This window comes from Caretta caretta, chromosome 11, assembly GCF_965140235.1.
Source record: "Caretta caretta isolate rCarCar2 chromosome 11, rCarCar1.hap1, whole genome shotgun sequence".
Taxonomy (NCBI): Eukaryota; Metazoa; Chordata; order Testudines; family Cheloniidae; genus Caretta; species Caretta caretta.
This window is the reverse complement of record NC_134216.1, coordinates 3,996,202-4,068,290: the sequence shown is the minus strand read 5'-3', so window position 1 is coordinate 4,068,290 and position 72,089 is coordinate 3,996,202. Positions and strand designations below refer to the sequence as shown.

At 47.1% G+C, this 72,089-nt stretch overlaps 1 long non-coding RNA gene across 1 annotated transcript; it reads left to right on the top strand.

Moving 5' to 3' along the window:
* Positions 1-22,023: 22,023 nt before the first annotated feature.
* Positions 22,024-66,890, top strand: LOC142068434 (uncharacterized). Its single transcript, XR_012664265.1, has 3 exons — positions 22,024-22,277; positions 24,506-24,603; positions 66,632-66,890. It is a non-coding gene; the product is annotated as an uncharacterized LOC142068434 (long non-coding RNA).
* The last annotated feature ends 5,199 nt before the right edge of the window (positions 66,891-72,089 follow it).

Genomic DNA, 72,089 nt, shown 5'->3' with positions numbered 1-72,089 from the left:
CGTTCATGATTTCATAGACCTCTATCATATCCCCCCCTTCGTCGTCTCTTTTCCAAGCTGAACAGTCCCAAGCCTTTTTAATCTCTCTTGGTATGGAAGCTGTTCCAGCTCATTTTCATTGCCCTTCTTTGTGCCTCTTTCAATTTGACATATCTTTTTTGAGATGGAGTGACCAGAACTTCACGTAGAATTCAAGGTGCGGGTGTGCCATGGATTTATACAGTAGCATTATGACAGTTACTGTTTTATTGTCTATTCCTTTCCCAATGGCTCCTAACATTCTGTTCGCTTTTTTGACTGCCGCTGCACACTGAACAGACGTTTTCAGAGAACTATCCATGATGACACCCAGCTTTCCTGAGTGGTAATAACTCATTTAGACCCCATCGTTTTGCATGCAGAGTTGAGATGATTATTTCCAGTGTGCCTTACTTTGCACTTATCAGCACTGATAAGTCACTGGTGTAGCTGTACCAGCCCGAACGCCTAGCATAGACCAGAGAATCGGCTATCAGCGGCAATTTGCATAGGTGCAATTTACTCCTTACTTGAAACTGGGGTGAGCAGCCTAGGTGCAAAGGGAGTTTATAGCAGCTTTGCCTGCCTATTCTCGGGGGTTAGACCAGTGTAGCTCTGGGCTCACCTATGGAAAATCCCCAGTGTAGATAAAGGGTCAGGGGAGAAGTACGCTGGCTACTGGTATGCTGAACCCCCCCCCCCATGCTGGCCAAAAGCATCCGATTATATCCTTGCGCTTCCCTCTTTGTCTATAACCATCTGTTGTCTTATACTTAGATTGTAAGACCTCTGGGTTAGAAATTGCCTTTTTGTTCTGTGTTTGTACAGCACCTAGCACATGATGAGGGCTCCTTATATGACCATACAAGCAATAAACAAGTCCCACTTTCAAAAGGGACTTAGGTGTTCAGGAGCCTAAGTCCCACTGACTTCAGCACTGTGGAAATTTATTTCCTTCTTCTGTATTATCTTTAAAACGAGTCCAGAAAAATCTGGTACAAACATTAGAACTGGGACATTTGATTGGTGCATCATTGCGTGAGCTCAGAAATGCATTTGCTCAGCACTGCTGTTTAACTGGCTTCTCTGGTCTCTTTACTTTTTGTGGGATGAATGTTTTGCTTTTGAGCATGCGCTGTGAGAAGCTGGGGATGAGGTCACAAATGGGATCTCTGCCCTCTACTGCTGGGCGATGTGTTTCCAGCCAGGAGGAGGCTAACTTGTGTCTGGATGTCTTTCTTCACTGAGCTGTTTGATGGCTTCCTTTGGCTTCTTAAAGCCTCACAGCGATTCCTCATTGTACTCTGCCACACAGCTGCAGCTCAAGGACTAGCACTGGGTGAGCTACACATTGCAAAAGGCATGCACTCTGCAGTGGCATTGACCATACTGTATGCAGTTCCACAAGGGAATCCATGGGGCTTAATGGAGCAATGGTCATGATGGAGGATTTCACATCAGCCACCGCTGAGCTGCGGCTACCTCTGGGGTAGAACACAGCAGCTGCTTAATGGTCCATACAACAACATTACACAACAAGCTGAGCTGCATTTAGCACTGTTAATGTTGCCAGCCAGGCCTTTCATCTTAAAGAGACCACCCCAGTGGAGTGAGCACGGAAGTGAATTCTGTTGAACTCCCAGGAGGCGACCTGGCTTAAAATCAGGCTGAATCAGGCTCTGACACTGTAACAATCTTGCCTCCCACCAAGCTGGTCTGCTGCCTTTGAAGTGGAGCGATCATTTTGTACAATGATTATTATTTTCAATCTCGTGTTAGATTTTGCTGCTGCTGCTGCTTTCATCTTTCGTAACTGAGAAAAGCTCCGCTCCATGGGAGGGTTTGGTTTCCCCCGAGGTTCCTGCTTTGCATTAGTACCCGACTTTCCAGCTGGATTGGACTGTGGCATCAGGACTCCAAAGTCAAGAGACTGCCTCGTGATCACAGTTTGGGAGTCAGCGCCTTGTACAGGATTTAAAAGCTGGGGTCCTTTTTTGCTTCTTTTTCTAACCACAGAACCATGTGGGTCCCATTGACTATTGAATGTAACACCCCCTCGTAACCTTCTTTTGTGTACACCCAGTTATTATCCCCTGTGTATTGATTACACTGTTATTAACTTTTCAAAGAGGAAGGTGTTTAAGAGAAATAATCGGAGTGTATTCTTCCCCGGCTCACTAGTATTAGTGTTCCTCTCCCATTTCTAGCTGGGGCTGTTTTTTCTCTTTTATTTCCAGATCTTTTTGTTTTTCCTTTTCTGAGCCAAATCCCAGCTTTCGTTGCTGTCCCGCCTCCCAGATAACGATCTGGGACTGTGGAATGCTGCCACACTTGCTTTCTGAATCCGATGCCTGGTTTGGTGGCCTTTGAGAACGCAGCTCACCAGTTCCCAGTTCACAGACTCATTTCCCCATCTCTCAGTAATTGCTACTCTTGTTGCAATTCTCAGCAGGGAAATCAAGGACCCAAGTGGGTAGGGAGATGGCGCTTGCATAGATGAAGGCTGGGAATGGGGAATGGGGGAAGTACCCTACTATATTCCTGCCACTGGAAAGTCTAACAGGCTGGATGGGCTAACAGGCCTTTTCCATTTTTAGCTTCTATAACCTACATGTTGAAAGCACATAAATGACAGCTTATTAATCCCCTGAACAACCGGTGAGGTAGGCGTTATTCCCATTTTACAGCTGGGGAAACTGAGGCACAGAGAGGTGAAATAACTTGCTCAGGGGCAACAAATCAAGTTAGTGGCAGGACTGGGATTCAAATGGAGTCTTCCTGACTCCCAGCTGGGTGTGTCATGCTCAAAGGAAAACAGTGGGCACCTGCTGATCACACTCTGCAGCAACCAGAGAGAAGCTATGAAGAGAAGCTGATGGATCTTCCCCCATTGCCGTGATACATGGAATCAAGCAAGAGGTGTTTATTAAAGAAAACAAACAGCCTTCCTCACAACTTGAGTTCCAGCTTTGTCTTTTGGTTAGCAGGGCGGACCACACTCTGCCTGGAAGTCTGTACAGAGACATCTAGTGGCTGAATTTTATACTGCAAGTAAATATACCATCACACCCACTGACCCAAATTCTTGATGCAGGCCTTGATCCTGTATCACTTAAATCAGTGGGAGCTTTGCCACTGACTTTGAGCACGCCCTAAACTGTTTGGAATTCACCCTGAGTCTCTTCTCCTCCTTTAGCTTTTGCTGAAGATAACCTCTCCCCCCCTCCATCGTTTATAATTTGAATGATTATTTATATTTCTCTAGTGCTTAGAGGCTCCAGCCCTGCCATCTAAGGAAGTAGATGGTTCCTCTCTCTTCCCTATTCATGTGTCGCATGAGCTTCTTAATCACTTTGCATCAGTCGGCTCCAGATTCCAGGGCTTTCATGCTACTTTTAAACAAGAGTCAGTGGCTCGCTGTGGGGATGGGAATGAGCAATCCTTCTCCCAAACACCGCTGCTCTCAGAGCTCCACGCCTATGTCAGGGATCATGTAATCCAGATAAGGGCTGTTTTCATCCTCGACACATTTGTCACTTCCCGCAACTATTTTTCCCTAGGCTGCAAAACATTATTGACAGCTGGTGAACTGCTTTCCCGTAAGAGAAATCCTCTGGTCGGGCCTGTTGAGCTGATGTCCCACTGCATGGTGAATGGACTCTGGGCTGTGGAAAAATCATGAAAGGAGGTTTCTGTTAACCTCCTGAGGCATCGTTGCTTTCAGAGGCTGCTCACTGCCAGCTCATGTCAGGTCCTGTTGGACAATATGATGCTTCTGGAGAATGCGACTCCCTGATCTTTGATAACTCTGCTGAGGCCAGCATATAAAATCCATCCTGTAGAGGATCAGCTTTATGCTGTGTTTGTATAGCACCTAGGACAATGGGTTCTGGTCCGTGACTAGGTCTCCTTGGAGCTCCTAGTTGAGGTTGGTCCTGCTTTAAGCAGGGGTTTGGAGTAGATGACCTCCTGTGGTTTCTTCCAACCCTAATCGTCTATGATTCTACGGTAATACAAATACAATATACTCCCATTTATCCGAAACGCTATTATCCGAACCCACGCATTATCCACATCCCTTCCTTGTCCCTCAGCATGAGACACCTCATACATGCCCCCTTCAGCATGTCTCTCCTGCTGGGGGACAAGGAAGGGTTTCAGGTAATGCAGAGGTCTGGTGTAGCCTGTTCTATAGATTACGTAAGAATCCCCAGTTGTCACTTTGAGGGTTGACAGGTTCTTGTCCCAAGATCAGGTCCAGTATTATTCAAATTACTAAAAGAAAAGGAGTACTTGTGGCACCTTAGAGACTAACCAATTTATTTGAGCATGAGTTTTCGTGAGCTACAGCTCACTTCATCATCACTTCACTTCTGATGAAGTGAGCTGTAGCTCACGAAAGCTCATGCTCAAATAAATTGGTTAGTCTCTAAGGTGCCACAAGTACTCCTTTTCTTTTTGCGAATACAGACTAACACGGCTGTTCCTCTGAAACCTGTCATTATTCAAATTACTGTATATCTGGGAATCCCGATGTACACAGTTGCAACACTCACACTGTAGGAACCCTTCTATATTTAAAATAATTTATTAATACAATTAGCAAAGTCACAAACCTTCCAACTCAGTCAGGTAAATAGAGATAGTGCAGAATGTCCATCTGCACATCCGTATACTCACGCCATCCCTTGCAGAACAACCTGAAATGTCAGCCATCATATTCCTCATCACCATCACCTGCCTCCTCGTCACCAGTGGCCCTCATCCTGGCACTTCCCACATCCTGGCACTTCCCCTCTCTCTCCTCCAGCACGCAGGCTGGGATCCAGCTTTCATAATACCTTATGCTGACGCCTCTATGTCTAATGCACATTGCGTAGGGGTTTCTCCCCTTTTCCTTATTTGTATTTACTCACTTTACTAATGTTGGGGTGTCCTTCTCCTATAGGCCAGTATATTGATGATTTCAACTCACCATGTACGTCAACTCGTTGCCAGGGCACTCTTGGGGTCAGACATTTGTGGATGTTCTATGCAAAAACCGGCATTAACTCATGTTCCTGTGGTTGGCTGGGGTCATTATGGACAAAATTCCCCCTTACAAACTCTATTTCCAGTTCCCCAAAACTTAGGTGTGACCCTTAGGCCTTTATCTGTGCCAGAGTTCATAAGCCTCAAGTCTTATGCTAACTGCGGAAGCCAATGTCTTACATGATACAGGCCTGTAGGTTCCTTGCATTAGTGCTGAATATAAGAAAGGCAGAATATAAGAAAGGCAAGCTAGCCCTGTGGGCTACACTGGCTAACAGAGCAGAGACCATTGGCCAGGATTGCGAGGTGGAGGAGGAGGACAAGACCCCGGCGCCGCGGGAGGCCATTCCATTCCAGAATGGCTTCACAACTCCTGTCCGCTCCATTATCCGAACTCCCGATTGTCCAAATACAATCCATGTCCCCCTGCTATTCGGATAACGGGGAGTATATTGTAATGATAATGATGGTACTCTGTGAACGTGAAATGGGAATTACAACCTCGGTTAGCCGCACACTATCCCTGGAAAGGGTGTTTCAATGCTCTCTGCAAGTTTGAAATACCAAAGGTATTGTCCCGTGTATTTGCCCTGTCCTCTCTGAAACAGGGACCATGTGTGTGTACAGCGCCTAGTGCAAAGAGGCCCTGATTGCAGCTGGGGCTGCTAAGCTCTACCATCATATAAACCCTAGTAATAAGGGACAGTTTCAGAGCTCAGCTGTAGGAGCCTTATCTACACTAGGATTTTTATAGATCCATAGATTTTAAGGCCAGAAGGAACCATTATGATCACCTGGCCTAGTAGTTCCTGGTGCAAGCCCACAACTTCTGCCTGAGCTAAAGCAGATCTTTGAGGCAGACATCCCGTCTTGATTTAGAGGCTTCAAGTGATGGATTTTCCTACCACTTCTGCCACCAGTTCAGCTCCACTAGTGTTCGCTGCCTTAAATAGGATTTACTTCCCTACCTAAAATAGGATTTACGTATGGTGGGAATCCTTTGTCTTTCAGTGTGATCCCCTCTCCCCCCACACTCAGTGGGAAAATACTGGTATTCTATGAGGGAGTCCAGTACCAGGTGACACGATCACATGACCCTGCTGTGTCAAAGCAGCCATGAGTCAAAGATTGTTTGTAGCATCCCAGGAAGCTTCTCAGGAAGGTGGGAGATTAGCATCTTCCAAGTCCTATTGTTCTCCCTAATGGCCCAGCCCGACTGATTGCATTCTGTCTGATGGGTGTTCCCCAGGCGAAAACACTTTTGTAATTTATACATAGTCAATATTCCTAACTTCAGATACAGAAATGATACATGCATACAAATAGGATAATCACATTCAGTAAATCATAAGCTTTCCAATGATATCTCACATGACCCATCTTGCATAAAATACATCTTAGTTATGCTATATTCCTATCATAAGCATATCTCTATGAAGTATATGGGGCGTAGTGTCATAGAATCATAGAATCATAGAATATCAGGATTGGAAGGGACCACAGGAGATCATCTAGTCCAACCCCCTGCTCAAAGCAGGACCAATCCCCAACTAAATCATCCCAGCCAGGGCTTTGTCAAGCCTGACCTTAAAAATATCTAAGGAAGGAGATTCCACCACCTCCCTAGGTAACGCATTCCAGTGTTTCACCACCCTCCGACTGAAAATTTTTTTCCTAATATCCAACCTAAACCTCCCTCACTGCAATTTGAGATCATTATTCCTTGTTCTGTCACACCACCATCCTTGATTTGCCTGGATCACAGCTAGATAAATCCCAAACACGTCAACCTGTGGTGATCATAGAATCATAGAATATCAGGGTTGGAAGGGACCTCAGGAAGTCATCTAGTCCAACACCCTGCTCAATGTATTTTAATTTACCGTTCATTGAAGGGTCTCTCTCTAGTGGCCAGCCTTGGAGAGGATCACAGTCTGCTACTCTGCTAATAGAGTGACTTCTTTAGTGCCTATGGTATGTGCATGTGTGTTTGTTGCTGAGGGTGCCAGGTTTTATCCCCATGTGGAGTGTCTGCATTTGTGTGGCCACAGCTCATCACCCATGCAAATCAGAGCCTGTATCCTGGGCTGGAATTTGTCCTTGGACCATCTGTCTGTAACTGGAGGAACAAATAGCCCAGATCTGCACATTGGTGTGTCCAAATTCATAACCAAATGGTGCCTTGTCTCCAATAGTCACATTCCTATCAGTCAGTTGCCAAAGATGTGTTAACAACAACATGCAATGTTCCATTTTGTGTCCCACCTTGCCAAGGTTCTAACGTGTTATGTGTTGGATCCTTCTGAGGTGCGCTGCCTGAAGAGACATATGCACCCTACATAGTCTAATATTTGGATCATGCAGCATTTTCTCTTCCTGGATGTGCATTAACAGGAAGAACGGGGCAACAGATGTTTCTAGTGATGGCAACTGAGCTGAGGTCATCAAGCTGTGAAAAACACAAACTGATGTCCATGGGGCAGCAACAGATTTCACTGGTGCCCTTCTACCCCTCTTAAGCCTTTGGAGAGACTGGCCCCAAATCGTTTGCACATGCAAACTCCCAGATTTGCATGTGTGTGTATTTGCACATGCAAATTGGGTAATTAGACATTTAATCCCGCCCTAAACTAATTAATTTGCCTGGACAAATGCAGTACGCGCATTTGCAATTTTTGCATGCACAAATCTCAAGCATGAAAAAGACCTGTGCAAACCTTTGATTGCAGGAAATAGAGGGTGTAAGTTTAGCTGTCGCTTTAAATACTAGAAAGAAGGGAAATGTTTTTGCTAATCCATTTGCTGATTGTGCAAGAGGCCAGATCAATTCCAGAATCTCTCAGGATGGGACTCATTCTCACCAATTCTTGCAAGGCTAAAACAGAAACCGGAATCTTTACAGCCAACCTCTTGTTTTGCCAAGCATGCACTCCCCACTTAAACTTCCTCCAGAAACCTTCTCATTTTCTTTGTTATCGTTGGTTACATTTTATTTTTGCCAAATGATAGTGAAATTCCCCTAAAAGTTCCAGCAGAATCTTGCCAGAAGATGTTGAAATCCTCAAATTTGCCAAAACTGGTTAGAAATGTTTTCCTCCCATCTGGCTAGACTTCAAATTCTCTTCGCAAAGTTAAAAACTCAAACATTGCACCCCTGACTCTCGTGTTGGTGCACATTTTGATTGCACCTTCTTCCAGGGTGCTGGTTGCTGGATTTAAGAGTTCTGAAAGCACCATTGTCATATTTGAATCCTGCTGAGCTCTTCACCTTATTGGTATCTTCTGGCAATCAGTTCCAGAGGCTGATCCGATAATAGAGGGCTCTTCTGTTTGACAGATAAAGACGTAACAGATTGTCAGCACCTAGCCCAATGGAGGCCTGGTCTGTGACTGAGGTAATACAAATAATAATAACAACAACAACAGAATGGCTGGAAGTTGAAGCTAGACAAATTCAGACTAGAAATAAGGGGCACATTTTTAACAATCAGGGTAATTAACCACTTGAACAACTTCCTAGGTAGATTCTCCATCACTGGCAATTTTTAAGTCAAGATGGGATGTTTTTCTAAAAAAATATGCCCACGTTCAAACAGGAATTATTTTGAGGGTGGGTATGGGGCCTGCGTCATGCAAGAGGTCGGACTAGATGATCTCTGTGGTCCTTTCTGGCTTTGGCATCTATGTCTAATTGTGTGAAAAAGGTATTTCCTTTGGTCAGTATTTCAACTTGCCATCATTCAGTTTCACTGACGATCCCCACATTCCTGGGAGAGGGTGAACAGAAAGTCCCAATCTACCTTCTCTGTTTCACGGGTGGAAATTTTGCTTTGAAGGACACTGTGTTTTGCATCTTGCCCAGCTTCCTGTTGGGACCTGACCAATCCTGGTACATGCAGGTGTCCATCACAGGCTGTTTCAGCATATTCACAAGGCACATGTGTGTGTAGAGGCAGCCCTTTGATGGACAGCCAATGAGTGTTCCTTGCACAGAGTCTCGATATGGTTACCTCTGAGGTGGCTTTGCCTTTCAGTGGATGCTCCCCAACCAGCATCAAAGGACCCTGCAGGCTCAGCAAGCTCTGGTCTGTCCTCTCCCACAGCTGCTGTGTATTGTGTGAAAGTCCAGGGTGGATCTGGTGAGCAGGACATTCACAGCTTCGCTGCAGGGTAAACAAAAAGGAACTTCCGCTCATAAACAGTTCATTAGCCATTCGCTTTTATGAGTCACCGTATCCAGCTCCAGACAGGAATTCCGGCTTGGCTGGCTCTTTAGGCAAATCAGCTGTTCCCTTCTGACTAGCGGTGGCTGGTTTCTCCCGCCATCCCACCCTGCCGATCAGGACAAGAGACACTTTCCTCTTTTTAGTGCAGCTCAGTGCAACAGACCCAAGGGACTGGGGACCTCCACCTGCAACCGGCCTAAGAGAGCACAGCTCCAAGCAGAGTTAAGTGGAGAAAACATAGGAAAGCCGCTGTTTTGAGGGGAGACCATTAAAATAACTCAGAGCAGGCAGGAGCGGAAGTGGAGAGAAGGAGGAGACGCAGGATGTGGGCTGGAGCAAGTCCATGGGGTGGGGATCATTTGGTGTGTTTGGGGGCAGGGCGAATCTCGGGCTCCCTTGTAGATCTGGGAAGGTGGGCACCAGCCTTTGGCCCATGCTGGAGTCTCTAGAGAAGGGGCTTCCATTGGCCAAAGTGCGAGGAGATGAAGGTCTGCATGGAGATTTCAGCAGTGAGGGAGGCAGTGCTCTGCGGCAGCATGGTGCACATGAGGGAGGGGCTGATGGGGAGATTCGCGGACCCGGCTGTATGGCAGGGGCATGGACGGTGCCAAGGGGACAGCGGTGCCAAGCAGCAGATGCCCACTGGAGCCATATTAGAGATTGGAGTCAAGGGGGGAGAATTAAAGAGCGTTTAAAAGTACATCTGTTAAAGGCTTCCGGGGACATGTGACACAGCCAGGGTGCCGTGAGCACACCCTCTTGCTGCGTGGTACGCACCGTACTGCGCAGGGGGAAAGGGCTCATTCCCCAAAGGACGGTGCAGGCCGGACGTCCAGCAGAAACCAGCCTCTGCCAGAGCCGTCCTCGCCCCACCCCACCACTTCCTCAGCAGGAGGAGAACTAAAATGGCTGTGGGAAGCGGGAGAGAGGGCTGCTCGGAGGGAAGCTGAGCCACTGCCGGATTCCGGTGGTTTTAAAATAATGCGTTTATAGGAGCAGGAGTTATTAAATCCAGGGTATCCCCTCGTCCCCCAGCCCAGTCTCCTTTCCCCCCACTCCTAGCCCCCCACCCCAGCGTTATGTACAGTACAGACAGATGTGCCCCCTGATAATGCATGGAGACGTCTGAAAAGCGGGTCCTTCAGGTAGCTCCTCGTTCTTGGGGCTGGCTGCAGCGTGCACCGGGGAGCAGCTCCGACGCAGGTGTCAGGAAGAGGGGATGGCTGCTGGACTCTTTGCCGATATTAACCCATGTCTCTGTGGAAGTGCTCACAAGCCATCCCCTGTGAGCCAACCCCCCCCCGTTTTTTTTTTTTAGAATGGGATCCAGGCCCAAACCAATTTCTCAACAGTCTTCGAAAGTAGGGGAAAGAGAATCACTTCAGAAGCTCTGCTCCATGGGGCTGAGGGTCATGTCTCAAAAGCCAAACCTACCTGAGGTGTGGTAGGAATCATAGAATCATAGAAGATTAGGGTTGGAAGAGACCTCAGGAGGTCATCTAGTCCAACCCCCTGCTCAAAGAAGGACCAACCACCAACTAAATCATCCCAGCCAGGGCTTTGTCAAGCCCGGCCTTCAAAACCTCTAAGGATGGAGATTCCACCACCTCCCTTGGTAACCCATTCCAGTGCTTCACCACCCTCCTAGTGAAATAGTGTTTCCTGATATCCAACCTAGACCTCCCGCACTGGATATAGGAATAGGAATCGTCCTATTTGCTGACGGGAATGGACAAGGAATTAATTAAATCACTGGCTAAAGAGGCAGCCTTTTCTTAGCAGTGACCATTTTGGCTGGTAGCTTGCTGGATCATGATGGCACGCAACAGCAGAGGGTTTCTGGGTTGCAGTCTTGCTCAGTGAGTGCTTAAGACCTCCGACGCATTCGGCTTAAGTAGAGCGGCTGTCTGCCCAGTCGCATATGCTTTGTGAATGACTATTCCAGAAGGGGTTTCTGTGGATCTTAGCATTGTCTCCAGCGACGGCCAGGGGTCGCACACATCCCTGGACTGCTGCTCAATGTTCCAAGTACATTTGGCTAGTAAAGCCCAACTGCCGTGATCAGTCTTCCAGGTACAATGCTGCTCCTTCTGCCCTGTGCAACAATTCAGATACAGCCAAAGGAGAACTCCTGCTACCAGCTCAATCTCTTCCTGGGTTGCTGGCAAATGCACTAGGTTCACCCTTCAGTCCATTGATTTCACTGGATTGTTAATAGCCAATGGCAGCACGGCGGGGACAGGAAATGACTAACAGGGAAAGAGGGTAAGTGAATGATGAGCCACATGTGTGTGTGGGAAAAACCAGCTTGTCATGGGAAGGAGAAATAATCTCAGAATTGTAGGACTGCAAGGGACCTCAAGAGGTCATCTAGACCAGTCCCCTGCGCTCATGGCAGGACTAAGTGTTATCTAGACCATCCCTGACAGGTATTTGGCTAACGCTCTTAAAAATCTCCAATGATGGAGATTCCACAGCCTCCCTAGGCAATTTATTCCTGTGCTTAACCACCCTGACAGTTGGAAGTTTTTCCTAATGTCCAACCTAAACCTCCCTTGCTGCAATTTAAGCCCATTGCTTCTAGTCCTGTCCTCAGAAGTTAAGGAGAACAATTTTTCTCCCTCCTCTTTGTAACAACATTTTATGTACTTGAAAACTATGATCATGTCCCCGGTCAGTCTTCTCTTCTCCAGACTAAACAAATCCACTTTTTTCAGTCTCCCCCCATAGGTCATGTTCTCTAGACCTTTAATCATTTTTGTTGCTCTTCTCTGGACTTGCTCCAATTTGTCCACATCTTTCCTGAAATGCGATGCCCAGAACTGGCCACGATACTCCAGTTGAGGCCTAATCAGCGTGGAGTAGAGCAGAATCTTGGCAAAAGGATTAGACCAGGCAGCAGTTCCCACCCCCTGCACATTAGACATAATCAGATATTTGCAATGAAATTCTGTGGGTACCATGAACATTTGGATCATTGCAGGCTTGATGGAAAACATCACTCTGTCCCTCTCCAGTACATTCCACCCAAGGAATAACAGAGCCTCTCCCAGCCTGGCAAAGCTGGGAGGAGAGCTAGTCATTCTGACCTGTACACCTGTTCAAAACATCAGACACAGCAAACCCTGAGTGATGCCTGTCCCTGCACCACCTGGCCTGTGTCCCTCTTTCACAAAGTGCCCAGAGCCCCAAGGGGGGCAGAGCAATCCTGCCCCTCCGGGATGCTCACACCTTGCATCACACCCCCAGATCTTGTCCCTGTTCCTCCCCAACCCTGCACAGCAGCACCAGATGAAGTCCACTGCCAGGGAACTCTTGGCATCCAAAGAGGCTGGGGTGGCCTGTGCTCCTCATTGCAGAAGGAAAAATTTTATTATGGGCCAGATCCTCAGCTGGTGTGGATCAGTTGAGTTCCCCGGACTTCAATGTGCTTACACCAATTTACACTGCCTGAGGGTCTTCCCAGAGACTCATTGACCTGAAGGTCAGAAGGACACAAAACCTTGCCCACCCTCTCCTATAATAGACCCCTAAGCTCTGGCTGAGTTACTGAAGTCCTCAAATCATGGTCTAAAGCCTTCAAGTTACAGAGAATTCACCATTTACACTAGTTTAAACCTGCAAGTGGCCCAGGCCCCAGGCTGTAGAGTAACGTGAAAACCCCCAGGGTCTCTGCCAATCTGACCTGGGGGAAATTCTTTCCCAACCCCAAATCTGGTGATCAGTTAGACCTTGAGCATGTGGGCAAGACCCAGCAGCCAGACGCCTGGGAAAGAATTCTCTGTAGTGACTCAGAGCCCTCCCCATCCCATCACCAGCCCCTCCGTACACTTATCTTGCTCAGTCTTGAGGACAGTTAGGGTTTTTCCCCCCAGTGCTCTGCTTGGAAGGCTGATCCAGAACCTCACTCCTCTGATGGTTAGAAACTTTCCTCCAATTTCAAGCCTAAACTTGTTGATGGCCAGTTTCTATCCATGTGTTCTTGTGAGGGGAGATCACAGTTTCCATAAGCGGGGTGGCTATAACAAGCTGTGTGCATGCATGTGTTCAAGTCAAGGCACAGAGAGCTTGTAATGAGCAATTCAATCATTTAGACAGTATGGCCTTGGCTTTCTGCCCTGTTAGCTCGAGGTATAGCTCAGCTGTTGCCCCTTTCCTGACTCCTGACTACACACAAAAATCTCTGTCTGGAGCGAAGTGGTGCTTTCAGCTGGAGCTCGCTGGGCGGTGGCAGGGGCTTGGAGCTGCTGGTGTTCGAGCTAGTAATGGAATGAGGAGGCAGCTACAGGCTCCAGCAAGCATAACTCCTCAGCTGCTAATGCCATTGCTCGGCGGCACTCCAGTGTTATTTCGCAGTATGGCTGTCCTCGCTCAAGCCAGGCTGGCTCCAGCAGGGTAACTCGAGCTAACTCTGCCATGAAGACGAGCCGGGTGAAACGCAGCAGCAAGAGCCAGGCCTCAGCTTTGGTCTGCCCCCAGCAGCCCGGAGCCCCACTGCCCAACATGGAGGGCAGCCTCTGGGCCTGCAGCCAGGCCCGTATCCTCCCACAAGGGCAGCTGCTCCTGGCAGGAGGCAGGAGCAAGCAGAATAGCCTGACCTGGGCCTGTCAAGGGTCCCAGCCCCAGCTCTGATCAGTGCCTGAGGGTCACGTGGCTGCAGCCCAGAGACGGGGCTGTTATAGGATGGGCTGCTTCTCTCTCAGCAGGAGAAAGACCAGGGCTGAGGGAAGACCTGCGATGAAATCTTGGCCTCAGTGAAGTCAACGGGAGTTTTGCCACTGACTTCAGCAGGACAGGATTTCACCCGCAGAGGGGGTCTCACCCCCATAAGCCCCTGTTGGGCTCCTGCCCCAGACGCCTCTCCCGCTGTGAGAAAGGCAGCCCATCTTCCAGCAGATGCGACTTCAGGGCTGCTGTCAGATACCCGTCAGGCTCCCAGCTGTCTCTTTATCCAGGCCCCGCTCACGCCGTGGCAGAGGTGACAGACATTAAAAGCCTGGAGTTGATCTGATCATTGGTGCGGCAGAGCTAGTGGTACAAAGAGCTACACACAAGGGGCCATTTGCAGTGGCCAGCAGCAAGGTTTACTGGTCCTACAAAACCCAGGGACTACGCTAGATATTCTTGAGAGCCACCAACTGGCACCTATCCATTTGTTAACAATTTGCACCAGGTAAGATTGCGCTAAAGGCACCAAGGAAGCTGGCATTTGCTCCTGCACCCTTAGCAATTCCAGGATCGTCCTCTTCCTCTTCTGAACGCCTCTCGCACCATCGTTAAGAACCAGCCTAACCAAAAGGGACAACGTCTGCATTTGTAGCCCCCAAAGCATCCCCCCACTGTTGGGCAAGGGCATTGGCTTGTGGCCCGAGATCAGATGGGATCCATATGCAGCCAGCTAGCCCTTGCACTGGGCACTTGGACAGATTGCAGATAGCTGCACGTTTTAATAGAGACAGACAGAGAAGCTTTATCTGTGGCAGCAGGGGCTTGAAATCAACCTGGCAGGTTGTTCAAGCCCTGGTTTTAATGGGCAAGCTTCTCTTTCCCTTACAACATGTGCTCTTTTGTGATGCTGCCAGGAATTATCGCTCTGCTGTCTGAGATAACCAGATCTTTATTAGATGCAGCAGAGATCTCTGGCAAAGTGAGACAGGAGCCCAGGTGTGAGCAAAGGGATCACACCATGGACAGCTTTGACAATGCTGCCAGACCTGTAGGCTGCTAAAAGCAAGGTCTCCACCCCACCCACCAGGAACAGGCTGGCGGAAAGCCCCCTGGGTTCAAACCCCAGTCATTCTTGCTGCACTCGTGACTTGAGAAAGTTGAACAGATGGCGGGTTTCCCCACTCCTTTAGTTTACCAGCAAACCTCCATCCACTATTCCCCCAAGAGAGCCCTTCTGCACATGTTCCCTGTCTCTCCACTTTGTGGAGGTGACCCGCAGTCAGCCAAGTCAGATGTGGGGCTAGGCTGTGATATCTGGTAGTTCCCAACTGAATGGGTTTGCACGTGCCCTGTATTTGAACTGGCCCTCGTGCACCCCACTAATTTCTATCTAAGATATTTATCTGGTCCTTCATCAAGAGGATCAAAGCAGCTTACAATCTTTGTAGTGTCTTTGTCCTCACAGTGCCCCTGTGAGGCAGGGCTGGGCTATTGTGCCCATTGTACAGAAGGGGAACTGAGGCACATTGACTGAGTGACTTACCTAAGGTCACACAGGAAATATGTGGCTGAGTAGGGTATTGAACTGAAGTCTCCGAATAGCATTGCTAGGAGCTTCCGCTCTGTGACTACGGATTGGGCCCCAAGTGTGCAGGGTAACCAACTGTGCTTCCTAGTGAGAGCCGCCCCCCTCCCGTTAAAGGGACAGTACACTGTGGAACCAGTCTGTGATCTCAGGGATTTTTCCACAGCTCATTTCCCTTTAAGTCTGGAAAGTGGCGTATCTAGTGTCAGTCGTGCAGCTGCCATTGAGCAGATTCCCTGCCTGTCACTTTGGAAAATGTGGGTGTTCCTCTGAGGCACCGCCTCACCCAGGAGTTAGGGGGGGAGCGGAGGGCTGGCAGCCATCTTGATGTGACCCCAAGTGCGGGAGAGTAAGGACAGCTGGAATGGATGATTTTCGTGCTGACACAGAGAAAGCTGCCAGGGGCAGGAGGGTTCCAAGGGAGGGGATGCACGGTGGGGTAAAAAATGTGAGCGCACTGTGGTCTGCACCCCTAAGGAAGAGAGAAAAGGCAGATGGTCTTTATTTATTAATTATGATGATGATATATTTGTCTTACCATAGTGCCTAGGAGCCCCAGCCCTGAACCAGGATCCCGCTGTGCTAGGTGCGGTACAAAGGGAGCACAAGATGAGCTGACAAAGGGATGGAAACAGACAGCTCTTATGGCTGCAGGAATGGCTTTAACAGAAGTTTAATTTGGGCTCCCAAGCACTAGCTTCCATGAGAAGTGGCTGTGGGGGAGAAATCAACTCTGACCATTTAGCACCTGAGGCTGTTTATGAATTCGCTGTCAAGGATGGGCCAAAAGTCCCACCCCAGCACAAGCTGCACACGAGCTCCCCCAGACGGATGGCTACTGGGAGTACAGCTCATGATCCAGAGAGATTCTTGAATGACTGAACTGAAACTCAGTATGAAACAAAATTAAATCTCAGCTTTATTGCACATGTGCATTCTACGGCCCGTCTACACCGCCTGGCCTGAATCTACTGTCTCCCCAGGCCCGGGAGCTGATGTGAAAATGACGACAGAGCCTTTGGAAGACGCGTCTGTTGATGCTTTCTAAGGCTTGCTAAGGAACGTGGTTCTATCCTTTCCTCTGCCTTCTGGTCTCTTCCCACCTTTCCTCCCTACCCCAGACACTGTCTGTGTTGTTTGGACGTCCCAAAATGAATGTAAGTGTCACCCATTTACTGCTATCTACTTTCTGTCCTATCATTATTCTATACGAGTTTCTAAATTAAGGTCCTGCTGGAGAATCATCCTACATGCTGGACTGTGTCAAAGCCGGGGAGACCAGGCAGTCCTTTGGCAGCTTTCATCCTAGGGTAGGGAGAAGGGAGCAAACCCTCCAGTCCCAGCAATGTGAAGACCTCTGGCCGCTCTGTTTGTGCATGGCCATGCTATAGCTCAAGCTGGCTCCTCTAGTGTGTGCGTGCAGGACCCTACGGCAAACAAAAGCTCCGTATCTCGGTTACTGAGATAGCAACTTGGAGTTGTGGCTATGCTCTGCCTAGCTCAGACAGTCGCAGAAGTACTGACACCATTCTCAGAAGCGTGTCGCAGCGCAAGAAGAGCAGAATCTCGGACGGAAATAGGCAGGTTTTCCGCAAAGGAGACCGTAGCTTTGGCTGAAGAGCGGGATGTTTTGTGTGCCGGCGTAGACAACTAGAGGCTTTCGCATTTTTTTGGGTCTCTAAGGGGACCAGAATACTGTACCAATTCCGAACAGCACAGAGGGGACTAGGTTAAAAGGGCTGAGCCTCCGTCAGCAGGTGCACACACAGTTGCGATTTTGCACAAGTACACGGATCCAGCCTATGCATGCCCATGCCTCAGTGAACCTGCAAGCACTTGTGCAATTGCACTCGTGCAGAAGCACCCAGACCCCATCACTGACATTTTCAGGCTCACACTCCCAGCCAGCCACAGAGTGAAATTCCACCGCGTTCCAGTTTCATAATGCAGGGGCTCTCAACCATTCGGCTGACGAGGGTCACATTTGAACACACTCCCCTGGTGTCCGCGAGATAATCTCTGTGTTCAAATGGGTGTGTGGACTGCCTGCTCCCATTTGCAATTGATCACCTCCTTGTCGCAACTGTTTACACTGGAAAAGTAATAGGAGGAAACAGGAGGGGGCAGCGCCATGCGCCCAATCATCCATGGACCACCGCGAGGTCTGCTGATCAGCAGAGGTCCCCAGGATGCAGTCTGAGAGCCTCCTGCTTGATGAGAGCCGGATGAGGCTGAGTTTGGCAAAAGACACCTGGAATCTGAACACCGTGCCAGGCTCAGACCCACGACATCTCTGCTGTTTGAAGGTTCCAGGGATTGGGAGTGAGATATGGGAGCTTTTCCCCTCTCTGTCACCAGAGCACGTCCAGCCCTGGATGGAAGTGTCTGACAGCTGTCGCTTTCTGAACAGAGCTGGCTTTATTAGGTGCATTTTCCAGAGGACAGGTGCCCACATCACTAATCCCCCCCTCCCCCCCGCAACACACAGTTGACTAATTAATTGGCCCTGTTGTTGGTAGAGAGGCCAAAGAGAGGCTCTTGGAGAGTGATTTCCCCTCTACATTAAGTCTGAGGCAGGTTGGTAGGTCAGTGTATACTTATGCTCCTCCTGTGATGTGCAGGAGGTTAGGCTAGATGATCATGATGGTCTGTTCTGGCCTTAAAGGGTGTGTCTACACTGCAGTATAAGACCATGGTTTGAACTCAGGCTCAAGACTAACACCCAATGCCTGTCTATACACAAATTGCATTAACCCAGGGCTCAGATCCAGAGTCCCAGGACCCTATAGGGGTGGAGGGTCTGAGCCTGAGCGAAGCCAGGACCCAGGCTTCCAACCCTATTGTTTTGCAGTGTAGATGCAGCCCCACTGGATTCATGCTCTGGGAGTCTGGCAAAAGTATCCGACAATCCCACGGGCTGACTTTCTTTGTCCTGGGGTCAGTCAAGTTTTCCCACACTGCATCACGAACAAAGGACTAGAACAGCTACATTTTGGGAGGGTGCTTGGAAGTCTGGGATGTGGGTGGCTGGACTCAGGCCTGCTTAATGCAGAAGCTAGAGCCCCAGGCTGGGACCCAGGGTTCAGTAATTCCTAATTTGGGGTTACAAATGAGTGTAGACCCTCAAGCCCTCGATTGACAGACCAGGGTCTGCTCCCTTAAATTCTACTAACCCTGGGCTTTCATTGCCGGGTAGACCCAATCAATGTCTGAGAGTCTCTACTTGCAGTGAGGATTTCATCCTCCAGGGCTGTCAATCTGGCCCCTTATCTTTAACGAAGATAAAATAAATACTGGTATTATAAATTGATGGAAAACTCAAGCTCATGCAGTTCTCATGCACTCTAATCCCTGCCCTGCTGCACCAAGGCTGGTGCTATGTATGTAATGAAACTAGGAAACACCCTATTGTCTGTCAGCCTGGGACAGCTGAAAACTTGGTGTGGACAGGTAAAACTGAGCCCTTTTCTGTCCACAAGACAAAGTTTCTGGTCTGAAATGAAAAATTCCGAGAGGCTGCTGGAGCTGACCCGGGACTCATGTTTCTCATTTCCCCATGAAATGCAGGATGGGGAGAAAGGCTGGTTGGTTTGCTTGCCTGCCTCACTTCTCAGGTGACCGTGATCTACGCTGCTCCACCGGGAGAATGCACGTGGCTGCGTGTGTGCACATGCTCCCAGAGGTGCAGCCTTGCCCACAGCTACCCTTTGGCGGCATTTTCAAGGACACTGACATGTAGGGTGACCAGATAGCAAGTGTGAAAAATCGGGACAGGGGGTTGGGGGGGGGCGGAGTAATAGGAGCCTATATAAGAAAAAGCCCCAAATATCAGGATTGTCCCTATAAAATCGGGACATCTGGTCACCCTAGAGACAAGGGAGGTCATTTTTGTTGTGCAGCCTTGTGTTGGATGACGCATCTCAGTCTGTTTGGCCAGATGTTTTAACGGCAGGTCACACCTGCCCAGTGGCTGGTCTCTGAGAGGCTGACACAACACACTGTACTGTACACATTTATTTACTTGGAAACCTCCAGGGGACTTCAGGAATACCCTCGGGCCTACAGCCCTATTTTCTCATCAGGCAACAAAAGGGGAGACAGAGGGTTGTCTTTGCTCCAGGCCCCATAACATTTATAGTAGGAGTATGGATATCCGTAACCCACATGTACAGCACCGTCTTTGCAGTGTGCTGAGATATGGAGTCAAATTCTCTGCTGGTGTAAATGGGCCCTGTGCCATTGACTTCACTGGAGGTTTGCCCCCTTACACCAGCAATGAAATCTGTCCCATTGTCCCTATTTGTGTAACAATGCCATTTAAACACCCCAATGCTGCCAGAAATCACCTTTCACTGCTCTTAAATTAAAAATTCCTGAAGTGGGTGAAGAGTCATTAATTGCAATTTCTTATCTGCAATAATAATAATAAATAATTAGTGCCTTGGAACCCAAAGGACCCCCAAATGCTTCAGTAATTCAACATTGCAGGCCCAGTAACCATTGTAACAGATGATGTTATCCTGTAAAATCATTTGGAACTACAAGTTGACCTTTCTGCAGGGAATTTCTTTTCTAAGCAAACCAAAAGATTAAAGGAAGAAAGAAAATAAAAGTTATTATTTTCTGTGACTCCTGCCTGGCTCTTTCCATTGGCTTCGCTAAATCTCCAGCCCCGTTCCAACGAGAAGTGGAGGGGAAGTGGAATGGTAACATTTAAGGCTGTTATTAAGATAAGGCGAAAGGCATCCAGCTGCAATTCTGGATGGCTTTCCGCAGCTGCACCGGGTGGTGCGGATACTACCTTGATATGCTGTGAGGAGTTTCTAAATTAGCTCTCAGCAATGAGGTTAAGTCTGTAAATGGAACGCTGCTGAATATCTCTATGTTCTAACTCTTGCTTACCCTGGGAATTGAGGTAAACAATCCCGGTTTCTCAGACTGTGAAAAATACGATTTGCCATTGAAATGTGTCTGGCCTAATTATCTTGAAGCCGGTGTTTCCTGGCTCCGAGCCCATGTGATCCTCCAAAGGGTGTGATTTCAGACATATCCCGTTCCCCAGAAAGGGGGCGTGGCTAGAACTTCAGTACACTGGAGGATCTGAATTTCATGTCAATAACAGCACGGTGCCCGACTTGTGACATTTCTGGAAGGATTCTTTGGCCTCAGAGAACTTGAGTCCCCTGAGGAAAAGCTGGTTGTCTGGCTACAGCCCAACACCAATCAAGTTCATATTGCCTGGGAGGAATCATCTGTGCAGAACGGGGGGCTGGCCCACAGGAAGGAAATTATTGCCTTAAGAGGGTGCTGCATCAGCCAAGACGCAATGCCCAGCATGATGAATCAACATTACGAGGAGAGAGCTGATCTTCGTCTCATTGGAACTGCTTTACCCTGAGGACTAAGGTAGTTGATTTCAGTGGTGCATTTTGCCTATAAATTCCTTTTAGTCTGAGCTTTTTTTCGAAGCACATAGACTAAACATGATCCCTAGGTCTTGGAACGGCCTGAGGAGCTATTTCTCCGTGTTGGGAAAACAGGGCCCTTTGGATTGTTTATAGCCAGCTCCATGCTTCGGATGGTTGACTTTGCAGGGCTTTTCCTGCTGGGGTTGGCAATACAAGAGGAGAGGTATGGAGGTCACTTCACCCCTTGCTCTGTGCATTTAACTCCTATTAACTTTAATGAGAGCTACGCACATGCTCTTAGGTCTCCTAAAAGACAAATTCCCTGTTTGCTTAGAGCAGTGCAAATCTGGAGTAAGTCCACTGAAATCAACAGCACTATTCCTGATCTGCACCGGTGTAACAGAGCAGAATCAGACCCACAGGCAGAGAAACCTCAGAAGCTTCAGCATTTAGGGCTGATTTAGCCGAGGCTTATGAATGCACCTGGAGCCCCTAAGATTCCCTCCCTCTCCCCCCGTCTGGCACCCTCTCCAGCCCCAGCTCCTTCTGCAATAGACTTTTAGCTTCCCTGGCCCACTGACAGGATCTAGGTCAGCTCACACCAGCTGAGGATCTTTCCCTGGACCGTGACAATTCATGTCCTTTCACAAGGGGAGCAGAAACCTCCCTTGCTCTAGCGATAGGAGCTAGACAGACAGATCTCCTTTACAATATCTTAATCTCCTCCTCAAAAGGCCCCCGTATAGCACACCCTAAAAATAACTAAAAGCCCCCAAACCAATATTCAGTGATTTGCACTTGTAAGCTGAGTGTTCCACACGTCACTACACATTCCCGCGCAGACAAAAGGAAACATCTGAGCTTCTGTTGGACAGGGACCATATCCCTTCCGAGTTTCATTTTCCACACAAAGGCCCTTGCTCAGCCTACTGGGTTGGATGTTATCGGTACCAGAACTAGGTATGATTATTATTTATCATTTGTAATGACAATCTATCACAGCAGCAACAGGCTAAAGAACTAGAGTCATTCACGACAGAGATAATGTACTAGTCAGGTATGTCTTTGTCCCATCTAGTGGCTGGACTAGGTGAGGAAGTTTCGGAACCTGCTCCAACCTCCAAGCAAACAGATGAGGCTCTTCAGTTCAAGCAGGAGATGCCCATGCTTAGAAACCCTGGGTTCCTGCGCTACAGAGGGCAACGTCATCACACATGCATCTGTTCACAGCTTGTACAATTAAGCAATGAAGAAATCAGTCCCAAAGGCAGGGTGCTGGCTTTCACATCAGAGGAATTTGCTGGTGCACATGAAGAGAAACACAGGTCTTGCTTTTCTCAAGTAAGTGGCCAAGCTTAGTGCGGGTTCTGTCCTCTGTGCACCCTGGAGATGTTGCAGGTGAGTGGATTCAGGCAAATCGATGCTTCTGAGCCAGTATTTGGATCAGCTCAATGGAAAGTAAATATCAACCCAGCAAAGCACTCTGGGCCTTATCCAAAGTGTATTGAAGTCCAGGAAGCAGCTCCAATTGGCTTCAGTGGACTTTGAATCAGGCCCTTTATGAACAGGATGAGAGAAAATACAATTTTTTCCATGCAAGACAGTGACGGCAAGAGCACTGAATTCATAGTTGTCCATTCAGCAAAATATCCCGCCTTTCCAAACTGCTGACACTGGGTATTTTTATCAGGCTAGTTGTCAATGGAAACCCCTCCATTAACTTCCATGACATGAGGATTAGGCCCATAGCCATCAGTAGAAGCTGGATTGGGGTGTATTTGCAACATGGATTCACGAGCCACGATAGAAACAAAAATTTGTTTGAGCTAATGGACATTGTATTGGCTGTATGAAATGCACTCTCTTTACCACCGTTTGTTTAATGCCATGCTTAGGCTTGGCTGAAGACTGCGCTCTTAATAAATTCAATGCTTGGACAGTGTTAGCAGACCCTTGCACAGTTATTTTACCCTCTATAACAGAAGACACAATTTTGGCTTGTAATGGATATACCTTTCCCTAAGGTTTGTTCCAGTTCATGCAGTAATTAGTCACATATGTATGGTATGGCTGCGTTCTCCGTGAGCTGGGCTTGAACCATCTCATTGGATGTAGCCTCACTGTGGCGTGGAATAGGAAATTTCTGTAAAGTTGGAACAGCTGGCAGATTCACCCTGATTCTGTTTACATAGGCAACATCTGCATCTTCCTGCTACTGCATTCATGGTGGGGATAATAAAATTCTTCTAAGCTGAAGCAGCTCTTGACAGGAGGAGGAAATGTATTTAATTCCCCACCAAAACTCAGTGTGAAAGTGATGTTAACGTCCATATCTCAGGAGTCCACGATGATGGCGCCTCTGTACTGACTTCCCTTCCTTGCTTGAGAATCGAAAGCTTTGGGAAGAGCATGCATAAAGGAGCCCTGGGTTAGCGAGTGGTCACTGATGACACCTGCCAGAGAAGTTTCTGTAGAGAGGAGCGGGTGGAGGCCGCTGTGAAGACGATCCAGGATCCATGGTGGCTGAGCCAGTTGGACAAGAGAACTTTGAGGGGCATGGGAGGAAAGAGATGGGCTCAATACAGGAGTAACTGGGGGGACATTCTGTGGTGTGTGTTACGCAGAAGGTCAGGACTAGATGATCTAATGGGGCCTCTTCTGGCCTTAACGATCTATGAATGGTCCTTAGAGAGGCAGGTTTGCTCAACTGGCTGAAGAAGAGGGGCTTTGTCACATCCCATCAGTAGGGCCCTCCGACATTCACAGTCCATTTGGGTCAATGTCATGGATTTAAAAAATCATCAATGTCACGATTTCAGCTATTTAAATCGGACATTTCACATTGTTGTAATTGCAGGGATCCTGACCCAAAAAGGAGGTGTGTGGGGGTGCAAGGTTGTTGTGGGGGGGGGTGGTTGCAGTGATGCTACCCTTACTTCTGCACTGCTGCCGGTGGCTGCTGGCCGGGATCCCAGCTCTGAAGGCAGAGTCCCCGCCAGCAGCAGCCCAGAAGTAAGGATGGCCTGGTCTGCAGAGCTGGGCCCTCAGTCAGGAGCCGCACTCACTGGCCACCCAGCTCTGAAGGCAGGAGCGCAGAAGTAAGGGTGGCAGTACCACGACCCCCCTAAAATAACCTTTTGAGCCCCTGCAACTCCCTTTTCAGCCAGGACCCTCAATTTGAGAAACACTGGTCTCCCCTGTGAAATCTTTACAGTGTAGGCTAAAAGCACACACAAGAACAGATTTCACAGGGGGAGACCAGATTTCATGGTCCCTGACACGTTTTTCATGGCCGTGAATTTGGTAGGGCCATCAGTGACCATTTCACAGCCTAAAGCATTTCACTGTGAGGACAACTGGCTTGACCTATAGCTTAAACTTCTCCATGCTCATCTGCATCCCTTAATACCAGCTTGGGGCACCTTGAAGAATTCCTCTCCACCCATGGTATGCGTGCCCTTCAAATACCGGTAGATATTGATCATAGCCGCCTCAGGCAGGATCTGCATGCAGGATCTTTTCATCTCTCACTTCACTTCACTTCTCAACTCCTTTTCCTGTTTCCACAGGGTCGGAGATGCCCACAATTCTTTGCCACACCTTCTGGTTCACGGCATGGCTTTGTAGGTCTTGGAGTTCCAGTCCGTTTCTCTTCAAACTTCTCTTGGTATGTATATTTACAGCAGTGCTCAGAGGTCTCAATCAGGATCAGGGCCTCATTGTGCTAGGTCTGTAGAAACACGGAAGCAGCCCTGCTACCTGTCCCGAAAAGCTTACAATCAAAGGACTAGATTTTCATACTCTTAGTCACCTTAATATATGAAATCAATGGGAACACTTGCGGTGTAAGCGTCAATTCTTAATCTCTCCCCCCTTGCTCCGTTAGCTGGCTAAATTCTTAGAGGCATCAAGGCAGGAGTGGGTCCTGGAGGATGGATTTGGGGAAGGAGAATGTAGTCGGGGTGGGGCCCTAGTGTATACATCATTACGCACGTGTACATTGTAATATTAAATATTCTAAATTAAACCACGGATGGGCCCATGGCAATAGCCCTGACTCTGAGGGTCCCTCCCAGAGAAGGCCTTGCAGTCAGCCCCACCTCCACTTCTCCAACACTGAAAGTCCTATGGTTGAGGATTAAGATTCAAGAGGCTTTCCTTCAGTTCTCGGCTCTGCCACAGCTTCCTAGTGTGACCACAGGCAAGTCACTTAATTTACCCGAACCTCTCTTTCCCCATCTGTAAAATGGGAATAATGGCGCATACCAGCCTCTTGGTGAGGTTGCTTGGATCAATTAATGCCTATGAGATGCTCACTTGCTGTGTGACAGAGGCCATGGAAATAGCTCGATCTCAAACCATTGAAGGGCTTTGCAGGTTAAACCCGACTATTCAGCTCTCACCTGGAAACTGGTGAGATGAGATTAATATGAATTGGGAGGTGGCCTACACTCTGCATTTCCTTCCTTTTGTCCTTTATAGATGGTTCAGCTCTGACTCCCATACTTTCCAGAGCTCTTTCCAGAGACTCATGAAAAACCCATTAAGTGGAAAGTGATGTGACAAACCCAGCTGCACAACTCCCTTTTAAAAGCCCCTTTTAAACTCAGGAACATTTTAGATGCAATCGATGAGACAAAGTTGAAAAAACATTATTTTAAGCTCCCCCCCCCTTCCTGTGGATATTAACCCTTTCTAGCCTGGAAAAACGTCCCAACCCTATTGGAAAAGGAGGATATTGAAAAACCAATCCCCAATATGCAGGGGTACGTGGGTGGGGAGGAAGGGGCTGAACAAACCATGCACCTGCATGGCAACAGTGCAGGATTCCTCCCTAGCACTAAGAAAAGGAGGACTTGTGGCACCTTAGAGACTAACCAATTTATTTGAGCATGAGCTTTCGTGAGCTACAGCTCACTTCATCCCTAGCACTCTCTTCTATGCTAGGAGGATGATCTGTCTACAGAATACGCCTTTATTATTACTTGTGCCCTGACCGGAGACGTTATCCCAGCTCAGAGCCATGCGTAACGCACCAACTCAGCAGTCTCCTGATCCTGTTCAGTGGATAGTCTCCAGGCTCTATGAGACCACTAGTGATACAAGTGAATAGCATTATTCCTTTATTTCTGCCTTGGTGTAGAAGGCTTCAGGATTGATCCCTGCTGACCACCTTTGGCTAGGTTCCTACTGCTCCTGCGTTTAGTCTGGGGACATCGGCGCATGTCAGAGGGGACATGTGCCATTCTTTGGGACGTCAGTAAAAGGTGCCCCAGAGCATAAAACTCTGGTTCCACTGCCCAGTCCTCATCTATACCAGTGTGATGGCTCAGGGACCCGCTGATTAGCCAGCACCCTCTATTCCCCCACCCAAAGCAACTCTGAAGTAATCTGACCCGAGTGTGTCATGGGGTGAACAAGATTCAAAGATTCTATTACGCTATCCTAGTTAACATCACACCTCAGAGCCTTTCCAGTGACCGTGCCGTTTTCAGAGGTGATTTCTATTGTAGAAGAGTGCCGAGCTCCCCCTGGAGCAAGTCTGGCTCAAGCTGCTGTTGACAGGGGCCTAATGTCTCAGGATGAGAGTAAAGCTGTCTGGGCCTTCTCACCCAAAGCCCACTGAAGGCAGTGGAAAGACTACCATTAATTTTGGTGGAGTTTGGATCAGGCCCTCTGTCAGCAGAAGCCTGGTCTTCTGCTCCCGTTCTCGGGCAGGCAGGAGGATGCACAAATGTTTCAGCCAGTGACAGAAATTGAATCTACTTCTCTTCAATTCCAACTCAGGTAACTCCATTCTTTTCTACCTTCCAACACTCCCTCCTGCAGCTTCAGTTGACTGTGAGATCCTGATTTACTTTCAGCTCAAATCCTGGAGGGGTGTTGCTGTTAGCTGTTAAACAGCTGTCCTGTTTCGTTCCAGAGTTGGCTGCCTTTCAGTTGCGAGTCAAGCTTGTGTGTGTGAGTGCATATGTATATAGTGTATGCATGGGCCCATATACATCCATAGGATAAAAGACATTATATATCCCATATAAAAATATTGCAATATTCAGTATTCGATAGTAGCGGTCCCCAAACGTGATAGCATAATTCTGTGTTGTACTGTATTTTATTTAAAAGGGATAAACATCTGTTCTTGTTGGGCAAAAGTGCACAGTACTTGGTGGTAGTCAATATTTAGGTCAAATTTTCCTTGAAGTCAGTCAGAGATTAGATTGATTTAAGGCAGCAACATTTGACAGAATGTTTCATATCACACGCATGCCTCTCATTGGTAACAGCCACCAGCTTTGCCAGCACCAGGAATTGAACTGGGGACCTGTTGAGGGATATGCATGAGTTGCCAGAACTTGAGCTAAAGAACTAGCCTCCATAAGGGGGACTGGAAAAGACTCATGTCCTCTGTGAAGGGGAAACAGACGGGGACACATGGCACTCATCGACTAGTGGGTTACACCTAGAACACCGAAGATCAGAGCCCATGGTGCTGGGTGCTGTACAGTCAAAGAGTGAAAGGCAGTCCTTGCCCCAAAGAGTTTGCAATCTAAATAGAGAAGACACAGAATGAGAGGAGGAACAAGGGGGAAGTAACTTACCCAAGGTCATAAATCAGGTCGGTGGCAGAATCACTGGACCACACACTCCAAAATACATTTTCTAAGGCGATAAGAGTATGATCCAGAATGGGGAAAGCACTGTTAACTGGTTAAAGAAGAGGGAATCAAATGATCAAATGATTAGCTCATGAGAGACCCACAGAGTTACTTCACCTTCCCCCTTGCCTTAAATTTTCCAATTGGTATAGAAGGGGAGATGGCCAAGCTCCACACAGATTTAGGAGCCCAAGTCCTCTTGGTTTTAATGTGGACAACAACAGACCTACCAGGGTGTTATGAGGCTTAATCAGTTAGGGTTTTATTTACCCTACTACAGAGGACTAAAGCAGGCCACCGGGGTGGTTCTCAACTTTCATGCTTATAAAGTGCTTTGGGTTCCGCCGATGGCACATTCTGTTGAAGGAGTATTATTATTTCACCGACCTGTTTTTCCTTTTGGGTTTTATCCCACTGCTGCGAGTATAAAACCAGTCTGCTTGGTTGTTTTTTTCCATCAGCCTGGGAACATTCTCAATGTGCTTTAAAAAAAATAGAATTGAAAGGAAAGATGCTTTATTAGTGTCTGAATTTCAGATCTGACTCTTTGGCTAAGATGTTCAAAGGCTACAGTAAGGCTCCTAAATCCAGATCCAGGATCCTAAATACATTAGGGGTGCTCTTGAAAATAAGGCCAACTTATTTAGGTGCCTCCATATGGACTTAGGAATCTAATGTCAGTCACCCGGTTTTGAAGATCTTGCCATCTGTCTTAAAGAGCCCTACAAACTTTAGGGGATTAGGCTTGAGTAGGAGATATAATTTTAAAGGTGCTTTCACTTTCATCCCAGGTTTGTGAAGACTATTAAAAAGCATTAAGGGAATCAGGGCAGGGAGCTGATTTACGTTGGTTTTGGTTTTGTTACCCAGAAGATTCTGCATGATTTTTATTTCATAGGGGAATATATAGTTGATCCAGGCTCTGCTTTAAATGAATATTTATTTTTAATAAAGTCCATTCACTCCCTGGCCTCCTGGCTTGGCAGCCGTCACCCTGCACTGTCAACTGGAACATCTGAGTTTGGGAACAAACAAGTTCCCAGGACCTGGGCTGGCAGAGGCTAAGTACATTGTGGAGATGCTGCATTTGAGTCCCCGAAAGACGAGAAATGCCTGTGTAGCTCTTGGGTACTGGGAGATTCACAGAATCACAGAATATCACAGTTGGAAGGGACCTCAGGAGGTCATCTAGTCCAACCCCCTGCTCAAAGCAGGACCAATCCCCAATTTTTACCCCTCATCCCTAAATGGCCCGCTCAAGGATTGAACTCACAACCCTGGGTTTAGCAGGCCAATGCTCAAACCACTGAGCTATCCCTCCCCCCTAAATTCATGGGGGTCTCAGCACAGGCTGCCTGAGGACTCATTTGTCTGCCCCCCCTGGCTGGAGAGTGGCATGAGAGGATTGTGCCATGGCAGGGAATGAGGGCATGGAATTGGGTTTTATTCTGGCTAGTGGAGACCAGGTTGAGAATTTAGGCATTTCTGCCAGACTATGGAAGAGGAAGAAAGTACTTAAAAGAGGGAAAGCATTTAGGTGCACAAATAATTGAATTTTGCCTTTTGGTGTAACTCTTTCACTGCAGTTTGAATTGGAAACTCCCATTGGGCTGCAGATCCGGTTCTCCATCTGTGTGGTGGGGTGGGAGGGGTGTGTATTGGGGGGCAGAGGATATAACAGGCTATGTCCCGTGCCACCATGACAATTTAAAGACAATTTCCCGCACCCTGATCTCCTGGGGAATCAGCCAGTGATGCTGATTCTGTGAGTGATGCCATTAAGAACTGGGCTGAGAAGCACAAACTCATTACACTTAGGAGACCAAGTAGTCATCAGATGGAATGCCCTGGGGTCACCTCAAGCATGGGATGGATGCCAACCGATGGCGGGCTTCGCAATCCACTCTGGTTTGCAGTGTCTGACTTTTCAGTAGAATATGAAATTTCAGCTGGATTCATCTCATAATTGAACCGTGGGTCCAACCACGCAATGCTTAATGTCCTTCTTCTAGGACATCCAGCTAATTGAGTAATTATCAACCGTAGCCCTGCATGTGGAAAGGCTGCAAAAGCAGATGTCGTTTTACAACACCGGCTTGATGTTTTCCTATCCCCCTTTGGGAGAGCCATGGGAACAGAAACTTGTGGACACTGGTCTGGATCCCTGGGTGCCATTTTCCACGGTTGGGTTTCAGCGACAGTGGAAATCTCTGGCATGGATCTTCTCAAGTTAACATAAAACCCATCAATTGTACTCGGTGAAACCCACATGTCCTCCTTTCCGGTGCTAACTTGGTTTCCTCCCTGGCCGTCAGGAATCTCAAACCCAATGTGCTGCGGCATTCCTTCGGAACAGCCAGTTCTAAGAGAGGGTTTACAGGGCATTTATTTCCATCTCACAGTGCGGCAGCTCCAGGCTCACTCACGCTCTGTATTGTACAACGGACAAACAGAGCCTTTAAGAGGGGGAGAGGAAAGGAAACAAAATCCCAGCACCCATGCCCTTTGGTGCCAGCCCTTAAGAGCAAAGACCAGCTGAATCCAGATCCTTCCCTTCCCATCGCATATGCTCCAGTGGCTCTTGTGGCTTGAGAGCTGGTCTCTCGCCCTGTTTTTGTATTCAGAACCCACAATTACAGTCTCTGACCTCAGGCCACTCTTGAGAAGCCAAGCCAGAGGGGAAGTCTTGCCTGAAACTTGGTACCGTTGAGGTCAGTGGCTTGGTTCCTAATAGGAACGTCTCAAAACATTTTGGCTCGGCAGTGGCAAGTCCTGGGACACGGAGCTTGGCTTCCACGGGGCGTGCACGAAGCACAGACTTTGATAGATAGGGCTAGCTTTTGGCCCTCAGCTCAAGGCGGTGGACCCGATCCCTTGCTGGTGTAGCGTTACTGATTTCAGTCGAGGTACAGAAGGAAGGATTTAGCCCTGTGCTTTGAACGCTAACACTTTGCATAAAGCCATCTGCTTAGCCCCAGTAATTACAGGCCGGTCTTTCCTAGCAGAAGTCGTTTTTATTTATTGATCTGTTCAACAGCAGAGGAAGCAGCCCCGCGCTCCAGTTTAACAGATTGAAACGTTTTCTTTCCTTCAGAATAAAAGCAGCTGGCTTTTTTTTTTTTTACTTTGTTTAGTTCTTAAAGAAAAGATAAGGTCTCTGTAACCGTGTTCAGCGCTTGCATACAGGAGAAGCTGCTTCTTCTGCCTGCGTGCAGCGGTGCTTTCTCACAGCCCAATTCTCCTCCTGCTCACACCAGGGCGTAAATCAAAGGTCACAGGTTTGAAGGCTGTCAGCCAGACCCTCCGCTGGTAGCGCTATTGAGCTGAGTGGCATTATTTAGGCTCATTTATACTCGCTGCGGAGCTGGTCCAATGGAGTTACATCAGAGGAAAACCTGAATGCATCAGAGGAGAATCAGGCCCTGGGGATCAAATTGTCTAGTGGCATAAAGGGGAGCTACTCCATTGAAACAGGCAGAGTCCCGGGTGCCTAAAGCAGTGCTGAGTTCACCCTTTTCTACACAGGCTGCGTTTCTAATCAGACTGGGTGCCCCGGGTTATGCAATTCACTGGACTAGAGTCACCTACTGTCTGTAGTAGCAAAGGGCCAAGCCCTGAGGTCAGTCCTCCGTTCCAACTCCCATCGAAATCATTGTTCTGGGAAGACAATGGGTGTTTTGCTTGAGGAAGGATTCTCAGTTACTCTGGCGTCCATCCTAACAACTCTGTCCAAGACATTGGGCCAAAGGCTGGGGATTTTACTCCAGGCAAATTCCACCTGAAATGAATGAGAGTTTGGGCTTAGCTCTAGATTTGCAGTTACTCTGGGTTTAAAGTGCCAGAGCTCAGTGTTTGGCCTAACGTATAAATCACCATGCCCGTTTCAGAAGTTACTCTCATGCCCTTCCGCAGCCCAGACAGCCTCTGTGGGGAGGCGGTGTGCAGAGATCATACACAAGCCAGTTTATAGGCTGCTTTAAAATGAGCTCCGAGAGTCCAAAGAAGAATTTTTCTCAAAACACACTGAACCAGCTCGCCGTCTGATGTATATCAGCACTACTCCATTGAAGCTGTGCTGATTTACACCGGCTGAGGATCTGGCTCTCAATATTAATTCCCACCTGGCTTCAGGATGCTCCACATTGAGGGATGAATCTATCTGAGAGTTTGGTTGGGTCCACTCTAAAGGCAGAGTCCGTTTGGCAAATCTGGATCTGGATCTTGTTTGCTGGAGCTCTGGTTTGGACACTGGACTCCCCAGAGGAGGAGGGAAAATAATACTTAGCTCTCCGTATAGCGTCTTTCACCAGCAGATCTCAAACAGCTTCACAGCCTTCAATGCATTTATCCTCCCAACACCCCTGTGAGACAGGGCAGGACTTTTATCCCCATTGTACAGCTGGGGAACTGAGGCACATAAAGGCTAAGTGACTTGTTCATGGTCACGCAGGAAGTCATTGGCGGAGCAGGAAATTGGATTGCTGTCTCCCAAGTTGCTGGCTAGTGTTTTAACAATTGGAGCATCCTTCCTCTCCCAGATCACTGCTCTAGTCCCACACTGCACCCTGCTAAAGGGAGGGGGAGTAACAGGGCCTGTAGTTGCTGATTGCTAAAGCCGTAATAACCTTCAAGGAGAGTGGCGCGTTCGTACTTTGGGAGACTCGCCCATCAGGATGAGTGCGGTTTCCAAAGGGTTAAATCAGGAGGGGAAATGGGCATCCTTAAGGGTGGCATTTCTTGGCTTTTGAGCAATACAGCGTAATATTTTTTTAAGACTGCCAAATAACAATGGAATTAAGACTATTAAGGCTGTAAAGTCCACTGCTCAAAAGCAGAATGCTTTCCAAAGTTTTCCAGGAAGTCTTAGTAGTTTGGTAGAATCTGTTTGCCCTTTCCCAGTCAATAACGATTAGTCATTCAAGCTGAAACAAGGATGTTTTTCAGAACTTGTATCCATGAGTCGTATGCTAGTGTTACTTGCTGGTTTGTATGTAGGATTCATCCATTGTCTTCACCTGAGTTATGGCAGAGGGATTGGTGAAGGTGTTTCTGTGAATGCCCATTTGCATTTTTCAGCAGATTCGCTTTGCCTGTGTCCCCTTTTGGCTTCCCACTGATGCTCCAGCAAATGATTTCAGGCTTGATCCCCCCACACTCAATTTCACGAGAGTTTTGCCATCAAATTGCATAGGACTAAGAGGAGACCCCTTATTGCCAAGAAACGGGGCGTTCTAAGTGAATTGTAGAGAACACTTATGGAGAGCACATTTTGAATTCATAATCATGAGCATTCCCAGTGGACGGGTTCTCAGCGTTAGAGCTCATCCGACCAGGGAAACAGCAACTACCCATGTGACCTAGGTAGGGCCAGTATCTAATTTCAAACATTGAATTCTTACAGCAAACAGTCCATGAACAAGGTATGGAAAAACAACTAGTCCTTGAAGTTACTTTGCAAATGATTTGGAATGACCCGTACTTCTAAGAAATATTGAGAACAGAAAGAGAATCACAATTCATCCCAGAAATGATCTGTTCTGGATTATTTACCCAGAAAGGAACTGGCAGCATGGCAGCTTGGACAGCAATGTCTGTTGTTAAACCAATAAGTTATGGGTTCAAATCCCACTTGGACTCTGGCCAGTCCTCGCTTACAGACAGCCCCCCAACCTGAAGCAAATACTCACCAGCAACTACACGCCACACCACAGGAACACTAACCCAGGAACCAATCCCTGTAGCAAACCTCATTGCCTACTCTGTCCCCATATCTACTCTAGTGACATCATCAGAGGACCCAGCCACATCAGCCACACCATCAGAGGCTCATTAACCTGCATGTCTACTAATGTGATATATGCCATCATGTGCCAGCAATGCCCCTCTGCCATGTTCATTGGCCAAACCGGACAGTCCCTACGTAAAAGAATATATGGACACAAATCGGACATCAGGAACGGTAACACACACAAGCCAGTGGGAGAACACTTCAATCTCCCTGGACATTCTAGAACAGATTTGAAAGTAGCGATACTTGAACAAAAAAACTTCAGAAACAGACTTCAAAGAGAAACAGCAGAACTCAAATTCATTTGCAAATTTAACACCATTAATTTGGGCTTGAATAGGGACTGGGAGTGGCTGGCTTATTACAGAAGCAGCTTTGCCTCTTTTGGAATTGACACCTCCTCATCTATTGTTGGGAGTGCACTACATCCATCCTGATCGAATTGGTCCTGTCAACACTGGTTCTCCACTTGTGAAGTAACTCCCTTCTCTTCATGTGTCAGTATATTTATGTCTGCATCTGTAACTTTCACTCCATGCATCTGAAGAAGTGAGGTTTTTACCCACGAAAGCTTATGCTCAAATAAATCTGTTAGTCTTTAAGGCGCCACCAGACATAAAACATTAACTCCTTGATGGCCCCAATCTCTCAGGCAACTCTTTGGGTGGAATATAAAGATCCCATATCACTTTTCATAACAGGAAGAGACCACCCCAGAGTCCTGATTAGCACAACTTCTCAGTAACCACAGCAGCCAAGACTGGATTAGAGCGTGCAAAAGGGTACTGGCAAAACCCACTTCAAATCAGGCTTGTAGAAGGTTTAGGGTGGAAGTACTGTATATCCAAGTACAGTGTCTTGCCTCTGTTTCAAGTTGGCAACCCCTTATTCGAAGTGAAAACTTTTTACGACCTCCTTACCTTTGCTATAAAAGTAAGAGTAAAAAATGCATCACCGAAAGCAGTGATCAGCCCATATAATAGACTAATATGACCTTTACTACATTTAATCTCACTGACTCTGAAGGTTTTGGCCAATCCAATGTTATTCTGGAAATTTTATTTTCTTTGCTTTAGAACTGTAACAACATTTTCAGTGTCCCCTGATTGTTTTCCGTGACTTCCCTAGGAATTGTGAGTGTGAAACATGGTTCTAGTAGATGAACGTTTCTTCTAGCTTACTACAATGATGATGGGTGGGTTGGTTGGAGAGAACCATGACAACAAGAGACACTCGTACAGTATTCTTCCTCCACATTCCTTTTCAGCCTGCCTCTGGCAGGACAAAATTTTGCACTACACTAGAAATGGGCTCATGTGCAAAGTTCTGACCTGGATATCCAAGACTCTAAAGGATGAACCTGTTCATATCCAGCTTTCTCCTTTGGCTTATTTTAAAGAGAGGGGCAACTTGTGGCATCTGGATCCGGATTCAGATTTCAAACACCTGCAGGGTTTGGAGGTCTTGTTTCAGGCCCATCTCTAGAATCCAATGTTCATTGGCAACCTTAGCCCCTTGGCATGTTTACATGGTGTCAATGCAGTGCTCTTTCCCAGCTGCTGTTTGTAAGCTGCAGGGTTTGGGGTATAGTCTAGCAGCCATAATATTGAGTTAATGAAGTTTTTTACATTAGAGACATGGGAGACATTTGCCTCTCAATGGAATGTTTTTCATGCTTCTCCATGAGGCCTTGAAGCAAAAGCATTTCAAATGCTGAGTAAATCTTTATTCCTTTTCATGCCCAGTTTAGTTTATTCCATCAGCACTGGCTCTCCAGGCACATAAATCTTCCCGCTGTACAGTACAAACGGCCGGTGTAGACAGCCAGCGACAATTTGTAATTTCTAACGATCAAGCTGGCGCTGGAAGTGGCAGCCAGCCAGGAACTAGAAGCACTTCATCTTTTCCTCAAGTTTCATATAATAAAGTGAAATAATTGGGGTAATCATGTCAGAAAGAAAGCTGCACCTGTTTTGCTCACAGCAGGGTTCAGAAGGTGGAGCCTGCCAATTAGAGGCTGTGAAATCCTGCCTGCTTAGAAACACTGATTCAGACTGGCCATTGGAGAACTTTAGAAGTTCAGGGTGGTTATAAACACTTAGGAGTTCAGATGTTTCTCCAAATGCACCCACAACCACTTAACTCTGGAGACCTACAGGGGACCAAGGGCTGAGGTGAGATTTCTAGCATTACCAGGTCCTGGTTGGGAGAAAGATCTCATGAGACAAACCTCTTTTATGATCTTTTTGTTTCTGGCCATGAGAATTTAGGTGGTACAGGCAAAGAGAAAATATAAATTTAATAGAACTCTTTCTAATGCCGAACCCCCTCTTTCTAGCCCCCCAAATAGTCTGGTTTCTGGGTGGTTCTTATTTCATATCCACCCTTTTAGGCTTCCCTATGAGAAAATACACTGGTGGGAGCCATCCTGCAGTGGCAGCTGATGGGGAGGGTATGGACCTACTCCCTGGGGCTCAGATGATGGTCAGCAGTCAGAGGTCCACAGAACGCAACACTTTGAGCACCAAGATCAACAGGGACTGAGACTCTGGGAGGGGGCAGGGGCTCCAAGGAGGGGCCTGGTCTTACACAGTGACCTGTAGACCCGAAAACAGCTGGAGAAACCTTGGAGTAGATGACTTAGGTCTCTAACTTCTATAGGCAAATACCTGCCCTGTGTCATGTGGATTTGCTAGCGAGGGAAGAGGAGAAAACAGCCTTTGCCCTTCCTGCAGAGCACCCAGGGTAGAAGACCCATCTAATGATTAAGAAAGCACCAGGATAGGACCTGGCAACTGCCCATCAGAACTCTGCTAACTAGAGCAGATGGTCAGATCCTCAGTCAGCTACACTTAGACTGATACATAGAACACAGCTAGCAAGGGGCACCCATTGCTGCTTTCTCGATCCCTTTGTGTGTACATCCGTTAGGATAGACATAGACTTGGCCAACATTGCATGGCAAGTCTGTGACAGAGCAAGGAACCGAACCTGGCTCTCCCGGATCCCTGTCCAGTGCCCTAAACAAGAAAAACATCCTCTCTCTTCTTGCAACCCTCTTGCCTTATTCAACATCCAGTCCATGCACTGAATGAGGCAGGGACCTGTAGAACAAATAGCATATGATCCTGTAACTAAAGGCTATATCATAACACATACATATCTGGGGGATGAATTAAGATTGCAGGGGCATTTTAATATCGATATTTTGTAACTTTTTAGTACTTGACTTTGCAGCCTTTATCTTCCTTAATATAGTTTTTGGTATGTAATTTCCTAGGCTGTTTAAAAACAAACTGAGAAAAACAGAACTTAACTTTAGGTGTGACTCTAATCAAATGATGAAAACATGGGCTGAAATTACCAGACTCAGCTAATATTGCTAATTAGTCCCAAAAACTAATTTGACCAGCTCTTCTCAGCATCTCTTGGGATTTGGTCCTTTCAGATTAACCAGTGCGAAAAATACTATCTGCCAGAGAGATACTACCGTTTTGTGGGTTGCAATAGGCGAGCCCCATGTCATATCACAAACCACTTTCTACCCTGCTTTATGCAGCATCCATCTTAAAAATGCAACATCACGGTTTATGTTCAAGCAAATATATTTAGCCTGAAAAAGCTCTTTCAAAAAATTGTTAAACCAGTTTTTAAAGTAGTGACTGGAGAATCATGAGTGCTGAGATAGGCCCAAATGAAAGACCTGGATCGGAACACCTCCAAACTTTCGGATCCAGACCCTGTCCAGTGGCTCTATAATGGACTAAACCAAAACCTTGAAACTCCGGGGAAGTTCAGATCCGGATTCACACTCTCACTTTCTGGCTCAGACCCATCTGGACTTAAAATTTAGGCTCATGTATATGTTTAAAATATTTCATAGAGTCATAGAATCATAGAATATCAGGGCTGGAAGGGACCTCAGGAGGTCATCTAGTCCAACCCCCTGCTCAAAGCAGGACCAATCCCCAACTAAATCATCCCAGCCAGGGCTTTGTCAAGCCTGACCTTAAAAACCTCTAAGGAAGGAGATTCCACCACCTCCCTAGGTAACGCATTCCAGTGTTTCACCACCCTCCTAGTGAAAAAGTTTTTCCTAATATCCAACCTAAACCTTCCCCCACTGCAACTTGAGACCATTACTCCTTGTCCTGTCATCTTCTACCACTGAGAATAGTCTAGAACCATCCTCTTTGGAACCAACTCTCAGGTAGTTGAAAGCAGCTATCAAATCCCCCCTCATTCTTCTCTTCTGCAGGCTAAACAATCCCAGTTCCCTCAGCCTCTCCTCATAAGTCATGTGTTCCAGACCCCTAATCATTTTTGTTGCCCTTCGCTGGACTCTCTCCAATTTTTCCACATCCTTCTTGTAGTGTGGGGCCCAAAACTGGACACAGTACTCCAGATGAGGCCTCACCAATGTCGAATAGAGGGGAACGATCACGTCCCTCGATCTGCTGGCTATGCCCCTACTTATACATCCCAAAATACCATTGGCCTTCTTGGCAACAAGGGCACACTGTTGACTCATATCCAGCTTCTCGTCCACTGTCACCCCTAGGTCCTTTTCCGCAGAACTACTGCCTAGCCATTCGGTCCCTAGTCTGTAGCGGTGCATTGGATTCTTCCGTCCTAAGTGCAGGACCCTGCACTTATCCTTGTTGAACCTCATCAGATTTCTTTTGGCCCAATCCTCCAATTTGTCTTGGTCCCTCTGTATCCTATCCCTACCTGCCACTGTATCTACCACTACTCCTAGTTTAGTATCATCCGCAAATTTGCTGAGAGTGCAATCCACACCATCCTCCAGATCATTTATGAAGATATTGAACAAAACCAGCCCCAGGACCGACCCTTGGGGCACTCCACTTGACACCGGCTGCCATCTAGACATGGAGCCATTGATCACTACCCGTTGAGCCCGACAATCTAGCCAACTTTCTACCCACCTTATAGTGCATTCATCCAGCCCATACGTCTTTAACTTGCTGACAAGAATACTGTGGGAGACCGTGTCAAAAGCTTTGCTAAAGTCAAGAAACAATACATCCACTGCTTTCCCTTCATCCACAGAACCAGTAATCTCATCATAGAAGGCGATTAGATTAGTCAGGCATGACCTTCCATTGGTGAATCCATGCTGACTGTTCCTGATCACTTTCCTCTTGTGTAAGTGCTTCAGGATTGATTCCTTGAGGACCTGCTCCATGGTTTTTCCGGGAACTGAGGTGAGGCTGACTGGCCTGTAGTTCCCAGGATCCTCCTTCTTCCCTTTTTTAAAGATGGGCACTACATTAGCCTTTTTCCAGTCGTCCGGGACTTTCCCCGATCACCATGAGTTTTCAAAGATAATGGCCAATGGCTCTGCAATCACAACCGCCAACTCCTTTAGCACTCTCGGATGCAACGCATCCAGCCCCATGGACTTGTGCACATCCAGCTTTTCTAAATAGTCCCTAACCACTTCTTTCTCCACAGAGGGCTGGCCACCTACTCCCCAGCTTTGTTGCCCAGCGCAGCAGTCTGGGAGCTGACCTGGTTCGTGAAGACAGAGGCAAAAAAAGCATTGAGTACATTAGCTTTTTCCACATCCTCTGTCACTAGGTTGCCTCCCTCATTCAGTAAGAGGCCCACACTTTCCTTGGCTTTCTTCTTGTTGCCAACATACCTGAAGAAACCCTTCTTGTTACTCTTAACATCTCTTACTAGCTGCAGCTCTAGGTGCGATTTGGCCCTCCTGATTTCATTCCTACATGCCCGAGCAACATTTTTATACTCTTCCCTGGTCATTTGTCCAATCTTCCACTTCTTGTAAGCTTCTTTTTTATGTTTAAGATCCACAAGGATTTACATAACAGTGTATAGCAATTCTGGTCCCAGCTAGAATGCAGTTGTGAGAAAAGGCTAAAATAATGAGGACAGCGGGCAGGCCACCAATTTGTTTTGTAAAACTTCAGAAAATTTAGAGGCAAGAGAATGAGCGTCTTTTTTGTCACGTGATGTCAAGCAAAACATTTTTAATCTGATGTGACGTAGTCTGAGCTCCTGCATGACACAGGCCATCAGACTTCCCTGAATTAATTCCTCTTTGAATTAGCACATATCTTTTACAAGGGCATCCCGTCTTGATTTAAAAATTGCCCATGATGGAGACTCCACCATGACCCTGGGCAAATTGTTCCTGTGGTTAGTCACCCTCCCTGTTAAAAAGTTGTGCCTTATTTCTCAACTGAATTGGTCCCGTTTCAACTTCCAGCCACTGATATTATGTGACTCACTAAAATGCAACCAGAAGTTATGGACTTGAGGGGAGAATTACTGGGTGAACTTCTTTCAGAGTAGCAGCCGTGTTAGTCTGTATTCGCAAAAAGAAAAGGAGTACTTGTGGCACCTTAGAGATTAACCAATTTATTTGAGCATAAGCTTTCATGAGCTACAGCTCACTTCATCGAGTGTTCATGATAAACACCCATTGTTTCATGTTCTCTGTGTATATAAATCTCCTCACTGTATTTTCCACTGAATGCATCCGATGAAGTGAGCTGTAGCTCACGAAAGCTTATGCTCAAATAAATTGGTTAGTCTCTAAGGTGCCACAAGTCCTCCTCTTCTTTTTGGGTGAACTTCAACGGCTTGTGTTATGCAGAGCCTCAGGCTAGATGATCACAAGGTTCCTTCTGGCCTTTGGAACCTATAAACTGGACTTGGAACCTATAACTCAAAACAGATTTTTTTTTTAAATGTAAAAGACGTATTAAGTATATTTATTAGTAGATTTCAGGTTGCTGTGTGCTGTGCATATCACAGGTGTCACAATGCATGCTGCCAAGGGTTACACCCAGATGGGTGGATATTTTCATCATGTTCACACTCGCTCACTGAAAAAAGTGGATTCAGATTCCCTTTGACTTCAGGGTAATGTTTCTGATGATTTCCTTTTTGTTATCTCACTGGATCCCAGTCTGAAACTTAGTGGGTTGGAAAACGCATTCTAAACTAGAGTGAATGGCTTAGCGAGAGAGAATTTCAGGAGAGATGGGAAGGCAGGTACTGACTAGAGTTGCCATGCTCAGGGAATCCTCAGCTGTGCCTTCCAGGCATCTTTAAGGTTCCTTTGTGCCGCTCTGGTAAGGGCAAATTCACCTGAACATAGGGCAGGATCTGACCAATTGTCTGCTAAGGACACCGGGATTATGTTTCCAAGGCTTCCAGCCATATCTTCCAAATCTCCTGGTCATTTTATTTTTATAGTTGGATTAAATCAAACCCATCACACCCCTTTATTGGACTATTTTACCTTTTAAACTGAGGGGAAGGCCTGAGAGCCAGGAGACCTGGGTTCTGGACCCAGCTACCCAACTCACTGGCTTTATGATGTTAGCAGAATGGCTTAGGCCAAACTTTTCAGCTCCCATCAACTTCAGTTGGGCACAGGGAACCCAAATAACTGAGGATCCCCAAAAGAGTGGACAGTTAAAACAAATTTCAACCATGTCTCAGTTTCTCCATCTGCATAATCAGACTACTACTGCCAACCAGTCTTTAAAGAGCTTGTACATCTGTGGTGAAAAGCACTGTGGAAGTGCTGGGGATTATTATTAGGCACCATTGCCTTTTAAACTCTTTTGTTTGTGTGTGTGTGTGTGTGTGTGAGGGGGGTTACAGACTGATCTGACACAGGGCAGCCTGTCTCCTGAAAAGTTATTGCAAAGTAGAAAGAAAAGGAGGACTTGTGGCACCTTAGAGACTAACCAATTTATTTGAGCATGAGCTTTCGTGAGCTACAGCTCACTTCATCGGATGCGTACTGTGGAAACTGCAGCAGACTTTATATACACACAGAGAATATGAAATAATACCTCCTCCCACCCCACTGTCCTGCTGGTAATAGCTTATCTAAAGTGATCATCAGGTTGGGCCATTTCCAGCACAAATCCAGGTTTTCTCACCCTCCACCCCCCCACACAAATTCACTCTCCTGCTGGTGATAGCCCATCCAAAGTGACAACTCTTTACACAATGTGCATGATAATCAAGGTGGGCCATTTCCAGCACAAATCCAGGTTTTCTCACACACACCCCACCCCCATACACACACAAACTCACTCTCCTGCTGGTAATAGCTCATCCAAACTGACCACTCTCCAAGTTTATTAGCAGCAGGAGAGTGAGTTTGTGTGTGTATGGGGGTGGGGTGTGTGTGAGAAAACCTGGATTTGTGCTGGAAATGGCCCACCTTGATTATCATGCACATTGTAGGGAGAGTGGTCACTTTGGATGAGCTATTACCAGCAGGATAGTGAGTTTGTGTGTGTGGTTTTTGGGAGGGGGGTGAGGGGGTGAGAGAACCTGGATTTGTGCAGGAAATGGCCCAACTTGATTATCATGCACATTGTGTAAAGAGTTGTCACTTTGGATGGGCTATCACCAGCAGGAGAGTGAATTTGTGGGGGTGGAGGGGGGGGTGGAGGGTGAGAAAACCTGGATTTGTGCTGGAAATGGCCCAACCTGATGATCACTTTAGATAAGCTATTACCAGCAGGACAGTGGGGTGGGAGGAGGTATTATTTCATATTCTCTGTGTGTATATAAAGTCTGCTGCAGTTTCCACGGTATGCATCCGATGAAGTGAGCTGTAGCTCACGAAAGCTCATGCTCAAATAAATTGGTTAGTCTCTAAGGTGCCACAAGTACTCCTTTTCTTTTTGCGAATACAGACTAACACGGCTGTTACTCTGAAACATTGCAAAGTAGCTGACCTTGGGTCCTTAGTGCATCTCTACACTACCAACCTCTTGATAAAGACCACGAGAGTTTATCTTGGTGGTAGCAGATATTCATCATTGTCTCCCAGTGGTGAAATCCGTTAAGAAATGCTTAGGAAGGATGTTTACAGTGACTGAGGTGGGGATGTCCCGGGGGAAGCGTTTGCTTTGACAACCAGTGGTTTCCAAAACTCCTTTGCAACAGAGTTCCTGTGTTGACTAAGCGGAAAGTCTCGGCCGAACAAGGGTTGATGTGAAAGATTATTATTCTCAGACTCTTTTCTCTTTCTTCCTCTCCTCCTCCTCCCTTTCACTGCCTTTACTTCTATCAGCAGCCAGTGTATACACACACACACGTGCTAGTTACAGTCATGTGATCAAGTGGGACCAATGAACTTCATAGAGGCCGTGGGAATGGGATTTTGCTCCTAGGAGATAAATGGGATTGTTATTCTTTGGCCAGCAGTTGGCAAACTGGTACTGGATAATGCTGCTAACTAGATGGAAGTAGACCAGTGCTCTGGAAGGAGGCATGCCAGGTTTCCAAATTCAGCCAACAGACATCTCAAACCTCCGGCTGTTGGATTTTTTGCAGGCAGTAAAGACCCTGGGCTCCACTGGATGGGGAAGTCTTTATCTGTTCTGTGCTGCATAGATGCTAATGGGAACTTATTCAGGTCAGGCAGGCCTGTTTGCAAAGCCCGTCTCATTCTTTAGGCTCCATGTACAGTTAAGTTTTTTTGCATTTCTTTGCATTTCTTCTGAGATGAAACATGAGTGCCGGTAACTTACCACTCTGCAAACCTACAGTAACAAACCAGTGTGCACTGCCCATTTCTTAGCAACTGTGTTGTCACACATTCCTGTGTTAAGCTCGTTGCCCATGAGCAGCCCTACAGTAACACACCAGCATGTGTGGCTGAGAGCCCTTGTATGACCATAACAAATTTAAAAAAAACAAATAGTGGCTATTCTACTATTTTCGCTTCTGTTTGACAACTTCTTGCTAGCACGTGACATTGAGTGAAAGGCATTTCCGTCCCCATCTCCTCATTTCTGCAGGTTGCAAATAACCATATCCCCCAAATTTTTGCAGATAAGTTTGACAGGGACACAAAGCTGCCCCCAAATGAAAGGGTGCCGAGTTTGGTGTGGTATTTGGTGAAGCAACGTTTGCCACTTTTGCTCAGCTCTGACAATAACAGTGCATATCCCTGCTTGCGAGCAACCCTACGTAAACAAACGGTTGTGTTCATGCCCAATGGAGGGCAATTAGAGCTTGGTCTGGGAACAGCTTTCAGCTGCTGGCTTCCAGTGGGTTGCTTTGAAAAAGCACGAAGGAGAGAGAATCAAATTCTCTCACTCACTAGGTACACTTTGTTCCACTAAAGTGCTGTCCATGCGTCCCCTCAGTGAAGGAGGAGGAAGGTGCATGCTGGGGGTGAGGTGGGGGTGGGTTGGGGACATGGCAGTGTTATAAGCCGCCAAAAACAGGAACCTATAATGGAAAGCGTTAGGCAACCTTAATGCCACTGCCAGTTCCACCTCTAATTATCTGTGTGGCTTAGAAGCTGATTCAGAAGCAGATGGTAGTTTGGATTTAATGAAACAGGCTCAGTGGTTGCAGGGAAAACGTCTTCAAGACACTGCCGCTATGTTATTTTTGTCCGAACAAAGAGCACCAGCATCTGGACTTCAGAGAAGAAATGCAGTCATTAATGAGTGGAATTTGTAATATCAGGAACAATTAACCAAGGGGGCAACAGTTAATGGCTTGAAAGTTTCCACCGCTCAATCATACGGAGGTTTTTCTAACACAAACCAGTGACAAATTGCTGATGAGAGGCGAGTCAGCGGAATGGCTCCGTTTCAACATCAGGAGTTAATAGTCCAGCCATAAACATACACTTCAGTTGTATTTATTTAAGATATTTCACGAGAAAAATTCCTGAGTCAAAAGTGCAGGTTTCCAGCGTTAGTCAGGGACGCTGCTAAATAAACAGCGCGTTTTTGAGGGGAAATATGTCAAAAAGAAAGTGTCACGTTTCTAAAGTGAAAGGGTGGAGCCTGGTAACTTTTCTCTTTGCTGTATGCAGCCAGTCTACAAACTTTAAAGCAAAGCAGCTACCAAATGCTTGCTGTGAAATCAGAGAGTCTTGCAACGCACCCCAAGGAAAGGTCTGGACACATAGGAGTGAAATCAATCCTCGCACAGAGGGCCGCTAAACACCACAAGCCCAGCAAGACTTTGTGTTGGCTTTCGCACAGGGGTGATTTCTGGCACATTCACCCCTCCCCCCCCAACTCCATAAAAATAGTCTTCTCATTCACTTTAGCTAGGATAAATAAGGCGATAGAAAGCCTCCCCGCAATGCGGAATTTTGTACCATTGGAAAAGCAAGTGCATTATGTCTTGTTTACCCACAAAGCGTCAGCTGTCAGAGGCAGGATAATTGCCCTTTGGCTTTGGATCAGGGTCTGGATGCACCAATATAGCTTGTAGTGGGAATGGCAACTTGGAGTAGAAATGAATGCAAGCCATTTTTCTAACCAGTTCAGCCCTGTTTTCCATTTGCAAATTACCGGTGATCAGATTTTTAGGAATTTGTTTGTTAATCTTTTTTTTTTTTTTTGGCTAATGAGTTAGGAGAACAATAGGTCAGCCTCTGGGTTGCTCGGAAAGCGTTTGCCAAATTGATTGCTTCTAGTGTTTGTCATTTGCAAGTCGCTATTCCCCCCTAGCAAGTGGTATGCTCAGTACTGATTCTGGGGCCAAGGTGCTTGAAAGAGATTTTCGTGATCCTACCTCTCCATAACAGAACCTGGCTTCTGCCGCCCATCCTTCAGACTTCTCCACATTTCTTTATTCAAGTATTGAACTGATGATGACAAATTTGGGAGAGGTTTCTTTCTTTTTTTTTAGGCTTGTTCCTTGCGGTCAGAGAACCACATTTTTGCAGAGGAAAAAAAAGGGAGTGTGAGATTGGGAGGTGGGAATGTATTGTTTGGACACTTGGCTTTCCAGTGTACAACCTTACGATGCCATTAGCAATTCTTCTAAGGCCACCGGTGCTGAGCTGTTGGAACTGGATTGGCTTTCTGCTCTTCCTTTTGGCAGTCTGAGGGATGATTAACTAGCCTATTAGTTAGAGGTAGCACCAACTTTCACTGCTCTGCCAATTCATTTTTAACTCTTCAACATGGAAAAGAGAATAGGAACAATATTGGAAATATGGCCTGGATATTTACTGGCCATTATTTTGTTAAAAATGTAATTGTACAGAAACCACATGCTCTAGGTTCCCCCGCCTAAGTGCCTGCAATTGTATCCCCAGATTTAGGGTTGTCCCAGTATAATTTTAAAGGGGGAAGAGAGTGCATATAAAGAGATTAGGAATACTGACATGTAGCAGTATTATGGTAGCACCTTGCAGTGTTTCTCAAATGTGGCCACTGGTGGCTTTTCTTGCAGCCATGGTAGACTCCTGGGTGGTGACAGGGTGGAGGGGAGGCCAAGACTATAACAGGGTCCAAGAAAGAGCTAGATAAATTCATGGATGATACGTCCATCAATGCCTATTAGCCAGGATGGGCAGGGATGGTGTCCCTTGCCTCTGTTTGTCAAAAGCTGGGAATGGTGACAGGGGATGGATCACTTGATGATTACCGGTTCTGCTCATTCCCTCTGGGGCACCTGGCACTGGCCACTGTTGGAAGACAGGACACTGGGCTAGATGGACCTTTGGTCTGACCCAGTCTGGTTGTCTTATGTTATGTTCTACCTGTTGCTTCTGGATACGCCACTTTGGTGTTGGTGGCTGAGGCCAGCAGCAGTAGGCGCCCTGGAGGAGCCAGGTGAGTTCCTCCACCTTTCCGGGGCAGTGGGACTTGAGCTTTGGGCTTTAGCTCTGGGATGCTGGGTTCCAGTGGCAGGAAACATACAAATATCCGTTTTCGCAGCAGCAGACTTACTAGCTAGCAAGTCTTTAAAAAAAGCAACCAAAATCAAAAGAAACACCAACAAAAAAGACAAGAACGCGCAAAGCACGTTATTTGTCTTCCTATTATGTTTAGATCCAGTAAAGAATAGAGGCAAATGTACATTATTTTTATTATTGAGTCTGCAAAAACTGCAAACAACCCTACATAAACAAATTACAATGATTTGGGCATGTGTTTGTGCATATTTATTTGTTTCTCCGAAAGTTAATTAAGAATTTTAGGAAAAAGTGGTCAGAGCGGCCACCAGCAAGAGTTGGTGGCCGCACTCTGAGGCCACCAAAACATTGGTTGTGAGACCCCCATCCAGCTGAGATTATTCCCATCTGCTCTGAGTCACACACAAGCAGAGCAGGATGGAGGCCCTGCCTCAGAGAGTTTACAATCTAAATAGTCAAAAGGTGGGATTTTTACCCCCAATGTCACATAGATAGTCTTTATTAGAGCTGGGAATGGAGCCTATTAAAAAATTCCAGACTAAAGTCTTTGCCACAATACCATCTTACCCCTACAATTGTTTATAGAGGCTGGGAACAGGATTATTGGGACAGAGGCTTGAGATCTCTGCTAGAAGCAAGTCCAGGGTGTGCTCAACTCATTCCAGTGGAGGCCAAGAGCTTGGCACGAACAGGCCAGGATAACACAGTGGAAGGAATTCTGGAGAGGTTTGGAAACAAAGGCTCGCAGGAGGCTGATGAAGTAGATAGATGGAGTGGCGAATAACGCTATCTGGGAGACTGACAAGGATACCACTGGGGCTGGAATACAAGAGAGACTGCCCGATCACGTAACTAATGGGGTGAGAGGTGCATGGTGCAAGGACACTGCAGAGGCTGCCAAGGTCAGAGAGACCTAGAACATTAACATTGGAGGAAGATCCCTCTGAAAATTCTGAGAGGGAGCCGAGAGGCAGGGAAGGGGATGCATCACCGGGAACCTTGCTGGTGGTCTCTCTGTTAAGGAGTTCAAATGTTGCCCGGGGTTTAAAAAAACAAAGCAAAGTTGCTGTGGAGGAAGAGGAGTGTGCCAAGAAAAAAGAAAAAAGGGCCCTTTAAAAATCGTTATGTCAGATGGGCCCTTTGACAAATTTGCCTTTTTAAAGGCTCTCCGGGGAACATTTTATCTCTGTCAGAGCCTTATAAAATTTGTTTTTGCTGAGGGAGCTCTCTGTGAACCAGCAACATCTTGGCGATGATCTTCAGTTCCTTGGGACTCCGGCAGCACCACTCCCTCTCATGTGATCTGGGCACGGGCAGTAAGTGCAAGGGTGAGAAGAGAGTTCAGCAAGGAACAGAAGCTCCTTCCACAGCCCTGGCTGGGAGTTACAGACCTGACTGGTCCAGCCTGAAGCAGCTGGGAAGGGAACGTATCGGCCTCTGGATAAACATGACCAATTGGCCTGCCTGCTCAGAGACTCGCTGGCTTTATGCTGCCCCTGCTGAATTTGAGAGCCCAAAAGGTGGGGAGAAACTGGCTGCGTTTGGTCAGAACTGAGGGGCTCTTCACTGTCCAGGGCCCAAACATTGGAGTGGACATCTGGTCTGACAAACTCTCCCCACTTCTCGTCCCTCACGGTTACTATCTACGTTCTGACAGTCCCTTAACGCCCCTCTCAGAACTTGGTTCCTTTTAACCAAAACAACCCCCCTCCTCCAGGATACCTTACCCAGCCACCCAGCTCTTCCTGGGCCTTTTCACTGGCTTCTCCGAATCCTTGGAGCAGAGAGTCCCTGAGTTACTGTCCCTTTCCTAGTACTCGTCTTCCACTAGATAGACTCACGGCAGGTCTTGCTCTTTTCCTGCCTTTCACTGGTCTGAGGGAAGGGCTGCTTATATGCCCTGACACTCTTTCCCAGCATGCCTTCCTGTGCATCTCAGAGCTTTTTAATTTCACGTTGTAGAACCAAAATAGTCTAACCCCCTATCCCCCTCTTCCTCAGTTCTCGATGCCTCTGGGGGGTTATCAGTACTGAGAGATTGGATCTTTCACATCTATGTCGCTCCGTCTTCGCAGTGCTGCAGCCCATGCTATCCCGGTTCTGTGGGTAAATGGGCGGGCACTTTGGGGAAGGGGTGGAATGGGAACGGGGCCAGGGTGGTGCAGGGGTGGGAAGGAAGGAAAAAGCCCAGGTAGGGACCATTGAATTGTGGAGGTAAATGCGTGGTTGCGCAGGTGGGGTTGGAGAGAGGGCTTTGGATTCTTTGACCATGGGATGTTGTTCCAGGAAGAAGGATTGCTAGGAAGAGATGGGATCCACCTAATGAAGAGTGGGAAGAGCATCTTTGCAGGCAGGCTTGCTAACCTAGTGAGGCAGGCTTTAAACTAGGTTCGCCAGCGGATGGTGACCTAAATCCAGAGGTAAGTGGGGTTGTGGGATACTGGGAGGAAACACAAGGAGGAGGGTGCAGCAGGGGAGGCCTCCTGATTCACACTGAGAAAGAAGGGCAATCAGCTAGTTATCTTAGATACCTGTACATGAACACAAGCAGCCTGGGAAACAAGCAGGAAGTCCTGGCACAGTCAAGAAACTATGATGTGACTGGAATAACAGAGACTTGGTGGGGTAACTCACATGACTGGGGCACTGTCATGGATGGGTATAAACTGTTCAGGAAGGACAGGCGGGGGAGAGAAGGTGGAGGAGTTGCACTGTATGTAAGGGAGCAGTATGACTGCTCAGAGCTCCAATATGAAACTGGAGAAAAGCCTGTTGAGAGTCTTTGGGTTAAGTTTAGAGGTGAGAGCAAAAAGGGTGATGTTGTGGTGGGTGTCTGCTATTGACCACCAGACCAGGAGGAGGAGGTAGACGAGGCTTTCTTGGGACAACTAACAGAAGTTTCCAGATCACAGGCCATGGTTCTCATGGGGGACTTCAATCACCCTGACATCTGCTGGGAGAAAAATACAGCAGTGCACAGACAATCCAGGAAGTTTTTGGAGAGTGTTGGAGACAATTTCCTAGTGCAAGTGCTGGAGGAAGCAACCAGGGGCTGTGCTCCTCTTGACCTGCTGCTCACAAACTGGGAAGAATTAGTAGGGGAAGGAGAAGTGAATAGCAACCTGGGCAGCAGTGACCATGAGATGGTCGAGTTCAGGGTCCTGACAAAAGGCAGAAAGGAGAGCAGCAGAATATGGACCCTGGACTTCAGAAAAGCAGACTTTGACTCCCTCAGGGAACTGACAGGCAGGATCCCCTGGGAGGCTAATATGAGGGGAAAAGGAGTCCAGGAGAGCCAGCTGTATTTTAAAGAAGTCTTATGGTGGGTGCAGGAACAAACCATCCCGATGTGCAGAAAGAATAGCAAATATGGCAGGTGACCAGCTTGCCTTAACAGAGAAATCTTCGGTGAGCTTAAACACAAAAAGGAAGCTTACAAGAAGTGGAAACTTGGACAGATGACCAAGGAGGAGTATAAAAAATATTGCTCGAGCATGCAGGGGTGTGATCAGGAAGGCCAAAGCACAGCTGGAGTTGCAGATGGCAAGGGATGTGAAGGGTAACAAGAAGGGTTTCTACAGGTATGTTAGCAACAAGAAGAAGGTCAAGGAAAGTGTGGGCCCCTTACTGAATGAGGGAGGCAACCTAGTGACAGATAATGTGGAAAAAGCTGAAGTACTCAATGCTTTTTTTGTCTCGGTCGTCACAGACAAGGTCAGCTCCCAGACTGCTGCACTGGGCAACACAGCATGGGGAGGAGGTGAGCAGCCCTCAGTGGTGAAAGAACAGGTTAAGGACTATTTAGAAAAGGTGGACATGCACAAGTCCATGGGTCCGGATCTAATGCGTCCGAGGGTGCTGAGGGAGTTGGCTGATGTGATTGCAGAGCCATTGGATATTATCTTTGAAAACCTGTGGTGTTCAGGGGAGGTCACGGATGATTGGAAAAAGGCAAATATAGTGCCCATCTTTAAAAAAGGGAAGAAGGAGAATCCGGGGAACTACAGACCAGTCAGCCTCACCTCAGTCCCCAGAAAAATCATGGAGCAGGTCCTCAAGGAATGCATTTTGAAGCACTTGGAGGAGAGGAAGGTGATCAGGAACAGTCAACATGGATCCACCAAGGGCAAGTCATGCCTGACCAACCTGATTGCCTTCTATGATAAGATAACTGGCTCTGTGGACATGGGGAAAGCGGTGGACGTGATATAACTTGACTTTAGCAAAGCTTTTGATACGGTCTCCCACAGTATTCTTGCCAGCAAGTTAAAGAAGAAGGGATTGGATGAATGGACTATAAGGTGGAAAGAAAGCTGGCTAGATCGTCAGGCTCAGTGGGCAGTGATCAAAGGCTCGATGTCTAGCTGGCAGCTAGTATCAAGCGGAGTGTTCCAGGGATCGGTCCTGGGACCTGTTTTGTTCAACATCTTCATTAATGATCTGGATGATGGGATGGATTGCACCCTCAGTTCGCGGATGACACTAAGCTGAGGGGAGAGGTAGATATGTTGGAGAGTAGGGATAGGGTCCAGAGTGACCTAGACAAATTGGAAGATTGGGCCAAAAGAAATCTGATGAGGTTCAGCAAGGACAAATGCAGAGTCCTATACTTAGGACGGAAGAATCCCATGCACCGCTACAGACTAGGGACAGAATGGCTAAGCAGCAGTTCTGCAGAAAAGGACCTGGGGATTACAGTGGACGAGAAGCTGGATATGAGTCAGCAGTGTGCCCTTGTTGCCAAGAAGGTTAACGGCATATTGGGCTGCATAATTAGGAGTGTTGTCAGCAGATCGAGGGAAGTGATTATTCCCCTCTATTCAGCACTGGTGAGGCCACATCTGGAGCATTGTATCCAGTTTTGGGCCTCCCACTAGAGAAAGGATGTGGACAAATTGGAGAGAGTCCAGCGGAGGGAAACGAAAATGATTAGGGGGCTGGGGCATATGACTTATGAAGCGAGGCTGAGGGAACTGGGCTTATTTAGTCTGCAGAAGAGAAGAATGAGGGGGGATTTGATAGCAGCCTTTAACTACCTGAAGGGGGGTTTCAAAGAGGATGGAGCTCGGCTGTTCTCAGTGGTGGCAGATGAGAGAACAAGGAGCAATGGTCTCAAGTTGCAGTGGGGGAGGTCTAGGTTGGATATTAGGAAAAACTATTTCACTAGGAGGGTGGTGAAGCACTGGAATGGGTTACCTAGGGAGGTGGAGGAATCTCCATCCTGAGAGGTTTTTAAGGCCTGGCTTGACAAAGCCCTGGCTGGGATGATTTAATTGGGGTCGGTCCTGCTTTGAGAAGAGGGTTGGACTAGATGACCTCCTGAGGTCTCTTCCAACCCTAATCTTCTGTGATTCTATGATCCTTCTCCCAAAATAAATGATGCTGAGGGCTAAATAGCTCCTGATACACAATGAACAGGAGGTGTAGCCAAGGCATTCATTGTACAACAATGCCAAGTGAGTTATTTATAGCAACCTAAATGAGAGACCACCATTTTCCCGTCCCTGTGAGGTGAGACTTTCTCCAACTCCCTCTCTTTTAACATTGGCAGCTCTTCTTCTGTAACTTGGCAGAGGCCAGCCAATCCCAACACAGCTGTTTGAAACCTGGTGAGCAGGCCTGGCTTTGAGGAGGTTTTGCAAGGGAATAACTAAGGTTTTGAATAATGACTGTCCAGTTGGCCGGGAGCCCTGCTCATTTGGAACGACATCAGGCGAAGCGAGAGTTCGTCAAATTATTAATGAGAATGGAGAAGAGGAGGAAGCCAAGGCAAACACAAGCCTTGAATCGGTGCTCACTTCATAGCCTGTCCTCTAAACAATCTCTTATGCACACACACACTAGGAACAGAGGTTCCTCTGAGATGTCTATTTGAACAAGCAGAGGGCCTTGAAGAAAAATCCCAATCAATAATGCATGTCTCCAGCATTGAAAGCTCTCGGTCAGGTCGGAGAACATGACCCCTCTGAGCAGAGAGGAACTTTTACAAACAAATTTCATATTTCATGGAGTATCAATCCAGAAGGGACCATAAGATCATCTAGTCTGGCCTCCTGTATCTCATAGGCCTTTACATTTCACCCCTTGTGTTTTTGAGCCCAATAATTTGGATTTAGCTAAATCTTCCAGAGAGGCCTCTAGTCTTGATTTGAAGAGAGATGGAGAATCCACCACTTCCCTTGGTAATGTTTTGCAGTGGTTAATCACTCTCACTGCTAAAAATTTGAGCCACAATTCCAATTTGTCTGGCTTCAGCTGGCAGCCATTGGTTTTTGTTCTGCCTTTCTCTGCTTGATCAAAGAGCAGTTTAGTAGCCAGTATTTTCTTTCAGTGATGGTCCTTAAACACTGCATTCAAGTCACCTCTCAAGCTTTATACAGATGGAACTTTTCAAATCTCCCTCTGTAAGGCATTTGTTCCAGTCCTTGAATAGATTTTGTGACTCTTTTTCTGTACTCTCTCCAAATTTCAACATCCTTTTAAAAATGTGGCTACCAGAACTGGAGACGGTATTCCAAAATCTGTCCCACCAATGCCATATAGAGAGGTAAACTCACCTCCCTCCCTCTACTCCCTTCTTTAGACACCAAAGATTGCATTAGTCCTTTTGGCCAAAAGCACTGCACAGATCTGAATATCTTATTTGAATACCTTCATTTCCCCTTCTCCCACCTTCCATAGATACAAGCTATAAGGGCAGAGCATGGAGAAGAAGAAGAAAGGAAAATGGAAAAAAAATACTGGAAATGACGGGGAGAAAATATCCTTCCTTCACACCTCCAGCTCCTCATAAAAAGAAGAAAAAGTCCTGCTAAAGAAACCTTGCTACGCTTTCTGTGCTTTGATAAACTTCCCCACACTGAGTTGGAGAGTGTTCAAGACAAGGAACATTCTGCTGAAGAGACAAGAGAAAACGATTTCACAGTTAGTTAGGAATGGACAAATCTGCCCCTGGGCTTGTCTTCTGGGATTTTAGTGCTAAATAAAGACCTGGAGATGATTTATGAGGCATGGATGAGGAGTGTGTATCCACTCCCATGAGCTCAGATGCTTCTCCAAACCGTCCACGCTTCTTGGGTCTATAGTTTAGCAGGAAATTTCAAGAGAAGGTGGCATTTAGTTCTAGTTAGCTGAGCTGACTGCTCATGTTGAACTCAGCCTAGCAGAGCATGGAACTCAGTCCTAAGAGGCAAGATATTTCAATCTCTCTCATTCACAAACAATTCCCTAAAGGTCAAGGGTCAAGAAGATAAAGCCACAAGATCATGTTACATCACAGGGTCAATTGTCCCCTACTGTTTATAAACCAATGTTTGGTCCAGTCTTGCTTTAAATATAACAAATGCTAGGTTTCCACCCTTCCCCTTGGGAGACTTTTCCATAGTACTGTAGACCTCATGCATGAAACTTTTGGCAGACTACCTTTTCCTTTGTTTAGTTTCATCACATTACTCTTGCAGTCACCAGCATTATAAGCTTTTTCGGGAAATGGCTGTTTCTACTATGTGTTTGTACAGCTCCTGGCACAATGTGGCTCTGATCCCTGACTGTAGCCTCTAGATGCTACTGTAATACAAATAATAAGAACAATGGGCTTTGGTGGATTTACGGGGGGATGAATTTGGCCCAAAGCTTTTAAAAGCCCCTACCTGTGTCTGGTGAAATTTTAATCTAATTTAATGCTAGTCCTGGTTTAAAAAAGCCCTGGAGAGGAAAAGCTTCTGGTTATCCACTGAACAAATACAGGGGAAGCAGGTTTCCCACATACTCAGCTGGAATCCAGTCTCCATACCATGATCATCCGTTGATCCCTGTGCTCAGGGGCAGATTAAGGTTTGGTGGGGCCCCTGGGCCAGAGCAAGGGGGGTGCCACTGCCCCCCCCCCCCGGCACTCCAGCTGACAAGCCGGGTTGTGACCAGAGAAGTTGCTGGAGTTCTGGGTGGGTGGAACGGGGCAAAGCCCCCGTGCCATGACCCCACTCCCCAGCAGAAGTGCTGGGCGGGTGGAGTGGGGCAAGCCTCCGTGCTCCGACTTTGCTCCCTGGCTGGATCACCCATTTTTCCAGGGGCCCCCCCAGTGAGCCGGGGCCCCTGGGCACGGGCCCTGTTGGCCCAGTGGCTAATCTGCCACTCCCTGTGTTAAAACTGCCAAAAAGAGCCTAGATTCGTGCCAGTTGTGATGGTGGTTTTTGAGCTTTGGACACTTCTCTCCTAGGAAGGGATCTGAGACCAGCAACTCGTTTCACGGAGGACACAGGGCAACCATCAGATGGTAAAAACTTAGTCACTATGGGCTTAGGGTGGATTTGATCAGTCAGCCAATCAGAGAAAGGTCTCCAAAGCCAGTTATCATGCCCCTAAGTCACCCAGGATCCCCAAAAAATGCCATTTGAGATAAGACTCTTCTTGAGGATGCAAGGGTTGAGGGGAGGGTTGCCTTTTAGAAAGGGAACTACAGGACATCCTGCAACACCGTATCTTCAGGAAGTATCCTGCGTGGCTCAGTAAATCAGGCATAGGACTTGGAATTCTTGGGTTCTTTCCCTGGCTCTGGCTCTGATTCTCTGAGTGACCTGGGGCAAGTCCTTCATACTGATCCCCATCAGTGAGAATGAAGATAGAATGGTGCATAGTGAGTGCATAGGCAAGTCTTTTAGATGTAGACCTCAACGGGCTTTATACATCTGGGAATTGTTATTTTTAACCTCACTGCACTGGTGGCTGGCCCATATTGGATGCATTACACACATACATTGGGAGGGATCCTGCCGTGCCAACCCTTCTGGGCAGCGTTCTCTTTGAGAGGCTTCTAGAATTGTAGTCAGCGTAGTCCACAGACCTCTGCAACATGATCGCTGGCCATTCCTGGCTCTCCTTATTGCGAGGACATGGACACGACTCCTAGAACGGTGGATCTTCCCAGATGATAAAGAGCAGCATTTTGCAGAGTTTTCTCCCCAGTTCTTTCAGACACGAGCTGCAAAATCTAGATCAAGATCTAACATGTCAAAGCTCTGGGCTGTTTGGATCCAGGGTTTTGGTCTGCCCTATTATAAAGAGAGGAGCCAGATGTGAAATTAAACCTCTCTCTTCCACCCCAAGGCTCAGAGGCCATCTCTACTGTCCTGGATGTTGGAAGTCGCTTTCACGCAGTGTGGATGGGGACAAAAATCAAACTGTAGAAGGACCCTGCTCTAGGTATAACTACGCAGGGCCCTTCCGAGGACTGCTGGCAACTGGGGGGAAATTGCAAAGACCCACCCATCCATAGCTCAGAAGGTAGATATGCAGCTTGTCAGCACGGCCAAGAGGTTGCTTGCCAGGATGAACGCCAGTCCAAGTGCAATTCTATATTTATGTACACAAACAGCCACAGAGCACAGGATCAAAAAGCCATAAAAATGCAATCAAGAAACTCAATATCTGCCCCATATGTGATCTATTAGGGACGAGCAAGGCGGAGGGGATGGAACTTTTGAGCCGCCTTCTCTACTGAAATCTTTGTGATGCTGGAACGGTACGTACTTGCCGCCAAGTCACGGCCCTGGGCAAAGTGCATAAATCAAGCCCCTGTTCAGACCCACTGCAATGCTTAAAAACAGCTTTTCATGTCCTTTTGGCTAGTGGAATGGGCATCTTTCTGACGCACCTGCTGCCAGGGTGGCTCAGGACCCCGGGGCCAACACAGCATGGAAATGATGGTAGCTTTGGTCTCATCAAGGCTACATTTTCACCTGAGAAGGGCATGCAAAATCCACCTCCATCTGACATAGAAGCTTTTGTACCTGGCGCCTTGAACTCTGGTATAAACCCTCATCATTCCTCTGTCTCTCTCTGCATCTTGAGTTGCCAAATGCAGAGGCAGCCAGCAATAGGGAACTCAAGTTCCCTGCTGAGTGCTGACTCACTGATTCACTCCCCAGTTGATAAGCACACGTCTCTGGGTCCCTCTGTGAATGCAGACAGAGCAGATGAAGACAGAGATTTAGGCTGTGTCCGTCCTGGGCCTTTGAATTAGCAAAACAGTTTTAAACAAGGTTGGGCAATCCAGTGTGGACAGGCATAAACCATAGTTAGAGTTCATTTTAGAGCATTCTGGCCCTGACTGTTAAGTCCTTAATTCACCTCTGGATGTACTAATCACTCCAAATTTATACCCGATGGCTCAGTGGGTCAAATCCATCTCTGGTCTAACTCCGCTGGTTGCAAAGCGGTTACGCCCTCATAGAGAGAAAAGCACTAGAAAAGACAAATTCTAGACAATAATCTCTTCCATTTATTCAGTACTTTTCATCCCACGAGATCAAAAAGCACTTTACAAATGACTATATACACACAAAAGTATCCCCTGACTTCCCAAGGTGGCAGCTGCTTGACAAAAGTTTGGGACAGGAAGTGAAGAAGAATACCATAACCCATTGAAACTCCAGGGGCTTGGAAAATTGTAATGACTCAAGCTTGGCTTTTGCCACTGGAGTTGACATCCCACCACTCATGCAAGACAAGCTGTGCTGCCCATTGGATCAGGCATGGGCTGGCAATCAAGAGACCTTGGTTCTGCCATCGACTGGCTGTCTGATCCCGGGCAGGTCACATTACCTCTCTGCCCTCAGTCTTCCTCTCTGGGAGATGACAATGATCATATTAACCCACCTTTGTAAAGGGGCTTGAAATCTTATAAATGAAAAAGTGCTCCATAAGGAAAACATGTTACTGGTATGCTGGGATAGACATAGAACCGTAGGACTGGAAGGGATCTCGAGAGATCATCTAGTCCAGTCCCTTGCACTCATGGCAGGACTAAGTATTATATGCGAGGCATGTTTTGTGACCATCACCCCCGGGACATCAAAAGCACTCATCTTGCAGGACTCCCATCCAAGTCCTGACAGGCTCAGACCTACCTGGCGTCTGAGTGCTGAAGAAACCACAGTCCAGTGTGGTGCATTGGGGGCCCTTCTCCAGCTGTGCACTTGGACCCAGCGGTTGGGGCAATGAACAGTGGGAGCAATGGGGTAAATATGCAGCCACCTCATGCCACCTGCAGTAGGATACTGGCCAGGTTGTGGCTTCTTTAAGAACTTTCATCCAGAATAGTCAGTTGGAAGCTTCTGTGACGGCTGCATCTTTCTTGGTCAGCGCACCAGGGACTGAATCCCCGGAGCTAGAAGCGTGAGCTGCTGCTGCTTGAGCTAAACAGCTCCCGTTCTGTAGCTGAGGGCTGTCACAACTGATATGCTTTGTGGATTGTCTCAGATGGCGGCACTCACCAGTGGCTTATACATTGTTCACCTGGCTATGGACAAAGACCAAACACGCACTTTAAAAGCAATCTCAGCTGAAAGAAACCCACAAGAAAGAACGAATATAAAGTCTCCATGGGGGATACCATGGAGCGTGTTTCTCACTTTTTAAGATCTGCTCTCTTGAATCCCCTTTCAGTCTTTCACCTTCCCACCCGTGCCCCATCTCCAGGCAGACTGCTCATATTTAAAAGTGCAGTACGCAGAAACCAGAATCATCGCCACGCTTCAGTTGGCTGAAAGACAATATTCACATCAGTGGAGTACACAAGGCAATAAATAGCTTTTGCAGGGGTTAAATTATGAAGTGAAGACATTTAATATCCACAGGAGGCGTTTGTTATAAGTACAGGCAAATGCCGTGATGTGATTTGTATTATATGACAATTCAACAAACCACAACGTTAATAAAGACAGGGGAAAAAATGTTTTCCTGGCCTTGAAATTTCATTGCTGCCTTCTCAGTCTTTCCATTGATGCTATTTTCAGAGCTGGGTTATTGTGAATAATTTCTGGGGTTTGTGAGGAACTGGAATGATGTCAATAGGCAACTGTGGATGATGTTAGACTTTTTAGGGGGCTCTGATTGGCTGAATTTTTACCTTGGTAGATAACTTGTAACATACACCCATCAAAGCAAACTCAAATTGGAATATACTAGAAACAACTGTCTCTTTGTTTAGTTCAGTGAGAGTGAGAGTGAGAGTGAAGGGGCGGGGGGGGGGGGCGAAGCAAATATATTCTTGCATAAATAACCTATTGGTTATTTGACAGGTTTCAGAGTAGCAGCCGTGTTAGTCTGTATCCACAAAAAGAAAAGAAGGACTTGTGGCACCTTAGAGACTAAATTTGTTAGTCTCTAAGATGCCACAAGTCCTCCTTTTCTATTGGTTATTGAAATTGGTAGGGAAAGGAAAAGCTATGTCTGCAATGGTCAGTATCCTGGCAAATTTCAGTCTGGCTAACTATAGTCTATCTAACTACCTTCTCCCTGTAGCTACAACTGGATGTCTCATGTCTTGACTGATTGGGTGATGGTGTTATCTGACACTGACACATTGACTTCAATGTGACTACTTGAATACTTGAAGTTAAGCATGTGGTTAAATGCCTGGCTGAATCGGGGCCTTCCACAACTGCGATGTTCCACCTTCGAGGAGGCTGCATGTCAATGGGGGCTGAAATAACTCCTGAGTGCAGTGTATCAAGCCTGCAAAGTGCTTTGGGATCCTTGTGGGTGGTCAGTGTATAATTGCCAATGCTGAAGTCTGGCCAGGAAGCTGGAGTTAAGATCCCTTCATCTGAAAGTGCCAGGGGAGCCTTACTGACCAGAAATTGCCAGGGCCACCTATTGGGTTTAGACTCCAGCTGAAAGGTGCCACTCCCCCACCCCCCGCTCCAGCATCATCATTCTGGGGCACTGGTTCAGGAGTGACACCACCCAGTGAGTCAACAGAAGCACTTTCTGCAGCAGGGTGGGCTTTCCTTGGGAGCCTGCCTGCCATAATCTGACCCGGCCTGACTGTGCAGGATGTGTGAGATCACAATCCAGATGGTCCGTCTGCGAGGGAGAAACTAATATCAGACCTTCTGATAATGGTGGCTAATCCCTTAGGATCCAGCCTGGACAGTTCAATGCTGAAGGCCAGCAATACCTGTCCCTGGGAGTAGGGGCTGCTAGCCCCCTCCCCACACTGGAAAGACCAGCCATGAAGGGACTGAGACCAGCACAGCCGGGGGGGGGGGAAGAGGGGGCGTTATATCTACACCATCCCAGCTGACGTTATAGGGTGCGCATGGTAGGTAGCCTGGAGGCATTGCCTTCCTGGGGTTATAAGGCTCCAAACTGCCTCCTGGGTGGGGCTGTGTCTTGGGCAAGTCCGTCCCCAAGTCAAGACAGGCATCTTATCCTGGTGCGTTAAGGGCCATCTGAGCTGAGCACATCCTTGGCTGTGTGAATGTGGTTTTTCTGGAATGAGACAAAAGGCCCATTTAGACTCAAGCCAGAGTCAACATGACTCATTGGCTAGCACATCCCTCACTGCAGGGCTTGGGAGGTCACGGTGGGTTCAGGTCTCACACCGGGACTTGGACTGGTGCTCCGGGCTGCGGGGATGGGAGGAGAGCTGCGTGCTGAGAGGTGCTTTCTACTGGAGGAGAGAGGTGTTCCTCAGAGATCCCTGCGGCAGGTGTTGCAAGTGGAAGTTAATTATTCCAGGCCAGATTCATCCCTGGTGTAACTCCACTCGTTCCAGTGGAGCTACCTCAGGCCGGACTCTGAGGTGCTTTCTGGGTGACCCCGGTTACTCCGCCAATGTTCCCCCAGGCAGCCGAAAAGGCTCCAGCCACCAAGGTGTGCGTGAGCTCTTGCTGAGTTCAGAATGGTTGGGGACGTTGCCAGACAGGGCATGCCACAACCTATCCGCTTTGTGTAGTTCCGTTCTCCCTGCTCCACAAGGGTGGAGAGAGTGCGAGTGGTTTTTCTGTCCTCCTACGCAAGCCCTCCTAAAGCATGAGAAAGTCACCCGACCCTTATGCCTCTGCACAGCTATTGTCCTACCTTCTACCGCTCTTTCTTGGCTAGCTCACCCGACAGGGAAGTTACTAACTGAAGTAGGATTTACTCCTGAGTAGATCGCCAATGGGAGCTCCACTGGGTCAGGAGGGGAGCATGCCTGGGAGTGCAGACGTCCAACCAGGCGGAGCACCAATGGAGGGTCTGCCAGAGGGTGATGGCAGCAAGGAATATGCAACAAAGACAGCGTTCTACTGCTTTTGTGGTCCATGACCAGGTTCCAGCTGTTTAAGCCACTTCTACTTGATGAAGCAGAAGGGAAAATGTAGCCCTATGGATCACTTCACCAAGCAATGAAATGCAGCCACCTCTAGGATGAAATACAGCAGCTTTTTACAACAGTAGTTTAAGACAGGAAGTAAAGAAGAATCCTCATCTCCAAGTGACCGTGACAAGAGAGTTTCGGAAGGTGGAATGGGTTGATGCTCCGACGGTGGCCAGGATATCACATCTACATCTTTTACTCTGGCAAAGAGTCCCAGGGGCCTTTCATTCCTAGAAGGGCTCAGAACCTGGCTTTAAGGTCTCATCTGAAAGTCAAGTGAGAAATGGAAGCGGTCAGTATCTCTGTTCACGTAAAATTGCTCAGCTGTAGACCAAGCCCTTTCACTAACGAAAGAGCTGAGTGATTAGAGGGAAAACGCATCCAGCAGTTGCTCTTGTGAATGAAACCTGTTGATTCTCTTCCTTGGCATGGGTGGTCCCTTTTATCTGCTCATTCAGAGCCATTCATCTAAGCGACTTGCTTCGAAAGCCATTTTGAAAAGTTGTTTGTATGATTTGCCCAAGACAGGCATTCCCAGATCATTTCTCTTTCTGCTTCTAAAGTTTACACTATCCAGCTGAGGACAGAAGCAACACCCTGAGACATACAAGAGCTATCAAATGACATGCATAGTGATTGCCATTTTGTCTTTGTTTTCACCCATTGTCAATCAATTCCAACTAAGGACAAAATCAGTAGAAGCGATCTGTGAGCAGATCATCTGTGAACAGAGAGAAAACAAAATGCTACCTCTGTCAAATAAATTGTTTACTGAAAATAATTCACCGAGCTCTCGAAGATGAGGGAGACCAGAAGTTCACATGTTTAAGTGTTGCTTCAGAATCACAGCAATCAAGGCCCGATTCAACACCTATTATAGATTAATAGATTTCAAGGCCAGAAGGAACCATTGTGATCATCTAGTCTGGCACCTGGTATAACACAGCCCAGAGAACTCCCCCAAAATAATTCCTAGAGCAGATCTTTTAGAAAAACATCCCATCTTGATTGAAAAATGGTCAGTGGTAGAGAATCCACAACGAGCCTTGGTAAATTGTTCCAATGGTTAATTACTCTTCATGCCTTATTCCCAGTCTGAATTTGTCTAGCTTCAATGTCCAGCCATTGGCTCATGTTACAGCTCGCTCTTGTAGATTTAAGAGCCCACTATTAAATATTTAAATATTAATATTAATAAATAAAAATAAATATTAATATGTTCCCATGTAGGTACTTATAGACTGTAATCAAGTCACGCTTTAACCTTCTCTTTGTTGAGCTAAATAGATTGATCTCCTTGTGACTCTCACTATAAGGCAGGTTTTCTAATCCTTTAATCATTCTCATGGCTCTTCTCTGAACCCTCTCCCATTTATCAAATTGTGGGCACCAGAAGTGAACACTGTGTTCCAGCAGCAGTCACACCAGTACCAAATACTGTGGCCAAGTACCCTTTCTACACCTACTCGAGATTTCCATGTTGATTCAACCAAGCATCTCATTAGCCCTGTTGGCCACAGCATTGCACTCAGAGTTCATGTTCAGCTGATTATCCACCAGGACCCCCCAACTTTGTTCAGAGTCATTGCTCCCCAGGACAGAGTCCCCCGTCACGTAACTATGGCCTGCCTTCTTTGTTCCTAGATGTATCCATTTATATTTAGCCATATTCAAGTCTGTGCAAAGACTCTCAATAACATCAGTGAGGTTTGGATAAGGTCCTCAATTCCTATCATGCTGTACGCAGCTCCAGGTCAAATGGATGGCGTAGCTGGCTTTGCAGTGCAGGAGTTAATGCATTTATGAGGCTGCCATATCACTTGCGGTCATTTTATCTCTTAGTACTTGAATTCTAGGAAAGCAAAGATTCCTTCCAAGTAAGTTGCTAGTTGATCCAAGTGATGCTGTTATAGACATTGTTGTAAAAGATCCAGGTTTTTTCCAGGGTATAGTGTGTGTATGTGTGTGTGTGTGTGTGATGTTTAGATTTAGACTGCTTGTTGCTAAGCTATCGGCTTCCAAAAAAAAAATCACTATAAATAATAATAATTAATAATAAACAAACAGATGATGGTGGAAATGATCCCAAAACCTGTTATCGCATTTTGGGTCCAGTTTATTCCAGTTTCACATGGTGGCTTGGAGCCGTCAGTCTTCATTACTCCACGGTGCTGAGTGCTGGAGCCCAGATTTCCAGTATCAAGCCCTCCATCTAATGTAGTGGGGAAAGTCAAGATAAAATATGGGTCTCTAGGGTCACTGCTTTTGTGAAAGCTTATTACGGCTGTAACTGAACCTCCTAATCTGAACATATCCTGTTACATTCAAGATGTTCTGGTCCCAGGCCAAGGGGAAATACTTTTTAACAAATAGAATAGAGTGAAATTCATTTCCCCAATGCCTCTGTCACTTGCATGGGTTGTTTTCACCGAGTTTTCTGCTACATTTCGCAAAGGGGCTCCCCGGGAACTGTAGGGGGGGCTGCTGAGTGACATCAGGCAGCCTCATTGCATGCTTGGATGCGCTTGCAGCGGTGGGAAGCTGTTTAGTGACGTTGGGAACATATTGTGCGGATTGCCATAGCGGAACAGACTAATGGTCTATTGAAGTCTGGCACTCTGTCTCTGACCGTGGCCAATGCCAGGGGTGTCAGCTGAAGGGTGAAAAGCCCTTAAGGGCTCTGAATTGTACAATATTATTATTTGTAATTTCAGTAGCACCCAGAGGGCCCAATTGAAATTGAGGAGCCTAGTGTGTTAGGAGCTATACACAGAGGCAGTCGCTGCCCCAAAGAGCTTCCAGTCTAAGTCCTTGCCTACACCAGAAACATATACAAGTTTAACCATATAAGTGTAAAAACAAACCCATGCAAGCCCCTAATGTAGACACACTTAAATCACTTGAACCCTTGCTTAAATTGGCTTAGCGTCTCTCTGCTACATTGGGGATAGAGGGGGCCTAAAGAAGTGGTAGGAGTGATTTGCTCAAAGTCCCACAGTGGGTTAGTGGCAGAGCCCAGAATAAAACCCTGGTCTCTTGAATCCCCATCAAGGGCACTGTCCACTAGACCACACTGTCTCCCTATGGAGGGGTGGGATAGCTCAGTGGTGCTAAATTGGCCTGCTAAATTGGCCTCATTGGCCTGCTAAACCCAGGGTTGTGAATTCAATCCTTGAGGGGGCCATTTAGCAATCTGGGGGGAATAAATAAATAAAAATTGGGGATTGGTCCTGCTTTGAGCAGGGGGTTGGACTAGCTGACCTCCTGAGGTCCCTTCCAACCCTGATATTCTAAGCTTCTTCCCAGTCCCAGAAGGGGATTATTTGTCCCCGAGGAGCATGGTGATTGACAGCCCTTGTAGTGGTATCAGATGCGGTAAGTGCAGATGCATTCATTTCAATGTTAGAGTCATCCCTTTTGGAAAATTGCTGAGCTGTTTGTCTCAAGGGCGGCCTGCTGCAGGAAGTTCCACAGATCAGTAAGCACACGCCTATGACTATCACGCAGGGGAGCATAGGCACTGCTAGCATGCAGAAGGGAGCTGCAGCCAATACTTCTGAGGGGGAACATGTTGTCGTAGTTAGAGAAGACACCTGAGAGTCAGGCTCTCTGGAGTCTAATCACATTTTTGCCAATGACTGGTTGTGTGACCTTGGATAAGACACTTAACCTCTCTGTGACATTGTTTATCAGTCACTCAAATAGGGCTGATAATAAATATCTGCCTCTCAGGGCTATTAAAGCATACCCAGAGTCATAGAATCATAGAATATAAGGGTTGGAAGGGACCCCAGAAGGTCATCTAGTCCAACCCCCTGCTCGAAGCAGGACCAATTCCCAGTTAAATCATCCCAGCCAGGGCTTTGTCAAGCCTGACCTTAAAAACCTAGGTGGACAGGACTGGGTTATTAATCATTGTTTGTATTTAATATTTACGTTGTGTAAATGCGCAGAGGCCTCATTGTGCTAAGTGCTCAGTCGAGGCCAGGGTCCCTGCCTTGGTGCAGTTCCGAATGGGACATTTGTCCACATTTCAGAGCCCTTGGTCATGGTCTCCGTCGTGGGCTGCCATCGCTGACAGGGACAGTCATCAAATTGCTTTCCCATTCTACGCCCTGGCAGAGGAGAATCTCGGGTGGCTCTGGCTAATTGAACAGCGTGCGTTCAGCTCTCACGACTGAATCTTAGCAAGTGAGAAACAAGCGAGTCTCCATTACATAGCAACAGAGATGTGGCCCACCTTTCCTGCCACCTCATTCCTTTCTTTCATCTCCTTTCACTCTGACAGCCCAGCTTTTCCACCTGCCCCATTTCTAAGGGGTCTCAAACACACTTTCGCTCTGTCCTCCATTCGCCTTCCCTGGCAAGCTTAGACCTCATGCGGCATAATGAGGTTCAAACCCTGCTAGCCCAAGAATTGCTAGGCAATAACAATAAATGGCAAAACTAAAACAATGTGTGTGGCCCCAGATCCAGGGGCAGCCCATAATAACCAACATGGAGGGGCTGGTCCCAGATCTCTTGAGTCACAATCAACCCTACAATAAGAAATGTGGAGTGGAAGAGAAGGGGTTGAGTTCTGGGTTCTAGTCCCATCCTGGCCACAGACTCCCTGGGTGAGGCACGCCCTCCCTCTGTGCCTCAGTTTCCCATCTGTACAATGGCCATAATAATCCTTCCTTTCTCCCACCCGCTGTCTGTTCTCATCTATTTTGATGGTAAGCTCTTCAGGGCAGGGATGGTCTCTTGACAGGTGCATGTACAGCACCTAGCACAATGGAGTCTTGGTCTTTCGGTGCTACTGTAACAAATATTAATAGCATCCTAGTGTTCATAAGCATCCCTGTAATAACAAACAATGGCTTGTGCAGTCCAAGAAGTAGAACATTTAGGGTATCATCCTTCAAGTGACTCACTCGCCTCAGTGTTTGCAAGACTGGGTCCTAAGGAAGTGACCTGCATTCAGTTTCAATTCTCCATGGAGCAACTCCCCCATCACCTCAAAAAAAGTGATTCTAAAACAATCTGGACAGTTTCTTTTATGTCTGCGTGATGTGAAATGAAATTCATTTGAACACCTTAAGCCTAGCCAATGAAATCGCCAGGGTATATTTTTATCTCCGCAATGCCCAAAGATTAACTGTACACAAGTGTCAATGGTACCACCCATTTGTGTTATTGGCAGCTATGTGTGTAAATCGTTGCTCATCCCAAATGAGAATATGCTTTGGATGCTCATAAATCAAACTAAATAAATGACCCACATTCATCCCTGTTTGTAACTTCTTAGGTGCTATCAAACTTGCACCCAGGATACGCCACGGAGAAGCCAGGGACAGACAGACACAGTGAAACATGTCACTTGCTTTATCATTTCAAGGAAGTGGGTTGATGAAATCTCTGATTGGAATGGGATGGTTTGTCCTTTAAGGTGACTTGCAAAGAAAAAAGTAATTGGATTTGCACCCTTTTACTGTGTCTTTATGATGCATAGAGAAGCCTGATCATTTCCTCCCCACTCTAGGTTTTTATTGATATATATTGTACCTTAAGAATTCATGCTGTATTTCCTTAAGACTGGAGAACTAGTGAGACTGTAACATCAGGGATTTCAAACAAGCGATGCCTGTTGGAGAGGGAATTTTTTTTTTATTCAGGCTGCTTAAATCTCTTTGGGTTTTGTAAACACATATTTACCTTAAGTGTCCAATAAAGTGTGGGGAGAAAAACTTTGTTAAAATACTCAACATGAGCTCCCAGCTCCATTATCCAAGAAAGAACTCTGGGGAAGCACAGGCTTACCATTCCTGAGATTGACAAGGTAAAAACGAAGAATTTTAAAATGCTTTGTTTATGGAAAAAAAATCTTTCAGGCTTTCTTTATACATTATGAAGAGGCAAAATAGGAAAGTCACTACCCTTTCGTTTTCTAGTTCCAGGTAAGGGGCAGTGCAGTTTAACGGGACAATGACAAAAACCATAAGTATGGTTAAACAATACTTTTTTTTAGGTCCTACAGCAATATCATGTGCAGATGAGATTGAAATGATTGTTTTTTAAGTGTCAGTGGAAACGTTGCACTTTTTCAAATTTTCTCTCCCAATGCTGGGGTCCCACATGCAATAGCTTTGTGTTGATGGAGGAGAATCAGGAAGTGAAATTGACTAGTCTAGTTTCATTGGGCAAGGAGAGCAAAGTGCAAAAAGGAAACAGAGACTCAATGGAAAAAAGTAAACCAAAGTAGGAGAGAAAAGCTTTTTTTTTTGGATGGGAAGGGAGGGGGAATATATATGAGACTGTCTCTTTAAAAGTAAATGGATCTCCTACTCTGATGCAATTTGGCTGCTGCTGTGATCGCTTTCCCTTCACACTCACTGGCTCAGAAGTTTGTTGTCTTTCTTCCAGGTGCCAAGGTCAATGCTCATCTTTGATCCTCATAGACTGTGCAGCATGGGGCATAATACATCTGGCCTCGGGGCAGCCCCCGAAACACTTTCTTATTATGGCTTTTCAAGAAGAGGAAGAACAACCCTGAATTAATCCAGATGAGCTCTCCTTGCAAAAGTCACCTTCATCCAGTTGCCAAAGACTAACGCACAGTTTGAGAGGATACCCAACCCAGAATCCAACGCTGGCTGGGCCCAACGTTTCTGGACAAGGCAAATCCCAGACTAAGAAATTTCCTTTGAAAATCTGAGATATGAATGCACCAGCTGGGAATAAATCAGGTTATTTTCTGAACAGAGGGCACAGCTTGCAGCCTCTTGTGAGGGAGAGAGGGAATTTAGTCCTTATGAACAAGTTCCTGTTGGCACATACAAAAGTGGACCAGGGTGGGAACAGACACCTATCCGCCAGTCTGAGCTCTGAAGTGGCTGGTGTTCCTTCCTTTGCCCCATCCAGCACCCAATCTTCAGAGGCAGAAGTGAGCTTAACATCCTTTTTGACCTGAATCAATATTACAATTTAATTTACCCTTCAAACACGTGCCATCCCATTCTGGAATAAGGCACGAGGCTACTGCACATGAAAACCTATTCTGAAATCCCCTGCTGTAGGGCATTGGTGCTGGAAAGGCCACGTGGCCCAATAGGCCTTCTATAGGGAGCTCCCCTTATGGTGTAGCTCAGATCCTTACCTCTAGGGGGCTCTGGGATGGGGCTACAACAGTCACCCGGATCTAAGCAGTTTCCTATTCAGATGCTCCTCTTTGGAGCAACCTTACTTCAAAATGAAGGCATGGGCTGACCACGACTTGTCTGCAGACCGACTGAATCATTCTGTGTGCCTGGGGTTTCCTCCTCTTATTTCCACCTGTGGGATTTTCCTTGGCTGTATAGCATTGTCCCTGTATTTGGTAGATCCATTCCATGCAATTTCACTAGTTACGCCGCCTTCCCAACCCTCGGTCATCCAAAGAAGCTCCTGCCAGCTGGATGAGGACTGAGGAGATTGGGCTAGAGATGAACATGCTGCAAAGTTCAGCTCTGAAGCTAGAGACAAACTCCCCCCAACTTTTGTTGTATGTGAACCCCATGTTTTGGCTTGGTTCTGTCCAGAGATGGGGCTGGCTACAAAGTTCAGATCGGGATCCACACCCACCCAAAGTGCAGATCATTTGGACCTGACCCATTGGTTGATTTGTTCATCGCTAATTTAGGTGCAATAAGAACCAATCCTGAATTTTTAGACTAAAGAAACCCCTCAAACCATCTTTTCTGGGGTTCGAAACATCTGGTTAACTTTCTCCTCTCATTTCCTAGCTGCACCAAATGCTGGATGTGCCAGAATCAAGTCCCAGTACAGAAGCTGTTCCCAAGTGGGAATGAGGACGTACCGGAAAGATCAGGAGGCAGTTCGTCCATATTAGAACTCCAGCCCAGCAGGGCCAAGGAGTTCACAGAATTCAGATGAGCATTAGACATGAAGCTGGCCTGAATACAGAAATAGGCTGGCATGTAACCAAAGCTAAAGTCTGGTACTGCCCTTAGCGAAATCGTTGGCGTAACTCCCAATGACTTCAATGGGAGCTGAATAAAAATGGCCTGTAAATGAAATTCCCTCTTGAATAACCTGAACCCCTGGGGCAGGGGGAAGAGTGAACAAAGGGCTTGTTTTTCAGCAGGGCTTGCAGATAAAGCTCTGATCTGGCTTCCCTGCACCCTCCCCCCGCTCCTCATCCCCTGCAGTCCCACCTGTTACAAACCAGGAGTAATCAGAGAGATGAATGGCATAAGCAGTCTTTTTACAAGATGAACATACTAGGTCAGCCCAGGGGCTGATGTAACCTTATATCGACGTGTTGCAAATTGCTACTGTGGACAGACATTGAACTAGGCCTGGGGAAGCTTGGTGGGGGGGGGGGAGGTTTGTCCATCCCTTTGGGAGAGTATCCAGCACCTTGCTCGCCACACTTCCAATTCCCTTCGGTGCCCAGGAAACACAAATGCTGCGGCGTGTATAGGAAATGCTCACAGCAGCTCTGAGAAGGGATGGGGAATGTGTGAATTAAAGAGAACATGTAGACACAGGGAGGTCACCAACCAGATGAAGAGGATTACAGGGGAGATGGGCCTCAGAAAGGTATCTGTCTCTTTCATTCCCCTCCCTTGTCCTTTCCCTTTCTGTGTAAGGGAAGAGTGAGCCCCATAGCTTGAAGATGCCCTCTGAGCCCAGATAAAGGCCCCACATGGATCGAAAGCTGAGTGGTAAGGTAGAAGCTACCGGTGGAGATATTTGCAAACAGCTCCTGGGAAGGAACACGTACAAGGAGCCGCGGATGGGGTGCGAATGAGTCTCTTGACGCTCTGTTCAGGTTTACAGTCCTCCGCAACACCACGTTATCTCGGTGGCCACCCTGACACCCAGTATTAATTCACATTAGCAAGGAGTTTAGCCCTGTCAGGGAAGAGAGCTGTTCTTGTTTCTAAAACTGCTGGACTGGAGCAAAGATCAAACATCCCCAAACTGCTAGGGGTCAGTTGGGGTGGAGATGGGGAGTGCTGGCTAGCTCATAAAGCCATAAACCTTCTTTGCCATCCATCCCTTCTGGGGCATTTCATTTAATGCCAGACTTGATTCCATGGCAGGTTTTTTTTTTATTTCATATGTGCCAAAGTCTGTAAACTTCAAAGGTGCTTCCTGGCACCACGGTGAAGCTTGGGTTTCATTATGGCTCTTTGTCGCTGCTTTTGCAATGTGGAAACTTTTGGTTGGATGCTGCTCTCCCTGCTCTGCTGTTCCAGAACTCTTCGCTACCTGCAGCCTGGAGCTGGGCATTCCCCTCGTCCCCCTTTGCCTTTTGGGAGCTGTTACTGGGCTAATAGAAGCTGTTTTTTTGCAAGAGGAAAGGATCAAAACTTTTTCCACCTTTACTGTTTATGGGTCACCCTGGACCTGATCAAAACGGGGAAAATTTTGATTATTTCGATGAAGATTCTTATAGAATCATAGAATATCAGGGTTGGAAGGGACCTCAGGAGGTCATCTAGTCCAACCCCCTGCTCAAAGCAGGGCCAGTCCCCAATTTTTGCCCCAGATCCCTAAATGGTCCCCTCAAGGATTGAACTCACAACCCTGGGTTTAGCAGGCCAATGCTCAAACCACTGAGCTATCCCTCCCCCCCAAAAAAAAGATTATGGAGCTTTTGAAACCCCCCATAAAAAAAGGGGGGGTGGGGGAGAGAAGAGAAACATTTTTTTCAATTCCATTTTCACAATTTCCAGTTCACGTACATTTTTCTGACCCACTCTGGTTGCCTGATAGCGTCACTGGAGTGGAACCCTGTAGAAGGGTCTGTGAGAGCCAAGTGACGTGTTGACTTTTCCATAGCCTCAGAGCACAGCAAGCTTGGTCACAGCTGAAATCCGTGACCTCACTATACTAGGTGTTGTCCTTGCACATAGCAAGACATAATCCCTACCCCAAAGACCTTACCATTTAGAGACAAGACGTTCGAGGGATGAGAGGGGAAACCGAGACAACAGAAAGATGAAGCAACTCTCCAGCGTCACAGGGGCCAGCGGTAGGTCTACAATGCAAAGTGAAGGTGCATAGGGAGTGCAGACCTGCGCTAGCTTTAACCTAGATTGCCTGGATAACAATACAGCACAGAGGTGGTGTCACCGGCTAGCAACCAGAGTATGTACCCAAGCTCCCTGGTAGGCTTGTATACTGATTGCTAACCCGTGCTGAAGCCTGTATCACCACATCTACCCTGCTATTGTCACCCACACCAGCTAAGTTAAAGCTAGCATTGGCATACCTGCCCGTGCTTCCATCACATCTTCACTTGCCGTGTAGACATACCCCAAACCAGGACCAGAATCCAGGTCTCCTGAATCCCAGTCCAGTGTACTATCCACTCGACCACACTGCCTTTCACTAATAAGTAGGGCCCTACCCAATCCATGGCCACCGAAAACATGTCGTGAAATCTGATCTTCCCCCCCAACTCCCCCCGTGAAATCTGGTCTTGTGTGTGTTTTGTCCCTATACTGTACAGATTTCCCAGGGGAGACCAGTGTTTCCCAAATGGGGGGTCCTGACCCAAAAGAGAGTTGCAGGGGGGTTGCAATATTGCCACCCTCATTTCTGCACTGCTGCCTTCAGAGCTGGGCGGCTGGAGGGAGGCGGCTGCTGACTGCGGGCCCAGCTCTGCGGGCAGCAGCGCAGAAGTCAGGGTGGCCCACACCATACCGTGCCAGCAGCCACCACTGGGCTCCCAGCCAGCAGCCGCCGCTCTCCAGCTGCCCAGCTCTGAAGGCAGTGCCACCACCGGCAGCAGCGCAGAAGGAGGGGTAACAACCTTGCAACCCCCCCGGCCCAACACCTCTTTGGGTCAGGACCCCTATAATTACAACGTCATGAAATTTCAGATTTAAATAGCTGAAATCATGAAATTTACTATTTTAAAAATCCCATGACTGTTAAATTGACCAAAATGGACTGCGTATTTGGTACGGCCCTGCTAATAAGAGTACTTAGCATGTATGTAGACCTTTCCATCCTCAGAGCACTTCACATACATAAAGAATTAATGAAGCACACTGAACAGGGATGCCAAAGGATTTGTGTCAACTCACAGCAGGGCTGAATTGAGCTCTGAGTGATTTAGCACTGAGGGATCAAAAAATTCAGGTAGTTGATGGGCATTCTGCAGCTGCTTAATGGGGAAACTGTCCAGGGATCTACTCCCAACATTCAGGTTTTGTTAAAATGAAAGTTTTATTAAACTTCATGGGATGAATCCTGTAGTCCTAATACCAGACTTTAGCCTGGTGAGGACTGAGGTAAAATGGAACCCCACCTGACTGCCTGGCTTTGGGCAGAACAGCTGGACCTGCACCAGTGGACCTTGGCTTGGGTTGCACCATGGAAAGGAGAACAAGAGGAAGTTTCAAATCTAGGGGGTTGGGTCACACCGTTCTTGTGAAGATGAGATCCCCATCTTGCCCAGAGATTGAGGCTTTTGTTTTGAGTTCATTGCTGAACTCAGGTCATTAACTAATTAATTCATGAACACACAGGGCCAGGTTCCATTATTATCAGCAGCGTAAGCCAGGAGCTGCTCTATTAACTCCAACAAGGCTACTCTTGATTTGCATGGGTATAACGGAGATCAGCATCTGCGTCTTCACTGGTGTCTTTGAAAGCAGGATGCTACCCCACAGGAAGTAGCATTGTCCAGTGGGTAAGGCACCAGAGCTAGGCTCTCCTCCCCACTCTGCTACTGGCCTGCCATACAACCTTGGTCAAGTCACTTCACTGCTGTGTGTCTCTCTCTCTCATCCCTCTCACCCTTCATCTATCATGTTTATTTAGGCTGTAAGCTCTTCAGGATAAGTCTGGTCTCATGCATCTC